This window comes from Rutilus rutilus (genome assembly GCF_951802725.1).
Source record: "Rutilus rutilus genome assembly, chromosome: 15".
Lineage (NCBI taxonomy): Eukaryota > Metazoa > Chordata > Actinopteri > Cypriniformes > Leuciscidae > Rutilus > Rutilus rutilus.
In genome coordinates, this window is record NC_140220.1 from 2,156,715 (window position 1) to 2,228,803 (window position 72,089).

The following is a 72,089-nucleotide window of genomic DNA, read 5'->3' on the forward strand; positions in this document are numbered from 1 at the left end:
TCACAATAGCACTATGCTATAGAATGGTTTTAATACATCGTGCAGTGGTTAGAAAACGGTCTGATAATGCGGCTCATGGGTTCTCGTCTGTGGAATGAGTGGATTACTCGACTCGGGGAAATTGTCATCAATTGGTCTCGTATTTAATCAGTGAATCATGACAGCCCTAGTCATTTGCAAAAGTGTAATGTAGGAAAACTATGTTTTGATGATCATCTAGTCTAGAGGATTTGCACGCTCATGGAAAACCTTAAATCTTGTAATGAGTGTAAAGTGTAAATCTTTCTGTGGTGAGAATTGCCAGACCAACTAGTTTTCTAGCATTTATTTTTCTCTATTTGTTTTCAGCAAAGAAGACAAAGAAGCAGGTATTTGTAAGTTACAACTTGCCCATGACGAACTCAAATCTCGCACTACTGGTGGAGGACAGAATCAAGAAGGAGATGGACCTTCATCCTGACAAGTTTTAAACAGTCACTCTTTTTGCAACATTCACTCTTTTTGCAACATTTTTTTTTTGTACATAGCTCAATAAATCTAAAGTTTATTCGAAAATATTCTGTTGTAATGCAATATTATTTTGTGTGGTGCTTTTCCGCTCTGAGACAAAAATATGTGTGCTATAGCATAAAATAACCTGTTAAAAACTGATCTGGTATTTTCTCATTTTTCATATTTTTAATGTAAGCAGGCTGTGTAAAACCTGGAAATATGAGGGAGATTTTAAAGGGGCTGTTTTTCAGAAACTCGTTATAAGCGATTAGCTGTTACGTGAACTGCAGTAGCAGCTTATTGCTAACATACAAAAGACTGTGTCCTAACTAGATGCGATGCGTTAAGATTCCAGCGACAAATAATTTGTCTGTCCACACTAGACGCGACGCGACTGCGAGATTCGTCGAAATCAATCAAAACCCACAGCCAATCAGAACAGCGTGTGGGCGGAGTCAGCCAATCAGAATAGCGTGTGGGCGGAGTCTCGCAGCACTGGAGAGTAATCTTGACGGCACTCGCAAGAAAATGGATAAGTAGCTACATAATCAAATTCAGAAATATTACACCATTTAAACATTATTAAAAACACATAGGCTACTGAGTACTGAAAACACTCTTTGTCAAAGAATACACTTGTTTGTTCACAGTTTGAACGTTCTTGTTTCCATTTGTTTAAGGCCATCCTTAAAAATATTCTTGTTTGCCGTAACCCGACCGACCCTGTCAATTTAGTACCGACCCAATTATTTATTTTTTTTCCCTTTCAGTCCGACCGACTTGCCGGTTGTAAACTTGCGTTAAGACCGACAGATTTTTTTTTAACTCTTCAAACAACTAATACAAATGCAATTAAATAATATTAGTTATTAAGTATTGTGAATATAAATTGCCTAGACCTACATACAAACATAAGCTACGTTCTTTCTTTTAAATAAAAACCCGTGGCGCGTCATCTATGATTATGTTTACACCATTGGTTAACCGTTAACGCATGTCACACTACTGCCTGCAAGCTAAGTTTGCTTCGTTTCATTCACTGTCAATGGTTCGCGCTTGGTAATGATGGCTGCGGCTTTACTCTAAAGATTATTTCATTTTTATATGTTGTTGAATATAGTTTATTAAAAAATAAACATGCGAGAGCGTGTTATAGGCTATATGTCATGTTTTAGTCAGATATGACGACGCTACTGCAACACGCATTGCCGCAGATGAGAAGCTGAGCATCAACGTGCAAACTGGCGGGACATTCTAAAACGCTTAACGTGAAAAACGCTTAACGTGGCTTACTGTACTAAGACAGTGATATTAAAGGACCAAAATCAGCACACGTCATATTTATAAACCATAGTATGTATAAAAAATCAGATGAGCCCAGAATATGAACGCAACGCGTTTAATTACACGTTAAGCGTTTTCCTCCCATAGAAAACCGTTATAAGAAAAGGCTTAACGTGGCTTACTGTACTAAGACAGTGATATTACATGACCAAAATCAGCACACGTCATATTTATAAACCATACTATGTATAAAAAATCAGATGAGCCCAGAATATGGACGCAACGCGTTTAATTACACGTTAAGTGTTTTCCTCCCATAGAAAACCATTATAGGAAAAGGCTTAACGTGGCTTACTGTACTAATACAGTGATATTAAAAGACCAAAATCAGCACACGTCATATTTATAAACCATACTATGTATAAAAAATCAGATGAGCCCAGAATATGAACGCAACGCGTTTAATTACACGTTAAGTGTTTTCCTCCCATAGAAAACCATTATAGGAAAAGGCTTAACGTGGCTTACTGTACTAATACAGTGATATTACATGACCAAACTCTGCACACATCATATTTATAAACCATACTATGTATAAAAAATCAGATGAGCCCAGAATATGAACGCAACGCGTTTAATTACACGTTAAGTGTTTTCCTCCCATAGAAAACCATTATAGGAAAAGGCTTAACGTGGCTTACTGTACTAATACAGTGATATTAAAAGACCAAAATCAGCACACGTCATATTTATAGACCATACTATGTATAAAAAATCAGATGAGCCCAGAATATGAACGCAACGCGTTTAATTACACGTTAAGTGTTTTCCTCCCATAGAAAACCATTATAGGAAAAGGCTTAACGTGGCTTACTGTACTAATACAGTGATATTACATGACCAAACTCTGCACACATCATATTTATAAACCATACTATGTATAAAAAATCAGATGAGCCCAGAATATGAACGCAACGCGTTTAATTACACGTTAAGTGTTTTCCTCCCATAGAAAACCATTATAAGAAAACGCTGTGGAGTAAAAAAAAAAAAAATCAGCACACGTCATATTTATAGACCATACTATGTATAAAAAATCAGATGAGCCCAGAATATGAACGCAACGCGTTTAATTACACGTTAAGTGTTTTCCTCCCATAGAAAACCATTATAGGAAAAGGCTTAACGTGGCTTACTGTACTAATACAGTGATATTAAAAGACCAAAATCAGCACACGTCATATTTATAGACCATACTATGTATAAAAAATCAGATGAGCCCAGAATATGAACGCAACGCGTTTAATTACACGTTAAGTGTTTTCCTCCCATAGAAAACCATTATAGGAAAAGGCTTAACGTGGCTTACTGTACTAATACAGTGATATTAAAAGACCAAAATCAGCACACGTCATATTTATAAACCATACTATGTATAAAAAATCAGATGAGCCCAGAATATGAACGCAACGCGTTTAATTACACGTTAAGTGTTTTCCTCCCATAGAAAACCATTATAGGAAAAGGCTTAACGTGGCTTACTGTACTAATACAGTGATATTACATGACCAAACTCTGCACACATCATATTTATAAACCATACTATGTATAAAAAATCAGATGAGCCCAGAATATGAACGCAACGCGTTTAATTACACGTTAAGTGTTTTCCTCCCATAGAAAACCATTATAGGAAAAGGCTTAACGTGGCTTACTGTACTAAGACAGTGATATTACATGACCAAACTCTGCACACATCATATTAATAAACCATACTATGTATAAAAAATAAGATAAGCCCAGAAATTGAACGCAACGCGTTTAAACACATTAAGCATTTTCCTCCCATAGAAAACCATTATAAGAAAACGCTGTGGAGTAAAAAAAAAAAAAAACGTTTCCCCACGCCCCTTTTTAGAGCACATGGTTGCCTCCAACCAATCACAAATCTTTGTTTTTGATTCGTCCAATCACCACACAATGTAATCTTTTGAAATGCATGCAACTGTCATCTGTAGGTATATAAGACACTGTCAAGTGGCACAAACTGTCATTTCTGCAGTCACCTTGCTAGTGTCGCTGTATGTCTTGCCGTTATTCAGTTGGATTCAGATTTTTGGTATCTAAATTTATTTAATCTAAAAGCCTTTTTAAAGGCTACAACTCATTATCACTGGTGTCATATATTACAGGGTATTCTTAATATACATATATTATATTGTATTCTATTATATATATTATATACTATATTATATTGTATACTTTATTATATTGTATACTATATTATATTGTATACTATATTATATTGTATACTATATTATATTGTATACTATATTATATTGTATACTATAATATATTATATTTTGTTTTATTAGATTTTTTTAGACTCGAATTTTCTTTATAAAAAGCCTTTTTAAAGGCTACAACTCATTTTCACTGGTGTCATATATTACAGGGTATTCTTAATATACACATATTATCTTATATTATATATACTATATTATATTGTATACTATATTATATTGTACACTATATTATATTATATACTATATTATATTATATATATTATATTTTGTTTTATGCCTACATTGTTTTTTGGACTCGAATTTTCTTTATAAAAAGCCTTTTTAAAGGCTACAATTCATTTTCACTGGTGTCATATTAATTACCAGGGTATTCTTAATATACATATATTATATTATATACTATATTATATTATATTAGATACTATATTATATTTTGTTTTATTACATTATTTTTGGACTCAAATTTTCTTTATAAAAAGCCTTTTTAAAGGCTACAACTCATTTTCACTGGTTTCAAATTACCAGGGTATTCTTAATATACATATATTATATTATATATTATATATATTATATACTATATTATATTATATACTATATTATATTTTGTTTTATTACATTGTTTTGCTTTTTTCCCCCTTTGTTGTATATTCACATGGACACAGGTGAATATAAAAATGACTTTAATGCAAAAACAGTCAGAGTTTTCACTTAAAGAAGCAGAAGCAATTCTAGATGACGTTGAAAAATACAAGGAATTCATTTCCAGCGAACCTCCACTACATCCAAAGGGTGGTGATGTGTTCCTTTACAAAAGTTCACAGTCAGATAAATCTAAAATGGACTTTAGATTTGATCAAATGATGTGGAAGCAGAAAGGTTCAAATTATCACAACATTAGAAAGTATGGGGGAAGAGTTTTGAAACGCTACTATCACATTAGAGCTGGTGAATGTGAAAAAGGCACCTCCTCAGAATTCAGGAAGTGCATTTACTCTCTGGTTAATGATGACATAAATTTGGCAAAAAATTACTATTTGATTCATTACCTGGGAAATGAGACAGTATATGTACCACGAAAGCATGGAAATGCCAAAACGGACAGAGTGTTTATTCCTTCCAAAAAAGAAGTTTTCTCAGACATACTTTTAAATGACCACGGTCAAGCCCCTTCAAACATCTACAAAACAGTCCTTGCTAAAACGTGCAGTGGTAATCTGGAGCACATGGCAGTAAACACCCCACGAAACCTTAAACAAGTCCAGAACACAGTATATGCACAACGATGCAACCAACGAATCTCACGAGATGAACTGTTTAGTTTGCATGAATTGGCATACCAACTACCTGGTTTCATATGGCACATTACCACATTCCCGGACCTAATTGTTTATGCCGGCATGACAGACATTGTTGATTTGTCATGTGAAAACTTAGATGAATCAGTGAGGTTTGATTACCCACAAATGATAAGTTATGACACAACATTTCAAATGGGGGATTTTTATGTGTCTGTGCTGGCTATGAGAAACACTGCACTGGTCAATGACCCAGTGTATCCAGTTGGTTTCATGTTACATGAACGTAAATTCATGCAACACCATGAGAAATTTCTGACTGAGATTTTTGGAAAGCTGGGAATGGACTCAAAAAAATACCAAAAGATACCAGTGACAGTTGACAGGGAGAAAGGAATTGTTGGTGCTTTGAAAAAAAACTTTACCAATCTAAGTGTAGTGTTCTGCCGCAACCACATCTTACGAGATGTGGAATATTGGGTTAAGACACATGGGGGGAAAAGGGATGATGTGAAGGTCCTAAAAGACCACGTTGAGCAGCTCATTGATTCCTCCTGTCCAAATGAGTTTGATGCCCGCTATGATGCCTTCGCAAAAGTATGGTCAGAAGGATTCCTCTGCTACTTTGACCATCACCTGAAAGCAGACATTTGTGAAAACATGGCTGCATACTACACCAAACAATTCTGTGCATTTACAGACAAAACACCAACAAACAATATAAGTGAGAGCATCAACAAAATGATCAAATCCCAAAATGAATGGCGAGAACTTCCAGTGGACGCAATGGTGCTCTCACTGTACTACATGCAGTCATACTTTTTATTTGAATTTCAGAGGGCAAAATGTGGCTTGGGAAATTATGCAATGAAGCAGAACCTTAGTGTAGCAGTGACAGATGTGAAAATGCCCCCTTTTCTTCCTTTGGAAGAAATTATCAAAAGGATCAAGACCAACAAAGAAAATGAGCCATGCAAAGTTGAAGGAGTTAAACTTCTGTCTTCTCAGACATCTTTGGCCAAGACAGTCATTGAAATGGGTCTGGTGAGTCTAAATCCATCATTGAAAGTGTTTGTCGTGAAAAGTCCCTCAAACGAATCAGTACATGTAGTTCGAAATACTGCAAATGGTGCATTATGCTCTTGTCCCAGCACTGGAAAATGCTACCACATTTTTGCGGTAGAAATGGCTACGGGGCTTCACTTTGCTACAAATCGAACATACAGCCTCTCAGTGATGCGGAAGAGAGGGCGAGGCAATGAAACAAAATCGGGCCGGAAAAAACCCAGAACAAAAGACTATGATTATTTGGTGAACCCGGCACCAGACTCCTTACTGTCTTCAATGCCTGACTCTCTGGTAGACAACATTCCACAAATTCCTATGGATGCTGAAAAGGAGGACAAAACAGATCAAAATAAGTGTTCCGATACAGCTGCTCTGTCTAAGGAGCCACCACAGACTGATGCTGGAAAAGATACTTGCCAGTTTGGGTGCTCATATGAATCAGCCTCTTTGGTGGACAGCATGCCATCAGTTTCTTTAAATGCTGTAAATAAAAAAAATACAGAGCAGGAGTGTTCTGATAAAGCTACATTGTCAAACATGCCAGCACGACCAGGTGCTGAAAAAGAGGAGAACACTTACCAGTTTTGGCTTTCAAATGGCGACAGTCTGCCTCTAGAACCACACCTTTCCAGAGTATCCACACCAAACAGTATTCTGGGCTCATCTGAATTTTTATACATAGTATGGTTTATAAATATGACGTGTGCTGATTTTGGTCATGTAATATCACTGTCTTAGTACAGTAAGCCACGTTAAGCCTTTTCTTATAACGGTTTTCTATGGGAGGAAAACGCTTAACGTGTAATTAAACGCGTTGCGTTCATATTCTGGGCTCATCTGATTTTTTATACATACTATGGTTTATAAATATGACGTGTGCTGATTTTGGTCTTTTAATATCACTGTATTAGTACAGTAAGCCACGTTAAGCCTTTTCCTATAACGGTTTTCTATGGGAGGAAAACGCTTAACGTGTAATTAAACGCGTTGCGTTCATATTCTGGGCTCATCTGATTTTTTATACATACTATGGTTTATAAATATGACGTGTGCTGATTTTGGTCTTTTAATATCACTGTATTAGTACAGTAAGCCACGTTAAGCCTTTTCCTATAATGGTTTTCTATGGGAGGAAAACACTTAACGTGTAATTAAACGCGTTGCGTTCATATTCTGGGCTCATCTGATTTTTTATACATAGTATGGTTTATAAATATGACGTGTGCTGATTTTGGTCATGTAATATCACTGTCTTAGTACAGTAAGCCACGTTAAGCCTTTTCTTATAACGGTTTTCTATGGGAGGAAAACGCTTAACGTGTAATTAAACGCGTTGCGTTCATATTCTGGGCTCATCTGATTTTTTATACATACTATGGTTTATAAATATGACGTGTGCTGATTTTGGTCTTTTAATATCACTGTATTAGTACAGTAAGCCACGTTAAGCCTTTTCCTATAACGGTTTTCTATGGGAGGAAAACGCTTAACGTGTAATTAAACGCGTTGCGTTCATATTCTGGGCTCATCTGATTTTTTATACATACTATGGTTTATAAATATGACGTGTGCTGATTTTGGTCTTTTAATATCACTGTATTAGTACAGTAAGCCACGTTAAGCCTTTTCCTATAATGGTTTTCTATGGGAGGAAAACACTTAACGTGTAATTAAACGCGTTGCGTTCATATTCTGGGCTCATCTGATTTTTTATACATAGTATGGTTTATAAATATGACGTGTGCTGATTTTGGTCATGTAATATCACTGTATTAGTACAGTAAGCCACGTTAAGCCTTTTCCTATAATGGTTTTCTATGGGAGGAAAACACTTAACGTGTAATTAAACGCGTTGCGTTCATATTCTGGGCTCATCTGATTTTTTATACATAGTATGGTTTATAAATATGACGTGTGCTGATTTTGGTCATGTAATATCACTGTCTTAGTACAGTAAGCCACGTTAAGCCTTTTCTTATAACGGTTTTCTATGGGAGGAAAACGCTTAACGTGTAATTAAACGCGTTGCGTTCATATTCTGGGCTCATCTGATTTTTTATACATACTATGGTTTATAAATATGACGTGTGCTGATTTTGGTCCTTTAATATCACTGTATTAGTACAGTAAGCCACGTTAAGCGTTTTTCACGTTAAGCGTTTTAGAATGTCCCAAACTATCGCAAATCAAAGTGAAAGTAAGTCGCTGACGCTTAACACACAATCATCATCATTAAATGTAAAGAAACGAAATGATCTTACCAGGGCTGTTTCCGCTTTCTCTTATTGCGGGCTTTGATTCAGAAATTTTAGCTGATGATAAATAATGTAGTCATAACTGTTGCTTTCGGTGACGTGCACTCCATTAAATCTACATATAGCGGTAATTGAAGATCGGATTTATATCCGCAAAAAAACAACACACATTTAGCCTATGTAACCAGGTGTAAATGGAATCGTTTTGATAAATCAGATTGCAATCCGATCTGAGAAAACGCATGAAGTGGCCTGGTGTAAACAGCCCTTAGAAAAATGTGAAAAATGTCACCTAATGTCACCCGACACTGATTTTTTTTAAAAAAATGAAAAAATATATACTTTTTTATATTATTTGTTTTATATATAAAAAAATATAGACCGACCTACCGACCCTTTTTTCCTTTTTTTTTGCTGTTACTGCAAACCAAAATATTTTTAAGGATGGCCTAATGTCAAGATCTGAGGTGAATTATTCATTGTTGCTTTTACAGCTGCAAAGCTGGAGCACTAAATGATATTCAAAGTCACATTACACGCTTTTAACATTAAATAAAGCACATAAACAGTACCTGAGATCATCGTTGCCACAGTGTGTTTGTTGTTCCAGCGCGACGTCGCAGAACAATAGAAACCGTTTCTAAAACAGGATCGTCTCGTGTCGCCGTCGTGGCTGGCTAGGACAAACAAACACTCTGATCAACATGGAAAATAACCTTTTATCGCGTGTCGCGTCGTGTGTAGTTAGGACACGATGTGAATCTGATATTCTCAAAGCGAAGGTCTTCTTCAGACTTTGCTTAGAAGTAAAAAGAAGTTTGAAATACTTTTGCAGTGAGTGATATAACTTACTGTTAATAAACATCCTGACGCCGTCGGGGAAGGTCTCGTTTCAGTTTCGTTGCAACTTAAGCTGTTCACACATTGGCAATAAAGCTATTAATACATGAAAATTCCTACATATAGCCCCTTTATTAAGCATTTCATTTCCAGGCCTCTTAAAAGCGTATGCAAGAAAATGAATTTGTCTGTTCTCTAATTGGTTAGAAATCACAAAAGACAGAAAAGGTCATAGAAATGTGTTGTTCAGAAGGTGTGTGAACCCTGTTATTCAAATAAGAGCAACAAAATATACTGTATTAAAAATGGTATTTATTCACAAGTGCAATGTCTTAAAATGGACTATTAACATGTATGCAATTCTCATTTCAGCCTAATCGTCAAAATGAGAGTCAAACACAGAAAAATACGCTTATGTTTAAAAGGTTTCAGTCTCTAGCACAAATTTATGTTTATGCACTCCATCTTTGAGTGAATCTCGTTAATGTGTGTACAGGTCATGTTTCAAGCCAAAAACAAAATTTTACTTTTTATTTTTTACTTTAGTCTATTTAAAATAAACTTTTTTTTTTTAAATAACAGCCTGCATTGCATTTTTAATTAATATTCTAATATTTATTTATAATTAACCATTTTTTTTTTTTGCTGTCGTATACTTACAATTGTGCTTGACAATTTTAATAATATATATTTTTTTCCCAATGAGAGATTTTTGGTCCTAAAATAGGTTTCATTTTCTTTAAGAAAAATATACTTTGTCATTTCTTTTCGATTTTTGGAGTGAAAAATGGCCCGGGCATGTTATTGTTTTTTGTGAGATTCACTCATAATGTGCTTTTTTTCCCCCAATGTGCTTTAATTTTTTGAAGTATTGTGGAGTGCGGAAGCTCATACAGGACAGCAGCCGAATGCATATACAGTAATCTTACAGAGATGCGAGTATTGATCCTGTGCTTGTTTCTTATTACTCACTATCACTCCTGCCGTTAGGATGTGAAATGCCACGACTCATATCCAGAGATAAATATATATATCCCAGAAGCCTGTATACACACAATACCTGCAATCACAGTTTAAAACCTTGACATGTTTCATTAATGTCCTGCTATAAGTTAGGGAGGCTGTTTTTTCTTCTTTTTTTTTTTCTTAATTTGGTTCTATATTCAGTAGTTTGAGGATGAACAGGAGTTTTGTGATGTTCAAGTTACTCCACAGCTATTCTACACATTAATAATAATAATAATAATTGATAAATATACATGAAAACACTCAGCAGCCCTTCTAGTGGTCTTGCTCCACATCAACCAGAGTTCACGTTTATGATTTGAGTAAATGTCATGAAAGCGTGTCTGGGTCACATTTCACTACAAAATCAATAAAATGATATTATAATATTTATGCATTGTGACTTTATTTTCATTTCCCCTCCTCCTAAATTATCATTAGCACAATGCAAAATTAAATTAGCATAATGCATCTGCACATTATTCTTATTTTTCTTATTCTTGATGATTGTCATTAAATTCTCATTACTGAAATGCATTTATGTTCTTACTTAGCAAATAACAAACATCAAGCCAGTACAATACTAAAATAGTACATAAACACTTGACATTTTTCACATCACATCAATAATACGGGAGGAAAATGTGTCACAATGCAAACGTGATTTTGATGTGCGATATGACCCATGACACTTCCCACCACAGTAACTGTTCACCAGATGAAGGTTATTGAGTTTGTGAATGTTCACATGTTACGAGCAGACCATTAAGTTGTGCTGTTGTATTTTTTTAAGCCATCATCTGTCCAGTTCAGTTCAGATTCATCTGGCCGACTCATGATTGCTTCTCTAGTTTTAGTGCAAAACAGACAGACTAAAAAAACCTGAACATAGTGAGGTGCGCACGAGCACGACGGGCTTCATTCATGAAACGTGAGCAAAACTCTCGACCACCATTCCTTTGAACGGAAAGCATTACAACCGGGGCTTGACATTAACGTCTGGCTAGTGGTTACTAAAGTTACTGGCCACAGTTTTGACATTGATAGCATGGGGGAAAACTGCCATATAGATATTTTTAATATCATCTCGTGATTTGGCAGCAGGAATATTAGGCTACTGTCACTTTAAGACCTGACGCACGGCTCCATTACACTGTTACACATGCGGTTTCTTTCTCAACTGTTTACATTCACTTAAAACATGACGGGAATACTCGCCTTTTGACATTATTTTGTGTGTATTTACGCGCAATAAGCAGTAAAAAAAAAAAAAAATTAATACTGACACTGGGTGCGAGCACAAAATCGTCAGGAATGAGTAAAACTACGCGCAATTCCACTCCGAAACTCAAGCCCTGGGACACAAAAAATATTCACTCGTGTCCTGAATGAGGCCCGTCGTTCCTTATCGTCGCCATTCTGTCCTTAATAAATACCAAACATTTACCAAACTTACAAAAAAGCACATTCAAATCAGTGAAACTCCTCCACGAGGTTGTTGTTCGGTGACGTTAAATTAGTGGCCGTTCGAAAAATAGAACTCCTTTCGCTGAATGCAAGTTTAAAATAACATCTTCAGTTTCTCTTCTGCTGGTTAATGAGGCGTTTGACACGTTATCAGCACATCTGTCCGTCTCCGTACGCGGAGTACGAATGAAACTCTTTTCTTTTCAATCGAACCGATCGCTCACACTGTTCTCCGATTGGCCGTTCTTAGAAAATGCCGTCATGAAGTCCTCACGCCGTTGGCTGTACTGTTGCTAGGCACTGAGCCGTTGCCGGGGGTGACGACCTGGTGAAGGGGCGTGTCCTGAACGCGTGAGTATTCCCTGACCTCGGTTCTGGCCAGGAGGTGGTGCTGTTCTCCGGGGAGGATGGGCCTCCTCAGAAGCCCCTCCCCCTCAGCGATAGTCTCAGGCAGTGGTTGGCCGGCGGTTTCCGGTAGCAACGGTATGCAAATGATGCAGAGCAGCGTGCAACAGGTGAGGATCACATGATGCAGGAAGAAACCCTTCTGATTGTGGAGCTCCATGAGCGGGGCTGTTAACATGCCGAACCCCGCGCTCGCCAGGACCAGACCCACGCCGCCACCCCTGCGACGACAAACCAAAAGACACTGGTCAAGACACACATTCATCACGCCGAAGATCAGGTAATGGGGTGTAACGATTCCCTCATGTCACGATATGATATTGTTGCGATACTTCAAGACATATGATAAAAGGTTACAAAAAAATGCTACATTTGTTTTACGTTGTGTGTGTAAATGAATAGTCTTGGACTTGGTGCTGGAAAGCCAAAGCTCAGAACAATAGAGACGCCAGAATAACAATATTCATGATTCTGAAGCGGAAAACACAGAATTATTTCAGATGAATATGCTTTCACTCTTTCACTGACTAGATATATTTAAATTAATGTAAGACACTTTTTACTGGTAACAGACATTTGGCATTATCAAACAAAGCTGTTGTCCTTTCACCCATTGGTAAGTCGGCTAGTCAGGAATGTGTAAAATAGGCATTCTTCATGTTTAACGTCTATTCCCAATTAACACACAGACCGTGAAAATAGAAAATCACATGTTTTAAATCAGATTATAAGTAAAAAAAAAAAAAAAAAAAGTCATCTAGTCAGGCCATTCTAGATTTAAATAGACTCGTGTTTTCTGATTTGTGAAATCGTTCAAAGTATTACTAACAATATCAAAGTTATTCTTACGTTTACTTGATAAAAATCAGTAAAGATATCACAGTAAAAAGACATGAGCTGAAGGAGGAGGTTTTTACAATTAATATAATGTTAATTTCTACATTTACTAATGCACTATTAAAATCAAAAGTTGTATCTGTTAGCTACTATTATTGTATGGACCTGGTATACTGCAAAAAAAAAGCTTTTCTTACTTTGTATTTTTGTCTTGTTTCCAGTCCGAATATCAAACATTTCTTAAATCAAGATGCATTTACTAAAGTAGTAAAATTACATAAGATATTAAGTCTTGTTTTCTGAGGAAATAAATAAAAAATTAAGAGAGTTTTTGCTTAAAACAAGCAAAATTATCTGCCAATGGAGTAAGAAAAAATAAATAATCTTGTTTCTGTTTGAATTAACATTATTTTTCTGACCCCATTGGCAGATCATTTTGCTTTTTTTAAGCATCAGTTCACTTAAATTTGATTCATTCCCCCGGAAAACAGGACATAATATCTTATGTCATTTTACTCATCTAATACAAAAATACTGAGTAAGAAAAGCATTTTTTGCAGCGTATATCAAATTAACAATGAATATGAGATGTATTTTTGATTAACTAACGTTAACAAAGATGATTAAATATGCTCCTTAATTAATAGGACATTGTACTGTTCCCAAACTCTCATGGAAATGAGTGCGTTTGGTTGTTCTTCCTCTGTAAACTGCAGTCAGTGTGTGTGTACAGTCACCGTCTCTTGAAAGGGGTCTTCGGACGCACATTTCACACTGTTCACAGCGACCTGTTTCAGTGCATGTCTCTGTAAACGATAATGAGCAACTGCTCACCCGTGGGGCGTGACACTTGTCGACACAAGACACTTTTTCACACAGAGATTCCGGAAAATACACGGATAATGTGTCCCGGGATCGTCTGATTTTGGTTCATTCACACTGCCAGTGATTTTCCGGAATCTGAGTACGTTCACACACATCCCGTAAAGATCCCGTAAAGACCCGTGACGTCAGGATGTGTTGTAGAAAGGCCAGTCTAATCTTCCGCTCTTTCCGTTATAGTCGTGCACTTGTTGGGTTTTTTTACGCAGCATCTTAAGTTTACTAATGATCTGAGCTTTCGATCTCGAGAAACCACGCTCCAGCATTTCTTCCGGATTCGGTCGTACACTAACCTTTATAAACGCTCTCAGCTTCAGCGCCGACAGTGAGGAGCTCCTGGTCTCGGCTTCATTCCAGTTTCTAGATTTTGATCAACTTTGTTGACGACGAACACAAACCTTCTTCTAAGAGCAACAAAATACCCCTTACGGCACTGGTCCTGGCTTTTGTTCACACAGGCACATTCCGGGACTGATTCCGGCAATGTTACCAGGTCCCCATCCCGGCATCCATCCCGGGACGTGTTTGCGTTCACACAGAATGCACTCTAGCAATTTTACGGCAATATCCCAGGATCAACGCGCTGTGTGAAAGGGGCTTAAAGTGATGCCTTGGTGGAAATATGCTAATATGGCAAATATGCTAATACGGGAACGGGAAATATGCTAATACAGGAAATATGCTAATATGGGAAATATGCTAATACGGGACAGTGGTTGTGGGCGGAGCATAAGCCATATGACATCATATTGCTTAGAAAATCCAAACGCTTGATTTTTTAAAGTGTTTAGGCTTTTTGAGGATAAAAAAAAAAAAGGAGTGAATGGATTTTTTTCAAAGACACATTTAAATGCAAACGCCGTATAAAGTGACTTGTGCATCCGCTGACCCCTTTAAGAGTGATCCGACAGACAGACTGATGTGTGCTGACCTGATGACAGTCGGTGTGATCTCTGCGCAGTAAAAGATGCTGAGCGTGCTGACAGCGTGAGACGAGAACATCCCGATGATGGAGAACGCGTACGAGAAGCGCCGATTCAGGGTGTCTCGCAGAACTAGGACAGACAAGAGAACATTTCAGACCACAGGCACTTCGACAAACAGATCCAGGGTTTCCCTGTCTAATGACCCCTGTAGCAACATGGGTAATAACTGACATTGAGCATGTTGTGAAATTAATAACATGCACATAAATGTTTAAATATATCTTATAGAAAAATATTTGCATTCAAATCAATGTAACAATTTATGCCAACATGTTGTGATTGACTGTACACAGACATGCATGCTTGTGTTTTTATAGACGAAGCCCTTTCCTTTCCCAAGTCATCACTGATCGTTTTAACAAGAAAAATAAGACGTATATAAAAATATTAAATATATAGAAGCCCATTTCTGCTGGTTTAAGTAAAAATTGTGCGATTAAGTTTAACCCTCTGGTGCTGTTCACGTGTCGGACAAAAATGACCACTTTTTTATTTCTATGAAATTAATGTACTATATTTTAGTTCGATAATGTTCAATTTTATGGTACTAAATTATATTTATGCAGTAGAAATAATCTATTTATTCACTTTTTGAGCATAGACCTGAAAATGACTAAAACTGTGAATGCTTTAAAAGGACAGACTTAAGTTTAGTGGACCCCAGAATATTTTGAATAATAAATGAATATGAATATCTGAACATGCAATATATCAAAAGAAAGAACGGAGCATCTGCTTTTAAACAACAACCAAAAAAAGTTTTATTTTAGCTTCATGCATTTAAAAAAAAATTATAATCAAAACTTGAATGTGGGCAAGTTTGATAAAAAAGCAACACTGTGCGTCTGTTTCTTGTTTGTATCTGTATTCTGATCCGGAGATTCTGTACTCATTCCGAATGTGCGTAATAGCGCCCCCTACCATATAACAGTGAAAACACGGAAAGCTGGAGAAGTCCGGCAATGGTGCGGAAAGAGTTAAAGACACTTGGCAGATTATTGCTAAAGTGAAAAAAGTGTACGCTAAAACCGTAAAAAAAAAAAAAAAAAAAAAAATCAAAGCCATAAATCTAAACATGTTGAGTTCCAGAGTTGAGGTTGATATCTCAAAAAATGAGCTTTTTAAATTAGATTTTGTTTGGGCGCAGTACCGAACGCTTCCACTAGATGATATTCGTTCCCCATTCATCTTCACCTCAAGGAGCGCAAGTGTGACTACTTTTTTTTTCTCCGGACCATTTAACATTTTCAAATCATGTCCATGATTGTTTTGTGTGTTCACGCAGCTAGTGCCAAAACCTTTACCAAGTTTCGAATTATTCCGAGTTTTTTTTTAACTCAAAATGTAACAAAATTTGGGTCAAAAATGACCATAGAGCACCAGAGGGCAAAATAAGTTTGAAATAGAGTAAAAATAAAGTGACATTGTGGAAAGGAAGAAATAAAGTCGCAATTACCTTTTATATTTATTTATTTACTTACTAAAGTGAAAACAGGCTTCCATAATTATATATACACTTAAGATACTTTAAAACAGTGGTTCTCAACTGGGTTTTTTCCCAAGACCGAACATCAGTCATTCCCTCATCCTTCCCTCGGGTCATTTTGACCCGAAACTCTTTTTTTTTTTTTTTTTTTTTAAGCGCCAGGACTTTTGTCGCACTTGAATCACGAATACACAAACAAAAATTGAATGGATTCGAGGAGTTTTGTGGTTTAAATAAAAAAAAGTAACAAATCCTTCCCTCACGGATCAGTTTGATCCCCATAGGAATGAATGGAATGTGAGGAATGCTTGAGTACACATAGAAAAACCTAAAAATTGCTCAAAATTCTAACTAAAAATGCTTTAACTTTACCAATAAAATATTTTATAATGTCTACATGTGTAGCTTGTGTGACTTTAGGACCCAGTGAAAACAGCTCATTTGCTCCATATAGAGATATAAGGCCTTAAAATCATGAAAAATCATCTTATATTATAATTTTTTCCACAAGAGGTCTGCAAACACACCCAATGTAAAATATTTAGAGCTGAGTTAAAAGGGTTATGCATGAAATTGTAAGTTATTTAGAATTTAAGTTGAAAGAATGCGAGGAATGTGCTTAAATTACTATTTATTTATTTATTATTTATTGATTAAAATCTAGTAATTTAAAAGTAAATAAAATAAAAAATAATAACAAATCTCCCATAAAAATAATTGCATAAAAAAAATGAAAAAATATTATCAAAATAAAACAAAATAAGCTTTCTGGACAAAAAAAAAAAAAAAAAAAAGAAGTATAATTTTAGGGCTTCGGGTAATTTTGACCCACGAGGGAAAGATGTGTTACAAAGTGTGAGGGAAGGATGAGAGTCATTTAGCAAATATAAACAAAAAAATGTCCACTGAGAACCACTGCTTTATAAAACAACTCATACTTTTTCTTTAGTTTTACCTGCATCGTGCCGAAGACTGTACTTCCCGATCACTGTATTAGGAGAAAGAAGACACAGTGAGAGGACAAAACACAAGTGTGTGTGTGTGTGTGTGTGTGTGTGTGTGTGTGTGTGTGTGTGTGTGTACGGTTGAGCAGGCCGAGCTGTAGCAGTGATGCTAACGCAGTGATGATCATGAATGTCAGTAGTGTGTGTGTGTGTGTGTGTGTGTGTGTGTACGTGCGGTTGAGCAGGCCGAGCTGTAGCAGTGATGCTAACGCAGTGATGATCATGAATGTCAGTAGTGTGTGTGTGTGTGTGTGTGTGTGTGTGTGTGTGTGTGTGTGTGTGTGTGTACGTGCGGTTGAGCAGGCCGAGCTGTAGCAGTGATGCTAACGCAGTGATGATCATGAATGTCAGTAGTGTGTGTGTGTGTGTGTGTGTGTGTGTGTGTGTGTGTGTGTACGTACGGTTGAGCAGGCCGAGCTGTAGCAGTGATGCTAACGCAGTGATGATCATGAATGTCAGTAGTGTGTGTGTGTGTGTGTGTGTGTGTGTGTGTGTGTGTGTGTGTGTGTGTGTGTGTGTACGTGCGGTTGAGCAGGCCGAGCTGTAGCAGTGATGCTAACGCTGTGATGATCATGAATGTCAGTAGTGTGTGTGTGTGTGTGTGTGTGTGTGTATACATACGGTTGAGCAGGCCGAGCTGTAGCAGTGATGCTAACGCTGTGATGATCATGAATGTCAGTAGTGTGTGTGTGTGTGTGTGTGTGTGTGTGTGTGTGTGTGTGTGTGTGTGTGTGTGTGTGTACGTACGGTTGAGCAGGCTGAGCTGTAGCAGTGATGCTAACGCTGTGATGATCATGAATGTCAGTAGTGTGTGTGTGTGTGTGTGTGTGTGTGTGTGTACATACGGTTGAGCAGGCCGAGCTGTAGCAGTGATGCTAACGCTGTGATGATCATGAATGTCAGTAGTGTGTGTGTGTGTGTGTGTGTGTGTGTGTGTGTGTGTGTGTGTGTGTGTGTGTGTGTGTGTGTGTGTACGTACGGTTGAGCAGGCCGAGCTGTAGCAGTGATGCTAACGCTGTGATGATCATGAATGTCAGTAGTCCTCCTCTCCTGCCGAATCCTCCCACCACCGGAAACACCAACACACTCGACGCGAAGGCGATCGCAGCCACTGCGTAATAATGCAGGTGAGACTCGCTTTCCTCCAGAACACTGCGAGCGAAACAGTGATGGATGCCGTAGCCCGTCAGCCTGAGAGGAAGAAAGAACCATTGATTTTGTGTTGAGATGAGAACGGACGAGCCATGATTAGCTCGTACTGAAAGCCAATCGCCGTCGCTGTTAGTGCAAACCTGCATCGTCTAGATCTGGGCCCGTATCCCTAAAGATTCTGAGAATCCTCTCAGAGAGCTCCTAACTTAACCCAAAAATTCCTTGCCAGGAGTTTTAGCTTAGAAGTGATTCCAGAACATTTTCAGTGAACTCTGAGCAAGGAATGGATGGAAAATCCTATCTTAGTGAGGAGGTGTGGTTGACCCCGTTGCTAGGTATGAGTCATCATTTCAAAAGCCGTGATTGGTTGATCCTACAAGTTTGATGAAAATAAACTTTTGGTGATAATGAGCAAAGGATGTACCCTCAAATCAATAAACATAATTATACACTCTAATCTTATGCAGACTGTAATTGTAAATAATATTTCACATTCAAGAAAATATCTGGAAAATGAATAGTAAGCTGTAGGGGTTATAGCCTAACATTAGAATCTAAAATATGTGAAAACTTAAGCTCATTACACCCTGTTCAAATAATGATTCGTGTCTTATTTGCTCATATTAATATCCTAGCTGGCATATTTTGTACTTTCACTCCCATATGGACCCCATTGAAAACAAGATGGCCTATCTCAAGGGGCTGTCCTTAATGAAGTAGAAATTGCAACGTTACAACTCAGTGTGGTCTTAACGAGGGTAACACGGCTCAGCTTTGATCAATGTCTGTGATTGCTGGCTGGTCTATTTATGAAGGCTTGTTAACAAATATCCTACAAACACAGAAAATGGAGAAAAAAAGGAATTTTGCCATTTTGTGCAGCTGCTTAGGGGAACTCCTAAGCCACTAAAAGTCCTCTTCCCTGCTCTTAGCAGATCTCGCCTTAGGAGCCCTTTTAAGCGCTAGGAATCTTGAGGAATAGCTTTTATATTAACTGGGATTTTCGTGTCACTTTTAGGGGAAATTCTAAGAAAACGTCATGACTCTGAGAATTTTCTTAGAATTTGGCCGCTAGGAGCCACTTTTTGCACAGTCCGTGGAGTCGTTTAGAGATGTAATACATGCACAAATATATCCGTAATAATAAAGAAGATTAAAATAAATAAATAAAAACGGATTCAAATTAAACAACATAAATGAATGAAAATTCAATTAAAATAAATAAAACTTAGAAATGTAGAAAAATAAGAAATGTAAAGAAATAATGAAGTAAAATAAGTAAATAAAAAAAAAATTTAAAATAAATAAATACTTTTAGAAGAAATAACAATTAGATTAAAACAAATACATAAACATTTATTTAAATAAATAAATGAATAAAAACGTATTCAAATAAAAAAAACAAATGAAAAAAAATCGATTCAAATAGAAATGTTAATAAATAAATACGTTTAGAATAAATTACAATTAGATTAAAACAAATTTATAATAAAACAAATAAAAAAATTTTTTTTTAGAAATGTAGAGAAGAAACAGTGGACAGATGTAAAAAAACAAAATTAAAATAAGTTTAGAATAAATAATAGTTAGATTAAAATATATTAAAATTATAAAAAAAATTTACATTAAAATGTAGAGAAGAAACAGTGTAAAGATGTAAAAATAAATAAAAATAAAATTAGAATAAGGTTAGAATAAATAAATAAAATTAGTTTAAAATGAATAAACAATAGATTAAAATAAAATATAGATTAAAATAAATACAAAACAAATTGACTAAAATACAAAAAGTGATTAAAATAAGTAAATAAATAGCAAATCTAACAGTACCAATGCAAGAATAGAAACTAAATATCTACCAAATACGATTTTAGTAATTATAATTATTTATAATAGTAATTTTTCCACAGTATAAATTGCTAATTAAATGTTAGGAAGAGGGTCTCTGATATCTGTGTGTTTGCGGCGCATTAAACACTGAAAGCCCTTGATCTAGATCACAGAAAACAATCCCAGAACAGATTCAAGTTTAGAAATTCTGATTATAAATCTACTTTCCTTCCAAAGGTGATTAACATGAGCTCTGATATATCAGTGTTTCAGATCGCTCTATCTGTCATAATTGTTTAAATTAATTAAATTAATACATTTTTCGCTAACTGTGATTTTGTACATTTCTGAAATGCATAACAGTTTCCTCAGATCACTGTAAATTGTAATATGGACTCATGCATTTTCTGTAAAGCTGCTTTGAAACGATGTGTGTGTGAAAGCGCTGTACATATAAATGTGAACTGAGTTGAATATTGTGAGGTGCATTTGGAGACACAGACACTTACGAGTTCACACACAGGACCACGGTGTTCTTCCACAGGTTTCGGGTGCCGGTCAGTTGCGTTACGCACGACGTCTTTGGCTTCTGTTGCAGTTCTGCTTCCAGCTCTATAAACCATCATCATCATCATCATCATCCTCATCATCCTCAAGGTAAAGCACTGATCTCACCTCAGCGACGGCGAGCTCACCTGAGAGGATGCCACTGGGGTCGGTTGCCGTGTCGACGCTGTTGCTATGGGCGATTCGGTACATTTGTCTCTTGGCTCTTTGGTAATGTTGAGTGGCCAACAACCAGCGCAGGGATTCGGGAAACATCCTGACACGAGAACCACGAGAACCGGAGCGTTAGTTCTCTGTCGGTTACACTTTATTTTAAGGTGTCATTGTTACAGTGTAATTATATATTTAAGTACTGAGTAATATTAATTAACTACATGTACTTACTATAGGGTTAGTGTAGGATTAGGGTTTGGATTAGGGTTAGTTGCATGTAATTATGCATAATGTACTGTTATTACTACGGTAAGTACATGTAACATATGTAACAAGGACACTAAAATAAAGTGTAACCCACATTTGTTACAGTATTGATTCATCTTTATTAATGTTAGTTAGTAAAAATCCAGCTGTTCATTGGTTCTTCATGTTAGTTCACAGTGCATTAACTAATGTTAACAAACACAACCTTTGAATTTAATAACGTATTAGTAAATGTTGAAATTAGTATTAACTAATATTAACGTATTAGTAAATGTTGAAATTAATATTAACTAATATTAATAAATGCTGTAGAAGTATTGTTCATTCTTAGTTCATGTTGACTTAGGTAATTAACTACTGGACTTTATTGTAAAGTGTTTCCGTCTTCTTTGTATGTGTTGTTTCAGGATGGTTACATTTGAAATAGATTATAGACCAAAGCAACAAAAACCTCATTCAAGATACGGCACAGCAATTAATGCAAACGGTTCCAGAAAACAAAACACTACTAAAGTATGAAGAGAAACTGTGGTCAAAATATCTGTCTGAAAATACAGTGGAAAACAGTTCAGCATCTAGATATCACGTTTCACACTAATGCGTCTGTATAGCACACATTGTTTATCGTGCAATTTATACGCGAAAATGAGTTTTAACGCGCATATGATACGCAGTTTTCGCGTGCATATGATACGGACGCATTACAGACGCATTTTCATGAGAGCACACTGCAAGTTTACTTGCTACTAAAAAATGTAATGGTGAAATTCACCAAACCTGGTGATTACACAGCTAACTAATATGGGGAGAGCAGGGCACACACCAACGCAGGGCTAGCTGTCACACACACGGTTTAAAACTTTACACTCATGCCAGCATGATGAAACTTAGTTGCCATATCAACACTATAGAGAAAGGAAAAAAGCCAAAATTAAAAAATCTTTGGAGGATATCACTGAACATTTATTTAACCATAGCAAAAGGTAATTTCTTATGCTAATTTTTCATCTCTGTCAGATTAGACAAACCTGATGTTGTTTTTAATCTTATATCTGTTATTTAACAGTTGATATGGTTGTTTAATGCTGATCTAAACCCCAGTTGTGCAGGCGGGGCATGTTGTCACACTGAGTTACAATGAGCCCCTATTAGAACTATGATCTTCTACTCTATACTTGAAACAAAACCACATAATTGTACTAGACGTGATGTGGGAAAAAATAAATTCTCTGAACCCGAAGTGGATTTACACAAATCGCTCTCCCCTATGTTCTAACAAGCTTTTGCTAACGTTCCCATTAGGTTATAAAAACGTTACTTCTGAATGTTCTCTGAACGTTTAAAGCAACACTAAAGAACTTTTCCTCTGCGGTCCCCCTACAGGTTTGAAGCGGAATTGTCCATTACCGCTGTTGTAAATAATTCAGCCTACCGTCGCACGCACGCTATTTGTTTATCCAGCACCGGCTTTGGTAAATAAAGATGTCCACAGACAAGGTAGAGTATGTCGCATGATTTTATGAAAGTATGATGTATTGCGACATCAGAAATGAAGAAAAACTAAATAATGACTATTGTAACGCTTGCCGTAAAGCAAGTCAAATTTGTAGTTTTTTTTATGTCTCATTCGAACTACAGATCCGCGACCCGATCTGGCAGACTTGTATAGTGCGGTTATAGCCGATAGAGGGCCGCAGAGCGAATGCAGAAGTGCCGTTCACCCTGTTACGAGTTGATGAACCACTGATACGATTTTGGAAACATTATTTTAAGGTAAAAAAAGTTCTTTTGTGTTGCTTTAAACCGGCCCGTTTTTTAAATGTAATGCGAATGTAAAGGAAACATTCCATCTCAGCATTCTTCAGACTAATTCGGAATGTTACTTTCGAATGTTTGAATGAACATTCCGAAACTAGTAGCGACATTTAAAAACGCTACATCAGACGAAACGCTTCAGGTAAGAACGTTCCGTGAACGATATTTTTAAAGCACACATTAATAAAGACCAGATAACTTTAAACGAGTGTTTTATTAATGTTCCTAGAAGAACATTTGCTCATGACTTTGAGAGAACCTTAATGTTCTGAGAACGTCCCCTGTTAGCTGGGTCGGTTCTTCCTCATAAACTGGATTTTATTTCCATGCATTGCAGTCAGTATTGCAGTATTTTTTATCAAATAATAGCTTAGTTTTTTTGTGTTGCATGCATTGGTAGGAGAACCGAACTAGTGTTTCTGTGCTTTATGAGAGTCTTACCAGACATACGGCAGCATGAGCACAAATGGAGCGATGATTACAATCTGAAGAATCTGCCAATCACGGCACAGCGCCGCTAGACCGGGCATCAGCATCTGCCCGCCCACGATGATCAGACTGGCGATCATGGTCATGGAGAAACGCCATTTGGGCAAACACAACTCAATCCCTGAGAGACGGAGAGATCGCCACAGAATCAAAACAGGACACTTCAAGTCATGAATTCACAAATGGACAATTCTTATTTTTTATGCACAAAATTATTTTTGTTAAATTCATGTTCCTCATAATTTTCCCTCGTTAATTCTTCCCCTCCCTCCTGTACTACCTTGCAGCATCTCTTCTCTTCTCTGATGACGAGGCGGGGCAACCCGTCACTCACATGAGATCAGCCAATAGCAAACCACAACCATCCAATCAATTCCCACAGACAAAATCAAGCCCTGCCCACATTTGTTCTTGTTCCTGAAGCGGTTTCACTCGGATATACGTCACAATAGTGGAGAAAAGACGAGCACAACTTCTGTTTCATGTCGACTTTAAAAAAAACAGGAGATCCATTCTATATTAGATTTTATATATATATATTATTTTTTTATGTAGTAAATTGTATCTTTATCATTACAAATGTGTAAAACACAAATATATTTAAATGCATGACATGTAAGATTCAATAGAAATGACATTTAAAGTATATTTTAGTTTACCATAAATGCTTCTCAGTACATTTTACAACTATACTTCAAAGACAATAAATGACGAAAAATTACATATAAAGATGTACTTAAAGAGACAGTTCACCCAAGAATAATTCATAATTTACTCTCCCTCAAGTTGTTCCAAACCTGTATAAATGTCTTTCTTCTATTGAACACAAAGGAAGGTATTAAAAACAAATATATATATATATATATATATATAATCATACTATAGAAGTCAATGGTGCCCCACAACTGTTTTCTTACTGTAATTTTTACTGTATTTCTGATCAAATGAAATGCAGCCTTTGTAAGTGTCAAGAACAGACCACAGTGTAACGTTATACTACAACATGTGTGTGTCTATGTGTGAGTAACTCATTCATTTTGCTCCTCAGTTGTCCAAATAAACTCCCAACAGATCAATTTGTCGTCACGAGTGGATATTAAACAGAGAAGATATGCTGGTTATTCTGTGTTGCTGAGGTTATTCTGAAGATGCATTTAAGAGTTTTGTCTTTTTTTTCACCTGATTTGAGGCCAAACACCATAAAAAATCTTTTATGAAAGTGAAAATCTTGTTGACGTTATGGTTCCCTTTGTAAATCATTATGATATCTATTATAAACAAAAAGCTTTTGAGAAAATTGGGCGCCGTAAAGCATCAGACTTCAAATGTCATCGGGGTCTGAGCGAAGCAGAAAGTAGCTCCATTAAAGTAAATTAATGAACTCAGAGGTGTTCTGGCGATTGAACACACACACACGCACACACACACACACACACACACACACACACACACACACACACACAGCTTCCCCCGGCCTCTGTAAAAGCTACTTAATCAGCATCACTTAATGTTTGCTCATCAGAAAACCACTTTCTAAAGCACACAGAGAATTAAACGGATCACATAAATTAAACTGTGTGCTTAAAGGAGAACCTGGGCTTACAGCAACTTTTTTTTTTTACCCCAAAATCAAAAGAATAGGCTATAGTATGAAATTATATTTTGCATAAATAAAATAAGGACTACTTTAAGGCTTTATTCATGTCAGATATTTTAGTTTGTTTGTTTGTTTTTGCTATTCTTATTCTTAATGTATAATTAAATGTAGTATTTAATTTAATATTTTTCATAAAAAAATATAAATATACAAAACTTTTTTTATATATATATATATCTAGATCTTCATTCATGAAACTAGAGGACGCAGGCTAATGGTCCTTTAAAAGCAATCACATCATTACCACATGACACAATCTGATTGGCTCTGCTGATCCTGCAGCCAATGAGATTCCTTGCTCAACATTTAAATAGTCTGGCTGATTGTTTGCTGTAAGCTAGTCCTGCAGTGCTGTCTCATTCCTCGAACCCCTCCACCTCCCCAGCTCCACCTGCCTAGATCTGATACAGAGATAATGCATGTCTGTTTATGCAGCAGCTTCTTCTGTTTTACTACTTGGTCATTTCAATATACGTTGAAACTGATCATGCAGAATCCCATGGACTTAAGCCAGTGTTCGAATGTTTTTATTTCTTACAGCATGTGGATTTTCCTACACACTCAAAAGGTCACACACTTGCTTTGTCCTGTTGGTTTGCATAATGTTTCTGTGCTTGATTCTCAAATTGGTATGTCTGATCATCTTTTCATAGAACTAAACTCTACCGTGAATTGCCTCTTCTAGGCTGAAATCCATCATAACTTACTGTAACCTCAACTCTGTGAATCCACTGCTGTTTTCCAGATCTGTGCAAACTCACCTTTCCGACTTTACCCTTTTTAGTAATGCTTCCTCTCGACCCAAAGCGCTGTTTTGCATAGTCATTAAACTTACTAACCTGACACGAGTAACTCAGCTGAGCTCTGTGAGCCATTTCTACACTTCAGTATATATAATCTCTTTAGGTCTGTAGCCCTGTTCGTACAGGATTCGTTTTACAAGTGTAGATGGAGTAATGTATTTTACCACAGGACGTCTGTAATATTAATGGCCAATTCGCACGGGATAAGAGATCTCAGTAAACTAGCCGAAGTGGGAGAGTAACTCGATTTACACACCGCCGTCACTCCTGTCCTCATGTGTGTATTACGCTGCTTCCTGATATCACGTAAGCAAACACACAAAACCTATATTTATATATATATAAAACAGTAAAGTCCGGTCGAACGATGTATTAATTAACTTCAGATTGGATTGTGTTGGTAAAAAGGGACTTATCTAACGCTAAAAGATGTTTTGTGCCTCTAACAAGTGCTGTCGATCTTCTTTCTGAAGTGAATGGTGTGAAAACACTTGAGTTTTGCCACAGACTCGTCCCAGCGACTAGAACGCAACTGAATGCTTTTTCAAGCGTCTCCATACTTGAAAAAAATGTGAAAAACTACTTTTAAACAGGAAATAATGGAATATTTACTAATATTTACAGCGGGTCTATTCGCACGGGATTAGCATTACCTGAGGACATTTTTCCGGACCTTTTCACAGAAGGTAAAAGTCGCCGTCATCTTTACTGACATGCACATTCAGGCGGGATTATTACTTTACCCCACCTCTCCATGTTAAACCAATCCCGTCCGAATAGGGCTTTTGTCCTCTCCTATTCTCTCACAGGACCTTCACTCCCGTCACCTTCACTAACTTTGACCCTCCCACCTCAGCCTATATCTCAGAGCTAATCAAGCCATCAAACTCGTCTTCTTGTCATCTTGAGCCGGCCCGACTGCCTTACTAGAAAAGTGTGCTTCTGTAATTTCACTGCCCATTCCAATTCTCATTTCCCAACTGCTTAATACTGGTTTTGTTAACCCCTGTTTTAAAGAAACCCGGCCTCGACCATTCTGACACGGCCAATTATAGACCACATTTGCATCTTCAGTTTCTCTCTGAGCTGCTTGAGAAAGTGCTTGCTGCTCAACTTCAGAACTATTTGTCATCACACAACCTTCATGAATGCATCCAATCAGGTTTGTGCACTCTCCACAGCACTGAGACGGCACTTCTCTGGGTTGTAAATTATCTTCTTATGCCCATCGACTCGGGCTCCATCTGCACTTTAATTCTCCTTGACATCTCTGCTGCATTTGACACCATTTCTCACAGTATTCTCATCTCTCGACTCTCTTTGCTCTTGGTATTTCTGGAACTGTCCTGTTCTGGTTCATTTCCAATGTGTCTGACCATCAGCATTACATTTCTATCCGTCAGGCTAAGTCCACTACGGCCCCTGTCTCACACGGTGTGCCACAGGGCTCTGTTCTTGGACCTTTACTCTTCATCATCTGCATGCTTCCTTTCCTGTCAACATGGCTTTAACTTTCATTGCTATGCAGATGAAATGATAACATTCGTTCCCAATGCACTGCTTCTTTCCCCACCAACTATTTCATGGCCCCCAGAATATTTTGCTGTATGAATATCTGAACATGCAATATATAAAAAAAAAGAACAGACCCTCTCTCAGTGTTATTCTAGTTTCATGCATTCTTTTTTATCAATCTGATTTATTGAGAAAATCAAGTTTCTGTCAAAGACTACATCCAGATCAGGTTCAGAATGATGATCAGAACACAGATGGAGTAGATCGAGCTTCACAGGCCTATAGGGTCAACATTTCAGTCAGTAACATTAGGCAGTTTTGATTTATATGCTGTTTAATGTTGATGATCGCTTTATTTTACATGTGCATATGATTGCATATGATATCGCATCTTCCTCACACGTGTTTTGATCATAGACTGTATAAAATAATGGACGTAGTGTCCGTGACGTCACCCGTAGGTTTCTGAAGAGCATTTTTGAAGCTTTAAGTGGGCGAAGCCGGCCGTCGTGTCGCTCCCAGATAAACGTAAATGTGCAGCGAGGCGGATTAGCTGAGGTGACGTGACGCTAACAGACAGCAGACAAACGGCTAGTAGTGACATCAGCGGCAATCCACCTGTCACTCAAGTGGCCACGCCCTTAATTATGCAGATCTTTAAGGCTTAATATAATTTAAATGGATGAGTTGTAAAAAAAAAACCTTATTAAGAGAGACCGGAAGGTTGCCGCTCGGTTTTGACCAGGATATTCAGTACTTTTTCAGAAGATGTGTCATAGCGCCCCCTACCGCATAACAGTGAAAACACGGAAAGACGGACATTTCCGTCAATGGCGGGGAAAGAGTTAATGAAATAAATGCATGGATGTCCAGTCATTTTCTCAAACTAAACACTGATGAAACAAATATACATCTGATTGGTTTACATCCCGTCTCTGTGTTGATAATATTAATATTGCTGGTTTGCCAGTATTACCTTCCTGCACTGTTAAAAACCTGGGTATATTTTTTTTATTCTTCCCTCCCTTTCTCTCTTTACCAAATCTGCCATTTTCCACCTCTGGAATAGTGCTCGTTTACGTCCGTTCTGAAACAGACATACATAAATCCTGTATCAGATCTAGGCAGGTGGAGCTGGGGAGGTGGAGGGGTTCGAGGAATGAGACAGCACTGCAGGACTAGCTTACAGCAAACAATCAGCCAGACTATTTAAATGTTGAGCAAGGAATCTCATTGGCTGCAGGATCAGCAGAGCCAATCAGATTGTGTCATGTGGTAATGATGTGATTGCATGTAAAGGACCATCATTCTGCCCTTTTCCATCTCCGGAATATTGCTCGTTTATGTCCGTTTTTAAATATCAATGATGCTGAGACTCTAGTTCATGCTTTCATTACTTCCCGCCTAGACTCCTGGAATTTCATCTTTTTCGGCGTACCCACTACAACACTTAATAAGCTCCAATATATTCAGGACTCTGCAGCCAGGGTCCTCACACATACCAAGAAATCCTCCCACATTACTCCAGTTTTATGCAGATTACATTAGCTACGTCTCCGTGTGCAATACAAGGAACTTCTCATCACATTGAAAGCCCTTCATGGTCTCGCTCCCCTGTATATTTCTGACCTCATTCAATTATCTACACCCCTGCCTGCACTCTTGGGTCCTCTGAATCTGGTCTATATATATACACTACCAGTGAAACGTTTGGGATAGGTTAGATTTTATATGTTTTTAAAAGAAGTCTCTTCTGCTCACCAAGGCTGCATTTATTTGATTAAAAATACAACAAAAAACAACAATAAAAGCGTGAAGTATTATTCCAATGTAAATCAGCTATTTTGAATATATAGTAAAGTGTAATTTATTCCTGAGATCAAAGCTGAATTTTCAGCATCATTACTCCAGTCTTCAGTGTCACATGATCCTTCAGAAATCATTCTAATATGATGATTTGATGATCAAGAAACATTTATGATTATTATCAATGTTGAAAACAGTTGTGTACAATTTTCTTCAGGATTCTTTGATGAATATAAAGTTGAAAAGAACAGCATTTATCTGAAATAGAAGCTTTTGTAACATTAAACGCTACCGTTCAAAAGTTTGGGGTCAGTAAGAATTTTTATTTTATTTTTTGGGGGGTAAGGAAATAAAAGAAATCAATACTTTTATTCATCAAGGATTAATTAAATTGATCAAAAGTGACAGTAAAGACATTTATAAAGTTACAAAAGATTCTGTTTCAGATAAATGCTGTTCTTTAGAACTTTATATTCTACATCTATACTGGAGTAATGATGCTGGAAATTCAGCTTTGATCACAGGAATAAATTACACTTTACTGTATATTCACATAGACAACAGCTGATTTACATTGCAATAATATTTCACAATTTTTACTGTTTTTTTTTTGTATTTTAAATCAAATAAATGCAGCCTTGGTGAGCATACAAAAAAGAACATAGAAAACCTTACTGATCCAAAACTTTTGACTGGTAGTGTGTATATGTATATATATATAGATGTAGAAACCTCAAGCGACAGAAAGCGAAGAGAATAAAACTCACTCAGGACGTAAAGGGTCAGTCTGATGGCCGCCAGACAGAATCCTTCGAAGAAGCGTAGCGTGCTGAACATGGCCATATCCACGGAAAACGCCACGGCTAACCCGAACACCAGCACGGACAGCACCGACACCAGCAGAACTGGGATACGGCCCAACCTGACAGGGTTAACAGTAAGAGTTATGAATATATACAGTATATATATACGACCGTAACCATCAGGCTACATGTTTGGTAACGTACCAGTCTGCCATCGCTCCCATCAGCAAGTACCCGAAAATGGACCCGACCAACAGAGAGAACTTGGCGATGTGAACCTTCCACTCTCCGTCACACACCAGCGTCCACTGCAAACAAAACAACACAGATTGATACAGAAATATCACATGACCACTGACAGTCGAACCAGACGCCTTCAACACTTCTCACATTATCACAGTTTATTCGCTATAGTTTAGAAAATGGTAATAAAATATGAGCAGAACTCAGTTGATATTTGACTGGTTTTGTCCGTCTCACACATGAATTATGTTGAATATCTGTCAGCTGTTAAATTTAACTACACAATTAGATAATACCAGTTTAGCTCAACCAATCACCAAGCAATGCTTCATTGTGTTCAGTCTGTGTGTGAAAAGAGCATTAGCAATTAAAGAAAAAACACTTCAGCAAAACATGATCAGCTCAAAGTGTATGAAGAATGTTTGGGTATAATATGTCACAGTTTACTTTACTTTGCTCTCCTCACTTACATAAATTAACTATAGTGTCCTGATCACACACTAGTAAAAAAAATATATTAAAAATGATGTCTGGTGTCTGAATTTTTTATTGTATATAGCACCATAATTGTCAATCAAATCAAAATGTGATATCCAGTAAGTCATACAGGCCTGTACTTAAAATATGAAATATATGGTGTAACCTCTCAAGAATATAGTGATGTTTCACCCTAAATATATAATGTTTTGTGACATTATTTTCATGCAGTTAAGCATTTTTCTCCAGAATAAATATCATTTTCCTAACGGGAATTAAAAAAAAGAAAGCATTAATTACTGTAATGTGTACAAATAAATGTATTGGAATATTTATACATGATGGAAGTATTTAAATTCTTGTATTAGAGTATTTTCTATTGTAATGCAGTAAAAACAATTAGAATAATGGGAATCAGATTTAACCTCAAAGCCGATTTATAAAAGATTTGGTGGTGAAATGTGGTCAAATATCACGAAAACAATGTCACAATGCAACATCTTCTTGATGCAAACTATAATTTATTTCTTTATATTGATTAAAGATTGAGAAATCCCTACGTAAAAAAAGTAAAACACAAACACAAGTAGGGCCTAAAATATCAAATGCATCCTGCATGACTCGCTCCACATTTAAAGGACATTGTGTTTCTGACATTGAAACGTGACAAATTTGATTAGAAATTGACCAATGCATATAGAAGTGAGTAAATATCCTCTATCCTGCAGTGTGTGTCTCATCCTCAGCAAACAGCAAACGGCCCAGAACGCTTCGTTAGCATTTGTTTACATGAATGAATGAATTAACCTCTTTAACACACACTCAGTAAAGATTAGACTATCGTTGTTAGAAAGGTCACACACACACACACACACACACACACACACAGAGAGAGAGAGAGAGAGAGAGAGAGAGAGAGAGCTATTCGGCCAAAGAAACGCTGTGCATCACTTCTGTCAGACTCGTAGATAAACGACTGAGTTTGAAGGAAAGCTTGTGCATCTTCTGAAGGGAAATGTGTGAGATAATGTGACAGAAGCTTTAGTTCTGCGCGAGATGCACATGCATAGATGTCTATATTATGGAGTCCCTCAGCATGCAAAGACATTCGCAGAACTGTTTTCGCAATCTGGCAGTCCCTTTAAACGCACATTATAGTTTCTGGGCCTCACAGTACACATTTACACATGTTATCTGCATGTTTCTCTCTGCACATTTACACGTTATCTGCTCCGGTCTGGTCTGGGTGTAACACTGAGCTCTCCGTCTGATATGCACACTGTGAAGAGATGCTCACTCATAACCCTGTGACACTGCTGTTTAAATACCTCATTTACATGACTAACGGTGATCAATGCAACCTTTCATCAACTAAATTGGTTTTAGTTCTGTGACTTATTCATATTAAAACTGGAGGGAAAATACCAGCTGATTTGATGTTAAATGTTTACAGATTTGGTGTGTATTCAAGTGCATGTTCAGGTAGGCCACAAATATAACATGCAATGTGATTTCTCATCATAGTAAACATCAAACCGTCTGTTAGTTTTGCTAATAAAGAATATAAGATCCTTTACGTTTCCAGTGTATTGCACAGATGTCCCTGTTAAAGGATATAAAGGAATAGTTCACCCCCAAAATTTAAAGTCTTTTACCAGTTTACTGTCTTGTCACTGGTTTGTTTGTCATTCCAGACAAACGCAAGATGAAATTTGTTAAGGCGATTCACGCATTTGCAATGTATTGGCCAATAGTTTTCATAAAGTTAGGGAAGCTAATTTCCATTTCCTACAATCATGCTTTTATATTAAAACACTGTGATTATGAGACAAAAAAGTTGAAATTGTGTCACAAAATTCTAAATTAGGAGATAAATAGTCACAAAAAGTTGACAGTTTTTGACTTTTTATGACTTAGCACGTCAAAATGTTGCCTTTTTATCTCACTATGTCTTTTAATGTCATTATTAAGACATTTAATATGATTTCCCAAATAATGTTTTTCTTATATGGCGGAATGTGCTTCCATTGTATGACAGATAGACCAAAAAATTCAAGCTGTTATTTGCTGACAATCTGCTGCATTTTCACCGCTCAAGCGCTCCAGTCCCCATTCACTCCCATTGTATAGAAAATAACTGTTCTTTTAAACACTGTTTAAAAGATGTTCGGCTAAACATCCTCTTTTGTGTTCCAATGAAGAAAGCAAGTCATATGAGTATGGAAGTACACGATGGTGAGTAAATACGACAGAATTTGAATTTTAACAGATGACGGAATAAAAAAAAAAAAATGTTTTAGGTGAACTATTCCTTTAAATGGAAGCTTTCCATCAAGCCGGAGGGAATCCTTTTTCCAAGGGCATCCATCAGTAGATCTTACCTTAGTGACCACATTCTGCTGCAGTCCCGATTGCAGCTCGAACCTCCACTCCGAGCACATACACGCCGTAACGAAGCCGTTCTCAGTGCCGTTCCCGATCAGATCCACGAATAAATCCCGTTCCGAGCCCGTCCCGTTCCCCGCGCGCACGCACTTCCTGTCCGGTTGACCGAGCAGAAAGTGATCGGAGAACTGGATGAACGAGATGAGGAAGGCAGGGATCCACGTTAGAGCCACCAGGCGCCTCTGATACCTCCCGAACCCCCCGAGGAACGGCAGAACCACCGTGTCCACCTGCGAGAGCCGCTTGTGCGGTTCGGACTGCGACACATTCCCATTCTCCGCCGGTGCGTCGAGCCGGTCCAGCCGAACCGCATCCATTGCGCGTCGGTTTCAGGGTCTTTGTCTTAAAATCACACGCACACACACTGAGAGAAGTCTGAAGTCTGAACAGAACCCAGTCTGAATCCGAGCTTTGATAATCCAGTTGATGCGCAAGGGGCCCCATAAGGTCTTTGTCGAACCCGGTGGTCACAGCGCCATCGCCGGGCTGTAGAGACCCGGTGGTCTCCAACAGGTCCGCAGGTTACGCAGCTGATGCACAGGTGTGGCCCGTGTATCCATCATTGAATCCCGCTGAACTCACATCAGGGATGATGATGATGCTGAGCCCGTGAGCCGATCACACCCAACGCTCGCGCACTAGCTCATAAATAACCCCTATGTAGGCTAATGAAGGCTTGGTTATAACGCGTCGCACGCCCGCGTGCATCGCACCGCATCCAAAATGCAAGATCCGCCCTCGTCGCGCGCACCGAGCTCTTCCATTGGCGCGCGCGTGGCATGCGCGCACACGAACGAGCTGTTCTGTCCTGTCCTCCAGTGTGTGTGTGTGTGTGTGTGTGTGTGTGTGTGTGATTGGACGAGGGTAACAAAGAGCCTTTGTGTAGCATCTGCCCCCCCATGAGCTCAGGGCAAAAACACTTCAGTGGGATTCAACAATCAGTGCGCGCTTAACTTTACACTCGCAGGAGATTGACTTCACTTTTATCTTCCGTTTATTTCAGATAGACAGATCACACAAAACACCACTCTTCGGGTTCAGTATTCAAGCATTAGCCTATATTATATTATATTTTGATATGCATTAAACTGTACATTATCTTGCAAAATTAATAATTAAATAAATGGACCTGAAATATTGATTTGAATTAAAACAGTTTATTATAAGAGAAAAAGAGTGCAATCAGTGTTATGGAATCATATATTATATTAATTATATTATATTATGTTGTTATATTATATATTATATTATAATGTGCATCATATATACTGTGTTTAAACTATTTTATTATAAGAAAAAGAGTACAATCAATGTTAAGGAATTATTATTATATTATATTAATGTGCATCATATATAGGCTTTACTGTACATTATCTTCCCAAATAATGAATTATTGCCATTTAATAGACATTTTTAATGGAAAAGTGTTTATTATGTGAGAAAAGAGTGCAGAGCATTTTATTATATCATATTAAATTATGTTATATAATATTACATTTTAATGTGCATTATACTGTACATTATCTTGCAAAATGAATAATTAAATAAATGGACCTGAAATATTGATTTGAGTTTTAAACAGTTTTATTACAAGTGCAAAAAGAGTGCAATCAATATTAAGGAATTATTCTATTCTATTCTGTTCTATTCTAATGTGCATCATATATAGGCTACTGTACATTATCTTACCAAATAAATAATTATTTTTGGCCATTTAATGGACATTAAATATTGATTTTGAAAATGTTTTATTATGTGAGACGAGAATGCAGAGCATTAAGGAACAGTACATCATATTATATTATATTATATTAAGTTATGTTATATAATATTGCATTTTATACTGTACATTATCTTGCAAAAATAAATAATTTAATAAATGGACCTGAAATATGATCAATAAGTTCTATAATCAATAATAATAATAAAAAAAAAATTCTAAGTCAGTTTAATGTAATTTAAGTTGAAGTGACTTAAACATCCAAGTTGATTGTACTTAAAAATTTAAGGCAGCAACTTTTTTTTTTTTTTTTTTTTTACAGTTTAGTGACAGAAATATGTGCATGTTTTGATTGGTTCAGGCCCTGGAGCATATGGCCTGGCAGCTCAACACACTCTTCTGGCCAAGAGCGTCTCAAAGCTTCTCCTGGAAGAGTCTGCTGTCCTTTATCCTCGACTTCCAGACAAGGACAAGTTCAGCACGTCACTGGAGCTTTATCACAGGTGATTCATGCACTGCGGGAGCGTTTGTTTCTATCGGCATATTTATGTCTAGTAAAATATGAAATACCATCATAAAATATAATCATTAGCGTTCTTAACTATGATAATCTAAGCAAAGAATTTAAACAGTATCTCCTCTTAGAGCTTTCAAGCTACAACCACCAAACTCGGCTCAGACTTTTCTGACGCGGGTTGCTATTTCTTTTCTAACTGATCCGACTTAGGAATTTCGTAAACGGACGATCAAAACTACGTAAATCCCATAGACTTTCATTGAGGGGGGTCAAAACTTAAGTACAATAAGACTTATTGAGTATCACTAGCAAAGTTTAATGTATATACTATGCTAAAACATGCTAGCAATATGATAATCCACGCTAGCTTTGTGGTAACTCATGTTAGCAACCTGTTAAAACATGGTAGCAAAATGTTAATCATGCTAACAACATGATAAAACATTAGTAATGTGTTAAACCAATGCTAGCAACATTATAGCAATTTGTTAAATCATGTTAACAAAATGTTAACAACATGTTAATCATGCTAACAACATGATAAAACATTCAATGTGTTAAAACATGCTAATCCATGCTAGCTTTGTGGTCAATTATAGTAACATTTTAAAACATGCTACGAATGTGGTAAATCATGCTAACAAAATGCTAGCAACATGCTAATCTTGCTAACAACATGATAAAACATGTTAGGAATGTGTTAAACCATTCATATTAGCAACATGTTAATTTATGATAGCAACATGCAAGCAGTGTGGTAAATCATGCTAGTAACATGTTAATTCATGTTAGCAGTTTGTTAATAATGTTTTAGCATTTTGCTCACATGGTTTAGAATGCTGCTAACATTATGCTAGCATTATTTAGCACATTGCTAACATGTTTTAACATGTTGTTAACAATGTGCTAATCATGCTAACAATGTGTTAAAACATGTTAATATGTGCTAAATAATGCTAGCATAATGTTAGCAGCATTCTAAATCATGTTAGCAAAATATTAAAACATGCTAATGTGTTAAATAATGCAAACATGTAAATTCATGCTAGCAGCGTGTTAATTCATGCTAGCAACTTGTTAAAACATGCTAATAGTGTGTTAAATCATGTTAGCAACATGTTAAATTGTGCTATCTACATGTTAACAGTGTGGTAAATAATGTTAGCAGCATGTTAAAACATGTTGACCGATGTGTTAAATCATGTTAACAACATGTTAATTCATGCTAGCAGAGTGCTAATCATGCTAGCAACATGATAAAACATGTTATACTGTGATAAATAATGCTAGAAGCATGCTAAATCATGTTAGCAACATTTTAAAACATGGCAATAATGTTTTAAATCATGGAAACAACATGTAAATTCATAGTAAAATCTACAAGTTCAAGTTTTTCTAAGTTATTTTAAACTTACAGACAAGGCTTTGTCAAGTCAACATCAACGTTTGTTGACAAACTTTGCTCATCTAGTTGTAAATGATTAAAATATTGTTAAGATGTTATTCTTCTCAACGCTGGTCAGAATGGACCAATCGCAGTCGTTTGCCATTTTACAGAAATTCAGCTGCAACAGATTTTTTTATTTAGATATCAACTGGTGTTTTTTTTCCCGTAGTGTAGAATTTGTATTCCATTAAAACAAAACCCAAATAGGGCTCAGCAAAAGATTGGGTTTTTAACCCATAATGCGCACCACTAACAACCATAGTAGCAGTAAAACAGTAATTAGCAAAAACTAGCCGTCCAAATGCTCAGAAACAAATTCAATTCAATTCAAATATACTCAACATAAAGTCAAAGGTCAAAGCATTTATAGACTACAGAGAATAAAAAGTTGAACAGAGAAGAAATGCTGCTGTTTGCTTCCCCCTGGAGGCGCATGCCTGTAAGAGCAAAATCCAAATCTGAGTTAATATTTAGTGACCAGCAGATGGCATTATATGTTAAAAAAACAAACAACATCAACACGGCGCGTAACATCTACATGCCGCTTCCGGTGGAGTTTGTCACGTGACCACTGAGTGAGTTTCTAAGCGGAACGTTTGGAAGGAAAGGTCAGTCTGATGAGTTATTGCACAACAGTCCAGTTACAGAAATAAAAATCATATTCATCGTCTCCACAGAGTGATATGATTTCCCAGGAAATGTATTAACACACACTGTGAGAAGAGATGATACATCAGCACAATTTCTTCCTTTTTCTTATTAATAATAATAATCTGTGTTCCAGTTCATCCCACAGGTTCAACTTCTGTCATTCCTGTAATAAGTCTGAAGCACATTATTCTGCTGAATGTGAGTGTGTGGTGTGAGGTCGTCCTCATAGACATGACTGGAATAACCTTCAGAAGAGAAGAGGTTTCTGTCTGCATACTTACGGTCATAGTATATTTATAGTTATTCAAATCAATAAACTATTGATTTATTTAAATTCATTCATTCATTTCATATTATAATTTTTTGTTGTATTTGATAACAGAAGAACTTAATTTTTAATTATTCAAGAGTTTTCTGAAATCCATATAGTTTATTTATTTATTTAACTTCATATTATTAAATAACTGCTAAAAAACTGGACGTCACTGCAGAGCTTCATAAATGTACAGCACAGGCATCTCGAGATGATGTACAGTATATCATTACCTGATTCACACACACACGCTGTTTACATTGTTTACAAACCCAAACATGAGTGTGAACATGAACAACATTAGTGTTTTGTTCTTCCTTCTACAGAACGTCTCATGTATATTTGATGACAGTGAGCGTTCAACAGCTGACATCATGAGTTCGGAAAGGGAGTATTTATTACGCTTTATTGTACATAGAATCTGTTGGAAAGAGAGAGTGATGATGATGATGATGATGATGATGATGTGTTTCTTCACATTGAGACGACAGCATACAGTCAGAGCTTATCCAGCTCACACACACGTGCCATCTCTCTCTCTCTCTCTCTCTCTCTCTCTCTCCCTCTCTCTCTCTCTCTCTCTCTCTCTCTCTCTCTCTGTCCTTCTGTCTATCATAGTTTGCCTCGCAGTGTGGGTGTGTTTCAAGTCAAAATATTTGTTTTTTATCTCTACCCACTCAAGGTCACACAAACACACACACACACACACACACACATACACACACACTCAAACAGACACACCCATTTTCACTCCCAGCCCCTCTCTCACACACACACACACACACACACACACACACACACACACACACACACACACACACACACACACACACACACACACACACACACACACACACACACACACAGACACACCCATTTTCACTCCCAGCCCCTCTCTCACACACACACACACACACACACACACACACACACACACACACACACACACACACACACATACACACACACACACACACACACACAGACACACCCATTTTCACTCCCAGCCCCTCACTCACTCACACACACGCCTCTCTCTCACACACACACACACAAACACACACACACACACACACACCCACGCCTCTCACACATGCAGGTGTTACATAATTCTAATCGAAACAGGTGTGTGTGTGTGTGTGTGTGTGTGTGTGTATGTGTGTATGTGGTGTTCAAGGTAAACTGACTTGCATTTAAATGCTAATAATATATTTAAACATATTATTATTTATAATAATATATTTAAACTATATATTTTACGATATATTAAATGAATAATATATTTAAACGATTAAATAAATTTTTTATTCCAAATATGTTTTAAATGTCATGAGGAACAGGTGGTTAGAGATGTGCTGGAATTACATGTCTTTTGTTAGATAAATTAAATAAACTTTTAAGTGAGAGTTTATTTTAGTCCACACGACTGAAAGAGTTCATTGTTGAAGAAAACACAAAGCAGAAGCTTTTACCACATTAATAATGACGCTAGAACAGAAGCGAGTTTAACAAGAGTATCAGGTGAAGCGTAACATGATCACTTTGAGCTTTTGGGAGCCAAACACACACACACACAGTGTCTCTCTCTCGCTTTTCCCCTGAATATCTGAGTGTTTCCCATATGGAGGGTCTTTCTGACTCACTTCCTGCTGGAAAAGCACATCCTGAGTTTCCTCCAATCACACATTCATTCATCCCTCCACACAATGAACTCACTTCCAGAGGATATTCCCCTGACAGACAATAATAAACATCTTCCCTGCTGACGAGAACGGTACAAATGTTTTAAAACCGTTTTTAAAAATGATTCTAACGTTACTTTAGAATGTTCTCTGAACTCTGTACGAGTGATTACTAGTAATTAGCAATTATCAAACAAAACTAATTACACTTAGATCTGAGAAAGCATTAGAGTAGCCTGTATTGAGCGTTTGTGTTTTCAGTGAGTGACGTGTTCGCTCATTTGTTTGGTGTGAACTATTGTAAGGGCGTGTGATTATAGTAAGCTGTTGAGCAAGCCAGTTTCCACTGAGTTCATTTGCATTTTAGATCCGACACATTAAAACGGCATACGCCAGTCTAGACATATCTCACAGATATTTCCATGTGTTTTAGAAAACATTGATGGCCCACTCTTTTATGAAAATAATATGAGAGTTTATAAACAACTGTATCTGTGCATGGAGATTAAGATTAAATTATATAACTGTGTGTAAATATATAACCTTACACACAGGGCCTAAAATGAACACTCGCCAAGCGCCAAATGCGAGTAAAAATCAGCGTTAGTGGCTTAAGCAGACGAATTCACACAAAATTATGTCAAAAAATAGATAGTATAGAAAATATAGTGAACATAAACAGTTGAGAAAGTAAAGGCATGTGTAACAGTATATTAGATCCATGCATTCGCTCTTAAAGTGACAGTAGCCTAATATTCCTGCAGCTGTCTGTGTTTTTAATGTTAACCCTTGTGTGGTGTTCACAACCCTATAACACCTGTGATGTTCTCGGTCCATCCGAGACCGGACTATAAAAAAATAGCTTATAAATCTCTCATTATACTATATTTTCACCCAATATTGGATTCAATCTTTTTGTCAACTTGTTCTCGTTATGATAATATTGCATAACGAGTGATTTATAAGCTATTTTTTGTAGGCCGGTCATTTTTGACCGGGAACACCACAAGTGTGACAATGTGCCATTTTGTACAAAATAAAAGTTTTTCAAAACAAAATTCCTGGTGAAAAATTAAAGTAGAGTAGTGTGATCAACAGTGCCAATTTTCTTCAGATTTTATTTAATATTTCCAAAATTATTCAAAAATAATGTTTTTTTTTTATCAAAAAATGAGATGCCTACTCTCAAATAAATGAGGCCTACGATTATTCAGATGCAAATAGAAATATAAAACCAGTCCTAAGTGAAAGAGAACAAGATGACAAAAAGATTTAATCCAACATTGGGTGATAATGTAGCATAACAAGTGATTTATAAGCTATTTTTTGTAGTCCAGTCATTTTTGACCGGGAACACCACAAGTGTAACAAGGTGACAACTAAAATATTAAGAAAATTGTCAAAAAACATTTCAGAAGTAGTTATACCATTTGTGAACAAAGTCACTAAGTTTCAGTCCAGTGCGATAACATTAACTAGTATTTTCAGGAAAAAGAAAATCTTCTCCGGGTCAAAATGACCCGAACACCACATGAGGGCAACGAAGGACAAAGAAAAAATCACTCACTGCTCTTGACCGAATATATTTTTGATAGTGAGGATTCATTTATTACGGATGTTTAATGTATAATTTTACATTTGTGTAAATGTCTGCACCTGAAAACTCCTTTTAGTCCTCCCTGAAAAACCTGAAAGCTCTGTTTATTTCATTTGTATCTGTGTGCTGTTGTATTTATTTGTGCTTTTGCTTCTAATTTGATTGTGTTTTTATTTTATCATAAAATAATTATTAATAAATGCACGCACAATTATCCGTGAACTTGATAAATGTTGCAGATATGTTTTACTGTGCACAAACAAATGCCTTTCAACTGATGTGTGCAAAATTCAGAATTAAATGAATGTGCAGCAATTTGTCCTCATAACAGGCTATACTGGCCCCAGTCAGGCAGCGAGGGGTAAAATCCTCATTCCTGATCCCCGCTGGCACGCATCAACTGAAATATTTGGCAGGCTTCTTCCATTCCACAGTTTCTGTGTTCTAGAAAAATAGAAGTACTGATTACTGTAACTGAAACACATCCTTTTTACAGAATGGAAGCATTCAGAAAACTCTATGTGAGGCAATTTGATGCATTTCTTTTTATTCCAGTAGTGTAGGGCAACAGCTACAGTTCATGTGTGTGTTGTCACAGCACAGTGTACAGCTCTCAACAGTTACAGTAGAGAGCAGTCTGAAGCACATCTACTGTACCGGTTCTTCTCCATGAAGGTTCTTATGATCGAGGCGACGGTGAAGCGACTCGAGTTTGGCTGAACTCGTTACTCAGCCTCCCTCATAGTCACACCATGGACAAAGACATGGGCAAGAGTGGTAGTGCTTGTCTCTTTGACCTTTCCCTTCACCTTCCTCATTCTCTTCCTCTTCCTACTCCTCCTCCTCCACTCCAGTGTCCTCCTCCTCTTCCTCCTCCAGTGTCCTCATCCTCTTCCTTCACCTCTTCCTCCAGTCCCATCTACTCCTCCTCCTCCTTCTCCACTCCAGTGTCCTCATCCTCTTCTTCCTCCTCCTCCTCCTTCTCCACTCCAGTGTCCTCATCCTCTTCCTCCTCCTCCTTCTCCACTCCAGTGTCCTCATCCTCTTCTTCCTCCTCCTCCTCCTTCTCCACTCCAGTGTCCTCCTCCTCTTCCTCCTCCTCCTCCTCCTCCTCCAGTGTCCTCATCCTCTTCCTCCTCCTCCTCCTCCTCCTCCAGTTTCCTCATCCTCTTCCTCCTCCTCCTTCTCCACTCCAGTGTCCTCATCCTCTTCCTCCTCCTCCTCCTCCTCCTCCAGTGTCCTCTTCCTCCTCCTCCTCCTCCTCCAGTGTCCTCTTCCTCCTCCTCCTTCTCCACTCCAGTGTCCTCATCCTCTTCCTCCTCCTCCTCCTCCTCCTCCTCCTCCAGTGTCCTCATCCTCTTCCTCCTCCTCCTCCTCCTCCAGTGTCCTCTTCCTCCTCCTCCTTCTCCACTCCAGTGTCCTCATCCTCTTCCTCCTCCACTCCAGTGTCCTCATCCTCTTCCTACTCCTCCTCCTCCACTCCAGTGTCCTTATCCTCTTCCTCCTCCTCCTCCTCCTCCAGTGTCCTCGTCCTCTTCCTCCTCCTCCTCCTCCTCCTCCTCCAGTGTCCTCTTCCTCCTCCTCCTTCTCCACTCCAGTGTCCTCATCCTCTTCCTCCTCCTCCTCCAGTGTCCTCATCCTCTTCCTACTCCTCCTCCTCCACTCCAGTGTCCTCATCCTCTTCCTCCTCCTCCTCCTCCTCCAGTGTCCTCATCCTCTTCCTACTCCTCCACTCCAGTGTCCTCATCCTCTTCCTCCTCCTCCTCCTCCTCCTCCTCCTCCAGTGTCCTCATCCCTTTCTTCCTCCTCCACTCCAGTGTCCTCATCCTCTTCCTCCTCCTCCTCCTCCAGTGTCCTCATCCTCTTCCTTCACCTCTTCCTCCAGTCCCATCTACTCCTCCTCCTCCTCCACTCCAGTGTCCTCCTCCTCTTCCTTCACCTCTTTCTCCAGTCCCATCTACTCTTCCTTCTCCTCCTCCACTCCAGTGTCCTCCTCCTCTTCCTCCTCCAGTGTCCTCATCCTCTTCCTTCACCTCTTCCTCCAGTCCCATCTACTCTTCCTCCTCCTCCTCCTCCACTCCAGTGTCCTCCTCCTCCTCTTCCTTCACCTCTTTCTCCAGTCCCATCTACTCTTCCTTCTCCTCCTCCACTCCAGTGTCCTCCTCCTCCTCCACTCCAGTGTCCTCCTCCTCTTCCTTCACCTCTTTCTCCAGTCCCATCTACTCTTCCTTCTCCTCCTCCACTCCAGTGTCCTCCTCCTCTTCCTCCTCCAGTGTCCTCATCCTCTTCCTTCACCTCTTCCTCCAGTCCCATCTACTCTTCCTTCTCCTCCTCCTCCACTCCAGTGTCCTCATCCTCTTCCTTCACCTGTTCCTCCAGTCCCATCTACTCCTCCTCCTCCTCCTCCAGTGTCCTCATCCTCTTCCTTCACCTCTTCCTCCAGTCCCATCTACTCTTCCTTCTCCTCCTCCTTCACTCCAGTGTCCTCATCCTCTTCCTTCACCTCTTCCTCCAGTCCCATCTACTCCTCCTCCTCCTCCTCCAGTGTCCTCATCCTCTTCCTTCACCTCTTCCTCCAGTCCCATCTACTCTTCCTCCTCCTCCTCCTCCACTCCAGTGTCCTCATCCTCTTCCTTCACCTGTTCCTCCAGTCCCATCTACTCCTCTTCCTTCACCTCTTCCTCCAGTCCCATCTACTCTTCCTCCTCCTCCTCCTCCACTCCAGTGTCCTCATCCTCTTCCTTCACCTGTTCCTCCAGTCCCATCTACTCCTCTTCCTCCTCCACTCCAGTGTCCCAAACCTCTTCCTTCATGTCTTTCTGGATCCATTGTTCCAAAACCCAATGAACTGACTCTGGCCCTTCTATCTATCTATTGAAGGATCTGATTGGTGTGTGATCAATTTTGACTCTTAGTGTTTCCACCTGGGTAACTGTCTGCTAACTGAGCTGAAGCTGAGCTGACTTGAGTGAACAATATTGAATGCTAGTGCTTTCTAAATGACAACATAGTCTAGGCAATGAGAAATGAAGGGATTTGTGTGTAGAGTTTTGCAGTGACAGTTCAACAAATCTGACTCGTGTCTAAACAGGGAATAGTGTTTAAAGTTTATAGTTTAGGGAAATGGGTGTGCTTTTTGATAAATTTTAGTTCAAAAGCCTGGTTATAGTGTTTAAGCAATCAAGAAAAACTGTAATGAAGACTAAATGACATAAGATGTAAATAACATAACTCATACAGTATGACATGCTCGTGTCCTGAGTCATTATAACCCTGTTGAGACTCATCATGGCTTTACTCATCTCAATAGAAGGGATTTGTAACAAGCAAAACGTATCCTACTCGTAGGTTAATTTGTTAATCATATAATTTCGGAGATGATTCCAGCTTTGAGTTTAAAAGATCATGTTATCCTGAGTCTCATGCCCAACAGCTACACAATAACACATGGGTGAAGCTCGCAGAAACAGGTTTTGGCTCATATTTCACCTCAAAATCCAAAGAAAAAAATCTAAATATTGTATTTTAATCCTAAATAAGCATGTTTCTTTTTGTTTTGTGCATTTTAGCATTAGAATGAAAAATGACTTCTGTAATTGCTGTACAGTAATTTGCATTAGCTTAATTTAAAGGCATTTTGCACCATATATTTCCATAATCTATACTTAATGCATTAAGTTATTTATTCATTGCATTGCAGTAATGAGATTTAGCTTCTTAACTGTCATGAAAATGAAGTCACACTGCTAAAAAATAACCTTAGAATAGGCTCCATTTTCTTTATGCAAAATATAATTGTTTTCTCTTGGTTTTGCAGTGAAACCCGGACATGTTTTATGAAATGCACAGTGAACCAAGATCAGCAGAGTTGCAGCATGTCTGTGTGTTTGTGTGTTTTACAGTGAGCGTCTGTTAGGCTTCGTCCTGATCATCTCCACCCTCGCCAGAGGCGACACGGGGGGAAAAAGACAGAACATGTTTGCATGTGTAAATGTGTGTAAAGAACAGCCTAATATTTCTGATGCTCTGGGAAAATCATTAGAGCGACTTCTGAAAAACATGGACCTCTAAATGTGCATCGATACAGTCAAAGAGTGTCAACTTCACATCAGATGTTTCTTTAAAATGCATTAAATTAAATGAAATACAGTCAAAACAAAATGTATTCAGACACCTTCAACATTTCTCACATTATCAGTTTATTCACTATAGTTTAGAAAATGGTGATAAAATATGAGCAGAACTCAGTTGATATTTGACTGGTTTTGTCCGTCCTTCTGTTAGACTGTCTCACACATGAATTATGTTGAATATCTGTCAGCTTGTTAAATTTAACTACACAATAATACCAGTTTAGCTCAACCAATCACCAAGCAATGCTTCATTTTGTTCAGTCTGTGTGTAAAAAGAGCATTAGCAATTAAAGAAAACACACTTCAGCAAAACATGATCAGATCAAAGTGTCTGAATAATATTTGCTCTCACATTTTCACTGGTAGTCACTGAATGAAGAATTTTTGGGTATAATATGTCACAGTTTACTTTATTTTGCTTTCCTCACTTACATAAATGAACTCTAGTGTCCTGCAAACACTAGTAAAAACATAAAAAATGATATCTGGTGTCTGAATATTTTGTGGTTTGACTGTATAGCAGCTCAAATCATTTGATGAGACATTTTTGAGATTTCTGACATTTCGTGAGCTAATTTGAGCACAGTTTGAGACTCTGAGAAGAAAAGCTTCAGTGTGGTTCTCTAGGCTATAGAACATAGGGTTCTTGAATCGATTTGACCTTTATGCCAAAAGGTTCTGTATATGGAAAAATGTCTTTAATGTTTGCATAATACTTTCATTCTGATGATTTACGAGCCGTTTAATTCATAAAATGTGATTGCAGCGCAAAATGTCATTGCTCTTCTTTCAGCCTTCTTTCTTATGCAATAATGATGTGCATGATTTCTTGCTGAGAAAGTGTTTTCATGAATGCTTCTGATTATGTGTTTGGTGACAGTCAGAGGTTTGGTGAGATGGAACGCGCTTCAGGCTGAGACATGCAGTAAACACCTTCAGAAATGAGCCCAGAGCAATGATTTACCCAGCGAATGTGACAGGCAGAAACTCCCTCTCTCTCTCTCTCCCTCTCTCTCTTTCTCTCTCTGTGTGTGTGTGTGTGTGTGTGTGACCGTATGCGCGGTCAGATGCGCTCATCCACTCGTCCTGGTGTGAAATACTGCGGCTGCATGTCTGGGCTTACTGGCTGCTCACACCCACAGAAACACCAGCGTTCTTTTCAAGCCAACGTGAAGCGTCATCCGTAACACATTCTTCAACACATTTTACTTCTGTAATGTGATGTATTTAGAGTCTCAGTACGTTATTACATTCTGATTGCCTAAACAATCAGGAATAACATGCACTGTTGAAGCGTGCACAATAAGACCAGGAACATGTTACAAAAGTAAATCATTTAAAACGTGCACTTAAAAAGGTAATTGCGATACTTTTTAATACTTTTTCTCGTAATTCTGAGTTTATATCTCACAATTCCGACTTTTTTCGGACAATTCCGGGTTTTTATCCCACAATTCTGAGTTTATATCTCACAATTCCAACTTTTTTCTGACAATTCCGTGTTTTTATCCCACAATTCTGACTTTTTCTAACAATTCCGAGTTTATATCTCACAATTCCGACTTTTTTCTGACAATTCCGGGTTTTTATCCCACAATCCTGACTTTTTTCTGACAATTCCGAGTTTATCTCTCACAATTCTGACTTTTTTCTGACAATTCCAGGTTTTTATCTCACAATTCCGACTTTTTTCTCACAATTCCAGTTTTTTATCCCACAATTCTGACTTTTTCTAACAATTCCAATTTTATATCTCACAATTCCGACTTTTTTCTGACAATTCCGTGTTTTTATCCCACAATTCTGACTTTTTCTAACAATTCCAGGTTTTTATCTCACAATTCCAACTTTTTTCTGACAATTCCGTGTTTTTATCCCACAATTCTGACTTTTTCTAACAATTCCGAGTTTATATCTCACAATTCCGACTTTTTTCTGACAATTCCGGGTTTTTATCCCACAATCCTGACTTTTTTCTGACAATTCCGAGTTTATATCTCACAATTCCAACTTTTTTCTGACAATTCCAGGTTTTTATCTCACAATTCCGACTTTTTTCTCACAATTCCAGATTTTTATCCCACAATTCTGACTTTTTCTAACAATTCCGACTTTTTTCTGACAATTCCGGGTTTTTATCCCACAATTCTGACTTTTTTCTGACAATTCCAGGTTTATATCTCACAATTCTAACTTTTTTCTGACAATTCAGGGTTTTTATCCCACAATTCTGACTTTTTCTAACAATTCCGAGTTTATATCTCACAATTCCGACTTTTTTCTGACAATTCCGGGTTTTTATCCCACAATCCTGACTTTTTTCGGACAATTCCGAGTTTATATCTCACAATTCTGACTTTTTTCTGACAATTCCGAGTTTATATCTCACAATTCCGACTTTTTTCTGACAATTCCGGGTTTTTATCCCACAATTCTGACTTTTTTCTGACAATTCCGAGTTTATATCTCACAATTCCGACTTTTTTCTGACAATTCCAGGTTTTTATCCCACAATTCTGACTTTTTTCTGACAATTCCGAGTTTATATCTCACAATTCCAACTTTTTTCTGACAATTCCGGGTTTTTATCCCACAATTCTGACTTTTTCTCTCGCAATTTCGAGTTTATACCTCAGAATTCTGAGAAGAGTCCTACATTGTTTGCTCTGTACATGTGTCCTCTGGGATCTATTAGTCATCGCTATGACATTTCTTATCATATGTATGCTGATGACAAACAGATCTATCTACCTCTCAAAGTCGGGAACGAACAATCCCTCAAGTCTTTGTTAGACCGTTTGAATGAGCTTAAAATTTGGCTGTCTAAAAACTTTCTCCAGCTTAATGAAAAAAAATCTGAAATTGCAATATTTGGTCCACAAAATTGCAAAGGGAAGATAGCCAATGTCCTTGCTCCATTAGAAATGACGGTGAAAGATAGTGTGAGAAATCTTGGTGTAATAGTCGACTTATCGCTCAGCTTTGACAAACAGATAAATTCTGTTGTAAAGAATAGCTTTTATCAGCTTAGAGTGATTTCTAAGATAAAACCCCTTCTCACTTAAAGATCTGGAGGTCATCGTCCATGCTTTTATTACATCTAGACTAGACTACTGTACTCTCTTTATGCAGGGATCTGCCAACGTCATCTGCGTCGTCTACAGCTGGTGCAGAATGGCTTCTGACTGGCACTAATGAAAGGCACCACATTACTCCAGTACTACGCTGTCTTCATTGGCTACCGGTTCATTACAGGATTGAGTATAAGATGTTACTAATGGTTTTTAAAGCAATGCATAACATATTCCCAAACTACATTGTTGACCTTTTAGGATCGTACAAATCAGATCAACGAACCAACTTCTGCTGACAGTCCCTTAAAAAGAAGTCAAAGGGTGACCGAGCTTTCTCAGTTGTGGCTCCCAGTGGAACAGTCTTCCCTCTTATATCCGGCTAGCTCAGACAATAGACATTTTTAAGTCTCAATTAAAAACGTATCTTTTTAACCTCGCTTTTAGTTAAGTGCATTGTACATTGTAGATTTACTCTCTTTTAGTTTTCACTATTTTAATTCTTTCTACACTGACCTCACTATACTGTTATGCTATAGTGTGTGGTCTTACCTTCATATATGCCTTTATACATGAATGTCTTACTGTTTTTAGTTAGCTGTGAAGCACTTTGGGCGACAACGTTGCTATTAAATGTGCTATATAAATAAATAAAAGTTGAAGTTGAAGTTGAATTGTGAGATAAAGTCACAATAATCCTTTTTATTTTTTTCCATAGCAGAAAACTAAAAAACTCAGAATTCCTGAAAAGCAATTCAGAATTTTGAGATGTAAACTTGCAATTGTAAGAAAAAATCAGAATATGAGAAAAAAGCAGTGTGCATGCGGAAAGACTCTCATGCAACATGTTCAATTCACTTTTACTGAATGCAGAAGTTGTATTTACATCGTGCAGAGGTTCTGTATTTACTGCAGCGAACGAGCTCTGAGAAAGTCAGAGCCACAACACACCGCACCCAAGCACACTCTGATCATTTCAGAAGAGAAGCAAAGCATCACATCTGATCACATTTACTGGTGCGGATAGTTGGAGTTTAATGTGCACGCATTAGCCGTGTCCTGTGTTAACCTGTTTGATTTCTGGCATACCTGTGCACCACATCTTTAATCAGGTGCCAAGGGTGATTAAAGCTTAATCACAGAAACTGACAGAAATACTCGTCTTTCCTGTTGACCCAGAACCATCACTGGTGGCAAACACTTCAGCATGCACATTTAAATGATCTCTGGGGAACTTGGACTTTTTCAATTCAACATCCAGATTAAAGGTTAAAACATTCATTTCACAAGCATTATATGTAAATAGCCTACGTAAAGGGAAAGTGTTTTAAAACATTTAAAGTCTTGCACCATTTTACATTTTACAAGTACAAGTTGTATATGTGCACAGTACATTTCAAGTTACTAATATGAAAAACTGAAGTTTAATTGATTAAATGATCAGTGGGGTCCCTATAATGGGAAAAATATGAGATGGGAGAAACAATATATATGTCAATGCTTTTAGTGCATTTAAACGCATTTAATGCATTCTATGCATTTAATGCATTCAATGCATTTAATTGACTTGAATGCATTGAATGCATTCACACGCATTGAATGCATTCACACGCATTTAATGCATTTGAATGTATTCCATGCATTTAAATCGTTATGCAAATGCATTTCGGAAAGCGTTACGTATATGCTCTCTTAATTCATAAATTAAAAATAATGTCATAAATCTGCATGCATGATCATTAGCAACAAGTGTGTTTCTGAAAATAGTTTTAAACATGTCTTTAAACATGTCATTGTGTTGAATGAAATAGTGAGCTTCCCTCAACAGTGCACAGAGAGAGAGAGACGCCTCCCTCAGGCATGTGTGTGTTCAGATGCGGGTCTGTGGGAGTGACTATAGATCATTAAACTGCATGTTGAGGGTGTGTGTGTTCAGATGCGAGTCTGTGGGAGTGACTTCAGATCATTAAACTGCGGCTCTTCCCTGTGTCCTCAGTCAGTCCAGCTGCGCTCGGAGGATCTTCACGACTGGTTTCATCTGGAGCTGCGGGTCTGATCTCAGGTTCACTTTTTAAACTCCGCCATTTTAGGTGTAAAGCCGAGGCTCAGTCATCATGAGCATGTACGGCTCGCAGCGCGGGCTCAACATGATGGGACGCCGCGGATCGCGCAGCGATATCAACGTCGCGCCCGCGTATCCGTACGCGCGCAGTGAGACGGTGGTGCAGCATGTGAATAATGGGTTAACACAGGAATATGTGGAGAGATACGACCAAAGTTTCTCCAGAGGCTCGATGAGCGCGGGACAAGTGTGAGTAAACACCTGTTACCTGCGTTTTTGTGTGTGTGTGCTTGTAACGTAGGCTACTGCAAGTGTGTGCGTCATTTCACCTCTGTAAAAAATAATGATCAATAAGTTATGACAACATATGGTTTTACACTGCTCATAACTCATCAAAATAAGTTAAGCAACTTTTTTTATAAGTTATTCAAGTTTTAACAATTTCAGTTTAATGTAATTTAAGTTGAAATGACTTAAACGTCCAAGTTGATTGTACTTAAAAAAATTAAAGCAGCAACTTTTTTTTACAGTGTACATAATAATTTACATTAGATTAAAAGTTTGCATTAACATAGCCTACACTATATGCTAATGCAACATTTGTTTTTGTCTGCGAACGTTTCAGTTAATAAGTTGCTGCATTAAATATTTAAGCAATCAACTTGAATGTTTAAGTCATTTCAACTTAAATTAAATGAGTTGAATCTTATAACTCATAAAAAGAAATAGAAAACTGCTTAACTTATTTTGATGAGTTAAAGCAGCAATTGTATGTTGTCATGCATTATTGATCAGTGTACAACAAAAATAAATGTCATGCAAAATGTGAGTATTCAGTGTTCCATCGAAGAAAAAATGTAATTTGATACAAAATGGTTTCCATTTAGATCATTCAAACTAGTTTTAAAAACAATAATGCAAAGAGAAGTAGGCCTATTTAACAAAGAGTGATGCAGTAAACCTTAAATAGTGCTGCTCAGTCAAGAAAGTGAAACTGTATTATAATACAGCAGATGTTCAAAGGTTAATAATATATGCACATCAGAGGCTGTCACAACTGCCAGAACATGAGTTATAAAGGGTTATAAAGCATGGTTGTGTAATGTTGAATGCAGGCCTGTGCTGGCAGGTGTAACACAATCCCTGCTGCTTCTGTGTGGCTCTTTGTGTTTCTGCGTGAGTTTACAGGTCACTTTCAGACTCTTGTCCAGCAAAGCTTCCTGTAAATCTATTGCAGATCCTGCGGGAAAAGCCGAGCGTATCCAGGCGCTCCACAGAAGTTCATGAGTCATTTGACAGCCACTGCTCATAAACATGAATAACGACTCTGTTGTGCATTCATATGCATATTCTCCATTCAAATGAGACTCTCATCTCGCATCGTTTAGAAGTGTCTGTTTTCTGTTTGTTTACTGGCATAATCTCATTTGCTGAACTTTTGCACTGAAATATTACATTTGTTTCACTTGTTTTAAACGCCTACTCAAGATATTAATGTAAAATAATGCACCAGATAAAATTAAATAAAATAAAACAATATTTAAATTTAGTTTATTTTAAGGATTTATTTTAATGTTTATATATATTATTTTCAACAATATGCTTTAAAAATGCTTTATATATGTTTTAATAATAAATTATAATAATGAAAAACTTTTAAATATATAATATTTTAAATATATTTTCAATAATATAATGTCATATTTTAATATATCATTTTTTAAATTTTGTATATTTAATATATTTTAATATATAGGCTATGATGCACCAGATAAAATTAAAACATATTTTAATATGGTTTATTAAAATGTATTTATATATATATATATATATAAACAAACTGTATTATAATAAATAATAATTTTCAAAAATATGCTTTAAAAAAATACTTCTTATATACATACATATACTATTTATATACGTTTTAAATATATAGTATATTAAATCATTATATATATATATATATATATATATATATATATATATATGATTTTGTATTTTTTACATTTTAAAGCTGCTTTTTAACTTTTAAATTTGATGCATATTTTTGAAAAGTTAAAAGCGTTTGCTTTAAAAATTCTTAAAAGTATATTTTTCCAACAGAAGCTGATATGCTTGATTGCTTCGCACAACATTAAACAGCCTTTATCTAGATTAGTAATTGGATAAAAGATCTATAACTAACTCTAAATTTCAGCTGGAAACATAAAACCTGTAATATAATAAAACCTGACAAATATAAGTCAGGACGTATTGGAAGAGATTGATTGTGAATGAGCTGTTTGACCTGCGCCGGCTGGTGGGCGTCTCTGCGTCGGGTTCGACCGAGAGATTTCGCAGGAATGCATCGCAGTAAAACAGAGAAGAACAAGCTGTTCATAAACCACCAAGAATCTGTCAGTTGTCTGTGGAGAAGTGTTTACTCTCGCAGGGTGAACAGCGTAAAGCCCGTTCATACATCTCTGTGCTTAAACACACTGAAAATTGCATTTACACACAGTATTGGTCAAACGTTTGGAATAAATACGAGTGTTTTTTGAGTCTCTGTTTACCAAGCCTGCATTTATGCATTTATTTGATGCAGTAAAACAAATTGAAATATTAAATATTATTATGATTTAAAAGAAATGTTTTCTATTTGAATGCATTTTAAAATGTAATTTATTCCTGTGATGCAAAGCTGATTTTTAGTATTTCTTTTGTCCCCCTAGTTCTGCCTTGCAGTCAATGCAACAGCGGATCTCGTTTCTGCAGAGCCAGGGCCAGGATTACCTGGAGAAGACTGCATTCATATTAAATTCTGTGAGTAGCATACACACACACACACACACACACACACACACACACACACACACACACACACACACACACGTTTGACCTTCCACTTTGGATTTAAGCGTTCACAGGATCATAAATGTGCCGTAAAGGTCATGAGAATCATGATAGTCTGTTTGCTGCGTTCATACGCACATAATTCACATTTCTCAGATAATAAAAGGCTCATGTAATGAGTCATTCTGGAGAAAAAGAAAGTGAAACATGTGAATAGTGCATGTGTTAAAATAATAGTTTATTTTTAGTTCTTTACTTTACACATATTCAATTAATTATTCACATTTTGTTGTTTTATTTTCATCATGACCTCATACCACCTTTTTCTCATTTTTGTTTTGTGTGTTTTTTTTAATTTACCGGTATGTATCATAAAAATAATATAAGAAAATATATATAATGTAAAAAAAGATTAGCTGAAGTCTGTTTGTTCTTCTGCGGAACACAAGTACAAAAAAGTACCAAAAAAACATCATTAATAGTCCCATGTACACATTTTTTTATATTTAAATATTATAGTTATTTGTAATTATTTTCACTTTCCTTCACGGCAGAAAATATTTTCTTCTTTATTTTCTTCTTTTTGTCTTGTTTTCCAGCACAAATATCGAAACATTCATAAATTAAGATACATTTTTACTGGAGAAGCAAAATGACTGAAGATATTAAGTCTTGTTTTCCAATAAAAATGATAAAAAAATAAACGTGTTTGTGCATTTTAATTTAATTTTACTATATGGACAGGTCTTTTCATCTCTTAAGCATAAACTCACTTAATTTTTAATTTTAAGTCTTAATATCTTCAGTCATTTTGCTTCTCAAGTACATGGATCTTGATTTAAGAATGTTTCGATATTTGTGCTGGAAAAGACTAAACAAAATAAGACAAAAATACCAAATATTAAAGCTTTTTAAAGTTAAAGTTTGAGCACAAAGTCCCTCCAGCAGGAGTTCTTCTCTATATCAGTGTCACTGTTTCTGAACTCCTGAAACGCCTCCATTGTAGTCGTGAGTTTCTCCCGGGAACGAACACGTCACAATATTCCTCATTATAATAATTAATGCGCAGAATAAAGGGGCGGGGCCTGGTTGAGTTAGTTAGTAGTGTGTTAAACTGGCGGTTATGGTAAGGGGCGGGACATTTCCCAAACACACTCGAAGCGCTCGACCAATCACAACACACTGATCCAGCCGACCAATCAGAGCACAGTGTGCTTTTCAGAAGGAGGGGCTTCATGGAGACAGGAACTAAACAGAGCGTTACTGACAGACTGGGAAGAGAGGAGCCGCAACAATGGAGAACTTGAGGAGAATAATCAACATTCAAGCAGGAAAACCTGTTCTAGAAGAGAAGAGAAACAAAAACAATACCTTGAAAAATTGGTCCTCTTTAATGCAGCATTGATTTCAGTCATGAAAATCTCCCACTGGCCTGAATAAAGCGAATAGACGACAATGTTGATCATACAAACCTGAGATTATCACAAAACTGATTTTACAGATTTAATTTGTGTTTGTTCTGAAAAAGCCAAATAAACAAAGGCCTAAACTCACACACTCGGCAGTTAATGTTTGGATTTGTTGATCCTGGGCTTTTCTGACGACTGGTTTCTATTGTTCTCTGTGTGTGTGTGTGTGTGTGTGTGTGTGTGTGTGTGTGTTTGCACTGCAGGGCGGAGATGCGAACGCTTTCGCGGAAGCTCAGAATTGTCTGGCGTCCGCCGCTGAGATCACCGAACAGCTCCGAGGTTTGGCCATAGAGCTGAACCAGCAGAACCTGCCGTCGGAGAGTGTGATGCGGAGGTGAGACACGTCAGGCATTCACATGTCGTGCGGAAACTTCCCAGTAACCCTGCAACCTCAGAGTATTACGCGAAAAGCACCTCAGCAACCACACATCATGCTCTGCATCACATTCGCTTTGCCTTTTTGCCATAATATTTAGTGCTGAGAAGACCGGAAATGATGTGGAGTAGGAATGGGGAATTCTGTAAACGAAAGTAATTTAAAAGTAATTTCTGCCTACTATCGGCACCAGTTGTTGTGTATTATGTGTGTATTTGTATAAGTGGGCTGCCTATCTTGGCCAGGACACTCCTGTAAAAGAGACTTTAATCTCAGTGAGGTTCTCTCCTGGTTAAATAAAGTCAAAAAAAAAAAAAAAAAAAAAAAAAGATATATATTGCATAATAATAAAGTTAAAGTCATTAAAAAAGGCAAATTTTTTTCATTGAAAAACAAGTCATATTAAATCTGAAATCATTTTGCTTCTCAAGTAAATGTGTCTTGATTTAAGAATGTGTAGATATTTGTGCTGGAAAAGACAAAGAAACCCCCCAAAAAACTGAAATGCTAAATCAGTGATTGTATGTGAAAGAGCAGCGTGACCATTCTTCAAACTATCTTCTTTTGCATTACACCGAATAAAGAAACTCATACGTGTTTGGAACAAAATGAGGATAAACGAACTACTACACTCAGTTCACGTATATTTGTAGACGTTAAACTGGATCTTCTGCTTGGTTTTCATAATAAATCTCAATGCATGATTTTCTATGCTCACTTTCACTGTAACCTTATATTCTCTCTCTCTCTCTGTGTGTGTGTGTGTGTGTGTGAACAGTGTGAATATATTTTCTGAGCAGATCCGAGATTTCAGCGGGGCTCTGAGTGGTTCTCAGCAACAGAGGTGGGGCAGCAGAACGATCCGGCGAACCATGAGGCTAAAAAAAAAAATAATAATAATAATAATATTGCATAATAATAAAGTTAAATTCATTAAAAAAGGCTAAACTGTTGCATGCAAACCTCACATGTCGATGTCTTGATAAATGTACACTACCGTTTAAATGTTTGAGTTTATGTAGGAAAGAAATGAACACTGTTCTTCAGCGAGGACGCATTCATCTGACCAGAAGAGAGAGCAAAGACATTTATAATGTTACAAAAGATTCTATTTCAGATAAATGCTGTTCTTTTAGAACTTTCAAAGAATCTTGAAAAATAAATGTATCACAGTTTCCATAGAAATCAAACATTGATAATAATCATAAATGTTTCTTGAGCATCAAATCATCATATTAGAGTGATTTGTGAAGGATCATGTGACACTGAAGACTGGAGTAATGATGCTGAAAATTCAGCTTTGATCACAGGAATAAATTACACTTTACTGTATATTCACATAGAGAACAGATGATTTACACTGGAATAATATTTCACAATTTTTACTGTATTTTGATCAAATAAATGCAGCCTTGGTGAGCAGAAGAGGCTCTTTCAAAAAAATCTTACGGACCCCAAATCTTTAAACCGTAGTGTACATGCATGAATCAGTATGTTTCTAATAAAATTAGTCAAGAAAAATAGACTTTTCATTTGAATTTGAATTATTAATGTATTTTATGTTACCATATGGACAGGTTTTTCCTACTTTTAAGTGTAAACTCACCCTAATTTTGATTTTTTTTTTCATTGAAAAACAAGTCATATTAAATCTGAAATAATTTCGCTTCTCAAGTAAATGTGTCTTGATTTAAGAATGTTTAGATATAGTTATTAGTTACACAGTTATAGTTCTATAGTGTTATATATATATATATATAGTTATTAGTGTTTAGTTATTTGTGCTAAAAAACAACAACAAAAAAAACACTGAAATACTAAATCAGTGATTGTATGTGAAAGAGCAGCGTGACCATTCTTCAAACTATCTTCTTTTGCATTACACCGAATAAAGAAACTCATACGTGTTTGGAACAAAATGAGGATAAACGAACTACTACACTCAGTTCGTTACAGTTTACTAGATAACCACGTATATTTGTAGACGTTAAACTGGATCTTCTGCTTGGTTTTCGTAATAAATCTCAATGCATGATTTTCTATGCTCACTTCCACTGTAACCTTATATTCTCTCTCTCTCTCTCTGTGTGTGTGTGTGTGTGTGAGAACAGTGTGAATATATTTTCTGAGCAGATCCGAGATTTCGGCGGGCCTCCAAGTGGTTCTCAGCAACAGAGGTGGGGCAGAACCATCCGGCGAACCATGAGCCGTGAGGAACCCAACCGTTACTTGAGCGAGGCCATGGCCTGGATCCTCCAGCAGAAGGTACGTGACGCTCACATGGCGGGCTTTCGCACCGGGCAGGATGGTTCCCTGAGAACTAATGGTTCCCCTTAGGAACGTTTTCCTGGTTGCATTCGCGCCGCCAGTAGGAACTCTGAAGTGACGTGAGCCGCGCTTGTCGTTGAGACTTTTATTTTGACGGCGCTGAGAACGACTGAACACTCAGTGCTCGCATTATTCTCTATGTTCATTAGTTTACGATCTGTCACACCTACCTTGTTTGGTCCGGATTTTCGGACTTTTCAGTTTGATCCGAATCAAAATCACAGGTGTGAACCCTCCCCCAGATCACGATCCGGAGCAAACAGACCAAATTTAGTCAGACGAAAAGAGGAAGTCTCGGTCCGGATCAAACTGAAGAAAGGTTTGGTTCGTTTCTAGTGTGAACGCATTTTCTGTATGGTTCGGACTTTCAGAACATTTACAGGAAGTTCCGGTGGTTCCCGCAGGATTGCTCGCTCTTCTCCTCCTTTCCTGCCGGCGACGATCAAATGCTCGCACAATGAGGACGTTCATTTGGCAAATGTGAACTAGCCTCGAGTACAGTCGACGCTGCAGGAGTAATGCCGTAATAATAACAGTACAGTGGCAACGATATGCGTCTGTCAGAGCCCGTCTACGGAGAGCCTGGCCACTCCCTATTAAGTCCTATTGTACCGAATTGTGGTTGTAGTTCCACCAGAGCTCCACTGGGGGCGATCGCCCATGAGTGCAGAATGAATGGGAGTCTATGGGGCTAGACGGCTAAATGTGTCTCTTTCACCCGATTGCCGTTGAGAAATCTCAGATTTGATTGTAGGTTTTGCAAGTTCAACATGGGTTATAGGTCGAAAGTTGAATGAACGAGTACTTCTGTCCTTTGGATTTCTTACAGGTTGAGTTGTTGTTGCCCATAACATGCTAGCATTCTGCTAATGAACGCTGATTGGTCAGTGAAGGACTGATTACGACCAGAGATACCGCTTGATGGTCTTTTAAAACAACAAAACAAAAGCTCTTCTAGCACGTGTGTTTCACTGTGTCAGCGGTGTTGTGTGTTTGCCTGTGTCAGCTGTGTGTGTTTACCTGTGTCAGCTGTGTTGTGTGTTTACCTGTGTCAGCTGTGTTGTGTGTTTACCTGTGTCAGCTGTGTTGTGTGTTTACCTGTGTCAGCTGTGTTGTGTGTTTACCTGTGTCGGCTGTGTTGTATGTTTACCTGTGTCAGCTGTGTGTTTACCTGTGTCAGCTGTGTTGTGTGTTTACCTGTGTCAGCTGTGTTGTGTGTTTACCTGTGTCAGCTGTGTTGTGTGTTTACCTGTGTCGGCTGTGTTGTGTGTTTGCCTGTGTCAGCTGTGTGTGTTTGCCTGTGTCAGCGGTGTTGTGTGTTTGCCTGTGTCAGCTGTGTTGTGTGTTTACCTGTGTCAGCTGTGTTGTGTGTTTACCTGTGTCAGCTGTGTTGTGTGTTTACCTGTGTCAGCTGTGTTGTGTGTTTACCTGTGTCAGCTGTGTTTGCCTGTGTCAGCTGTGTTGTGTGTTTACCTGTGTCAGCTGTGTTGTGTGTTTACCTGTGTCAGCTGTGTTGTGTGTTTACCTGTGTCAGCTGTGTTGTGTGTTTGCCTGTGTCAGCTGTGTTGTGTGTTTACCTGTGTCAGCTGTGTTGTGTGTTTGCCTGTGTCAGCTGTGTTGTGTTTACCTGTGTCAGCTGTGTTGTGTGTTTGCCTGTGTCAGCTGTGTTGTGTGTTTGCCTGTGTCAGCTGTGTTGTGTGTTTGCCTGTGTCAGCTGTGTTGTGTGTTTGCCTGTGTCAGCTGTGTTGTGTGTTTACCTGTGTCAGCTGTTGTGTGTTTACCTGTGTCAGCTGTGTTGTGTGTTTACCTGTGTCAGCTGTGTTGTGTGTGTACCTGTGTCAGCTGTGTTGTGTGTGTACCTGTGTCAGCTGTGTTGTCGACGCCTCGAGAGAAAAGAAAGTGCAGAGAGCGCGAAAGCACCAGAGTGACTGAAGGATTGCCGTAAAGCAGTATCTCTGGTCGTACGATGTGTATGACGTCATTGACATTTTAAAAGACTTTTTAAAGCAAATAAGTGACTGTAAAAAATCTAACACCCAGCGATGTGTAATTTCTTTGCATCTCCTTTCGAATACAACATTCAAATTACTAGACAAAAAATTATATCCCGAGAAAAGTGGATTTTGAGGAGTATAGCGCCATAGACCTCCATTCATTCTGCACTCGTCCTGTGAGCGCCCTCATGTGGAGCCAGAGTGGAACTGCACTCGTCCTGTGAGCGCCCTCATGTGGAGCCAGAGTGGAACTGCACTCGTCCTGTGAGCGCCCTCATGTGGAGCCAGAGTGGAACTGCACTCGTCCTGTGAGCGCCCTCATGTGGAGCCAGAGTGGAACTGCACTCGTCCTGTGAGCGCCCTCATGTGGAGCCAGAGTGGAACTGCAACCAGTTCAGAAGCCGGAAGTTACTGAGAGTGGAAGTTCTTCCCTTATTAGACATTCTCTGCGTCTGTTCATTCATTCCTGTCAAAGTTACCCGCCGAACTGACAACACGCTGACTTCAGACGTATGTCCGTTTACAAGCCAATCAATGTCGAGATGCAGCCCACAGAGATGATGACGACAGGACGCAAGTGTGTCACGTACAGTTCTTTAGTGCGCTCGCATAATTGCAATGTGAAACCAAACCAAAACTTACCGAATGTATAAAATGTATCAAAACATGAACTTTGGTGCGGACTTTCAGGTGTGAAACAGTCCTGTCTATAATACGTGATTAGAGAACTGTTATACAGGGAAAGTAGACAGTAATGAAGAGGTATTAGCGTATGCCGTGTGGTTGATGAGCAGAAACACATGATCATGTTTCTCTCCGTCGCCTCAAAGTCTCGTTGGGATTCTCCTCAGTGTATTTAAGGTTAAGAGGCTCATCTATCACTGATTTAATATTCGTAGAGTTAGTTTCTGGAGTAAATATATAGGCTATAATCTGTGTGTTTACAAAGCTTTTTTTTAAATGGCGGGTGCTGGTGTTTCCGTGCGTTCGGCCAATCAGCGAACACTAACTTCACTGGTTGTTCCTATAGCGCTGGTTTAGACCCGACTCAATTAAATGAGCTAAATTAGGTCCTCTAAAAGCTAAATTAGGTCCTCTAAAAGCTAAATTAGGTCCTCTAAAAGCTAAATTAGGTCCTCTAAAAGGAGTTCTAAGATCGCTCCTGGTTCCTGCGGTGCGAACAAACATGCAGAAGCCCCTATAGCTGTGTCTCTCTTCAGAACCTTATCAAAGTCTCGTAACTCTTACACTGCTTTATCCATGCAAGACACAACACGTTTTATGTGTTTCAGGACTGGCCATGTTTGCAGCCGATTATAATAAAGCACGAGTGTGAAATACTGCAATGGCTTTAATGTAGTTTCTATGTGTTATTTGATATAAACGTCATCAGAAGACTGAAATATATTGAGATTTTTATCTGTAAAATATATTGAGAGCAAAATTTTTTTTATATATATATATATATATATATATATATATATATATATTAGAAATAGAAATAAATATATAAATCAATATAGATATAATATAGTAATAAATAAAACAAATCTAAATGTACACTAGTTTTGAAAGAAGTCTCGTATTTGACCCAAGGCTGCATATATTTGATCAAAAATACAGTAAAAATTGTGAAATATTATTCCAATTTAAAATGACTCTTTTCTATGTGAATATATAGTAAAGTGTAATTTATTCCTGTGATCAAAGCTGAATTTTCAGCATCATTACTCCAGTCTTCAGTGTCACATGATCCTTCAGAAATCACTCTAATATGATGATTTGATGCTCAAGAAACATTTATGATTATTATCAGTGTTGAAAACAGTAATTTATTTGAAATAGAATCTTTTGTAACATTATAAATGTCTTTAGGGTCAGTTTTTGCTGAATAAGATTGTAAATATCTTTCGAATGCTAGTGTATCTGATGTTTAATATACAGTATAAGTGAAGCAGGATTCTCAACCAATGAGATCTCAGCGTGGGCGGAGCTTCTCGGCCTAATGTGACAGAAATAGACATCAACTTAATAGCACAGAGATAGCAGTTATCTCGTGCGCTCTGTGCCGATAGGACTCGGGTGAGAAGGTTTCCCAGGACAGACAGAGTGAGAGAAAACGAAAGCAATACTGAGCAGACGAAATGAAGCTCAGAGAGATTAGAGCGAGACATCCAGCCAAAATACACAAACTGCCTCTCACTCGCCCACAGAAACACTGCTTTCAGACTCAAACTGTTGACCCAGCAATACTCTCTCTCTCTCTCTCTCTCTCTCTCCCTCTCTGTCTCTCTCTCTCTCTCTCCCTCTCTCTCTATCTCTCTCTCTCTCCCTCTCCCTCTCTCTCTCTCTCTCTCTCTCTCCCTCTCTCTCTAAACCCCCAGAATTCCTCAGCCCCACGCAGGGGTCAGTAATAACACGACACTCCTCCTGTCAGTGAGGTCAGAGTTAATGAAAAACAGACGTTTGCTGTGTGTTTTCCCAGTAACGGGGAAAGTTCCTGCAAGGTTCTCTCTGTCAGTAACAGTAGCATAAAAACATTATTTCTTTTTATCATTTATTATAAAAAAATATATCGATTTATGGATTTTTTTTAATATATATTTTTTTTATGTTACTACTTGTTTCGGAATGTTCCGAGAACCTTCAAAAGTAACATTCCAAATTTGTTTGAAGAATGATAAAATGGAATGTTCAAAAACATTCTTGCAGTAACGTTAATGAACATTCATTCAGAGCTATCCGCAATATCTATTAATAATGTTCTCGAAACGTTCACACAAAAACATTCTCTATTAGTGGAATGAATCCCTCATGTCACGATACGATACTATTGCGATACTTCAAGACATATGATATAAGGTTAACAGAAAATGCACTGTTGATTAGAATGAATAGTCTTGGACTTGGTGCTGAAACCCAAAGCTCAGGACAATAGAGACGCCAGAATAACAATATTCATGATTCTGAAGCTGAAAAACTGAATTATTTCAGATGAATATTCTTTCACTCTTTCACTGACGATATATTTAAAATAACGTAGGACACTTTTTTACTGGTAACAGACATTTGGCATTATCAGGACACACTAATATTCCCCCATTGCATTATTATACATTATATTCAACATTATATATAGTAGTTTAATGTAGTACTGACACTAAAACTCTGAAAACGTGATTTTTATTTTATTTTGGCTGAACTATCCACGATACATGTTGTTGCATTTTTGTACTGCGATATATTGAGACGGCCCTATTATCTGTACATCGTTCGTGGAAGTTTTTTTTCTGAAACATTTTATTTGGACGTCCGTTTAACGTTTTCTAAATGTTGCTACATGTTTCCGAACGTTCAAAAGTAACATTCTAAACTTGATGATGAAATGGAATGTTCACTTTAACATTCGAATAACCAGAAACATTCTTAAAAAGCTGGGCGTTTTGAACATTCAGAAAGGATATTTTTAGAACTAAACAGGAACGTGAGTTATGCAAATACATATTTTTATTAGCTAAGGACTTTTGATGCTGCAGTAAATCCAGACGGAGCAGAAAACTACAGACTTCCAGTGTAAACACTTAAAATAGGAACGCTTTAGGAACAAGCCATGTGATTCAGTGTGAGTGGTAACTGACTGTATAAACATCCTCATCATGCATTTCTTTGCCCGATTTCAACTGTAAATGTGCAGATAATCCGATGTTGAGTGTGAAGTGTGTGTGTGTGTGTGTGTGTGTGTGTGTGTGTGTGTGTGAGCAGCGCATGATCGAGACGGCATCATGGGGAGATGATCTACAAACCATCGAGCAGCAGATAGCCAATCACAACACGTTTCACAGCTCCATCCAGAGAAGTGTGGAGGTGGATCGAGCCCGAGCGGATCTGGTGAGTTCAGGACCACACACACACACACACACACACACACACACACACACACACACACACGACCTTCAGCACTGAGAGATCTCGATCTGCACCACATGTTCAGTTCCACATGGCTGCGGGACCTTTAGAAACTGTGCTTGTGTTTGTGTTCATGCCTGGTTTGCTTTTAAACATGTAATATTGAAGGTTAGCTCAAATTTAGATTTATTTGATCACGGTACATCGGTCACCTCGAAACCAGAAGAAAAATATAAGAAATAATAGTTTACAAACATAAAATACAGCCTACTTTTAGGCATTTATTTTGTGCATTTTAATCATTATAAATATATATATAATGACTACAATGCAATTTTTTTTACCACACACACTCACACACACATACACATATATATACATATACTGAATATGTATGCGCATTACTGTTCAAAAGTATGTAATAATTAAGATTTTTTAAACATTTTTGAAAGAGTCTCTTCAAAAATTGTGAAATATTATTCCAGTGTAAATCAGCTGTTCTCTATGTGAATATATAGTAAAGTGTAATTTATTCCTGTGATCAAAGCTGAATGTTCAGCATCATTACTCCAGTCTTCAGTGTCACATGATTCTTCACAAATCACTCTAATATGATGATTTGATCAATAATATGTTATTTAAATGAAAGTCTATATAAATCATGGAAATATCTGTTGTAGATGCGAGGAAAAGACCAATCTGCGGATGGAAACAAATCCTATCTCAACAAACTCGAGCAGGAATGGGACAGTCTACAGGTGAGTCGCTTCAGAAACACACTGTGGTTATTAGCTATTAGTTATGTGTCCATTCATGCGCATTTCAGGATATCACGTAAAAAACATGCGCATTAATGTTAAAAATGCTCAATTGATGCGAATACACATTTTTATCCGATAAGAAAATGTGCATAAACTATGATGGAAACCGAATAAAGCTTTGCTGTGATTGGATAATTGGACTAACAGCGGACCAAAAAATTAGTTTAGATTAGTAAGTCTCCGACGTCGAATGGAAACACAGCTTCTGTCAGTCAAGCGCAGCTGCACATCTCATGTGTCAGTGTGTGTGTGTGTGTAAGTTGTAAACATCAGGATGTGATCTCCAGAGCACCTCGTACCAGCGCCGGCTCCAGCTTCAGGACCTGCACAGCATCATCGAGGAGATCTCCAGTCAGATCATGTGGGTGAACGACCGAGAAGAGGAGGAGCTGGTGTTCGACTGGGGCGATAAAGGCATCGACGTGTACGTGCCTCAGAAGCAGGAGAGCTTCTCGGTGAGAGCGCCCGAACACACACACACACACACACACACACACACACACACACACACACACACACACACACACCTGTGTGACTCTCTCTCTCTGTGTGTGTGTGTGGAATCTGCTTACAGTAACACAAAAAAGCATCCTCACTATTTTTGTCCAGTGCAAACATCTAAAGACTCTGAAATCAAGATATGTTTACTCGAGAAGCAAAATGATTGAGCATAAACTTCATTTTGATGCATTTTTCATGCAAGATATTAATAATGCACAATGTTTGACAAAGAAGAATCTAGAAAGAAGGATGTGTTTTATATTTCAATTTAATCACAATACATTATACACAACCTAAACTTGTTTCCGCACGTCTGTTTTGTTTTATGTTTTATACACACATGTTGATGTTGAAATTATTGTAGAAAATGTGGGAATATTTTGTTTCATTTTTGCACTTTCTCATCAACTAAAATGTCATTGACTAGTATTAGGGTTATTATTGTTAACTAAAATTAAAACCTAAACTAAAACGGTTTAGTTTCCTTGAAATAAAATAAACATTAACTGAAATAAAATAAAATATTAAATACTTTGCCAAGGCAATATTTCTCAATTTCATTTAGTTTAACTTGATGCACTAAAATATCTAAAACTGAAATAATATTTAATAAAAAGCTATATAGGCATAAAAATAAAATAAAATAAAATAAAAAACGATTAAAAATGACAAACAAAACAACAAAATTAAGAAAACTTTAACTGAAATTAAAATGGAAAAAAATTGAAAAATAGAAAATGGATTTAAATTTTTTATGCATTTTTTTATGCAAAAAAAAGTATCTCAATTATACTAAACTAAAACAGAGTAGTATTCAATGCTGTTTTAGAATAAAATAAAATAGCATTCAATGAAATAGAATAAAGTAAAATAAAAATGATGAAATAAAATAAAATAGTATTTGATGCTGTTTTAGAATAAAATAAAATGGTATTCAGTGAAATAGAATTAAATAAAAATGATTAAATAAAATAAAATAGTATTTGATGCCGTCTTAGAAAGTATATATATTTGAATTTTAATCAATTTTATTCTTTTCTATTTTATCTTTATAAATATATATATTTATAAATTTAAAATAGAAAAGAATAAAATTTATTAAAATTAAAATTTAACGAAACTGAGTAAATTTATAGGACATTTTCGTCTAGATTTTTGAACTTTTCTGCAGTTTAGTTTAAATTAAAGGCACTGTTAACAGCAGGTTTGTTCTCAGTGAACATCAGAAGGTTCTGGTTGGTTGGTTTGTTGCGCCCTCTTGTGGACTGTTGATCTAAACATCTGCTCTTTACTTATATTGGTGTTTATGTGGTATTTGTAAATATTTAAGTGATAAACTTGAGTTTATTTTCAGCCGTACTCTGTTTCAGAAACTCATGACTGACCTGGAGCAGAAAGAAGTTCAACTGAACGTCCTCAAAACGAAAGTGGACAGTCAGCTGAAGAACAAACACCCGGCGTCAGACAAGATCCAGGTGTGTGAGTGTGAGTGTGAGTGTGTGTGTGTGTGTGTGTGTGTGTGTGTGCTGTTTCTCACTCCGTCTGATGGTGTTCCTCACAGGCCTACATGGAGACGCTGCAGACCCAGTGGAGTTGGCTTCTACAGATCACCAAATGCATCGAAGTTCATCTGAAGGAAAACGCTCGATACAGTCAGGTGACACACACACACACACACACACACGTCAAGTCTTGAAGCTTTTCTCGTGCATTTTACTGAAATCTGATGCATAACTGACGGGGTTAAAACATAAACAAGAAAAACATTTCTGTTACTTGAAATAGAATAAATGTAAAATGAAATCAAATATAAGAAAAACTTTTCAATTATTTTATTTTAACATTTTATTTTAAAATTACAATTATTTTAATTTAAAATAAAAATGCAGTTTATAAAATAAAAAATATTTTATTTCATTTCTATTTCATTTTTATTCATTTTTATTTAGTTTAATTTGAAATAGTAAAAACACTCAAATTTAAATAAAATTTAATGAAAAACTACGGACATTAAAAAACGAATGAAAATGTCAAGTCAAAACACAACAAAACTAAAACTTTAAGAAAAATTACACTGAAACAGAAAACATGAAAATAAAAAACAAATTAAAAATATAAATTAAAAACATTCAACTTATTTTATTTAATCAAATTGCAAAGACAACTTTTTTATTTTGTTAAATTCGAAGTACTAAAATAACTAAATCTGACAAATTAATACAAAAATATATAGACATTTAAAAAAAATAACAAAAATGTCAAAAGGCATCAAAACTAAAACTTTAAGAAAAATTACGTTCAAACAGAAAATAATACATAAAAATGTATAGACAAAAACAAAACCTTATAAAAATGAGAATAACACAACAAAACTAACTTTAACAAAAATGTAATTAAAGAGAATTCAAAGTATTATTAATCCAATTGCCAATGCAAGTTTTTTTATTTAGTTTAATTTTAAACACTGAAATAACTAAAACCAAAACTGAAATAAAAATGAATAAAGACTAAATAGACAAAAACAAAACCTAATAAAAATGAGAAAAGCAAATCTAAAGCCTATAACATAAAAATAAAATAAAATAAATGTAAAATAGTACCATTTCTAATTTTTATTTAGTGTACCATGAAATACTAAAATAACTTTAACAAAAATTTCATTAAACGGAAAATATGAAATTAAAATTAATTTGATTAAAAAAAACTGTAATAGTATCTGAATACCAGGAGTGATAGTAAAACACATATTTTATGCAGTTCTTCAAGGAAACGCTTGAAATGAACAGCAAACTGAAGAAAGAGCACGACGGCATCTGCAAGAGCTTCTCCTGTGATAAAGCCACCGCTCTTCACACACTCCTGGATCTGCAGCAGGGCCTGGAGGTGAGCGTGTGTTCAGGTGTGAGCGCTGCTGGAGCACTGCCGGGTGATGACTGTGTGTGTGTGTGTGTGTGTGTGTGTGTCTCAGAGAGAGAGGGAGCGTCTGACGGAACAGAGAGAGATGGTGCAGCAGCTCGTGCTCAAATCCAAGAGCATCATCAGACTGAAGCCCAGGAACCCTGAGGAGAAGATCACGGGACATATCGTCGTGCAGGCGCTGTGTGACTTCAGACAGGACGAGGTGACGCTCAGATGCAGATATATATATATATTATACACACTACCAGTCAAAAGTTTGGAATCATTAAGATTTTTATATTTTGAAAGAGTTTCTTTGCTCACCAAGACTGCGTTTATTTGATCAAAATACAGTAAAAATTGTGATAAAATATTCCAATGTAAATCAGCTGTTGTCTATGTGAATATACAGTAAAGTCTAATTTATTCCTGTGATCAAAGCTGAATGTTCAGCATCATTACTCCAGTCTTCAGTGTCACATGATCCTTCAGAAATCACTCTAATATGATGATTTGATGCTCAAGAAACATTTATGATTATTATCAATATTGAAAAACACTCATACTTTTGTGGAAACCATGATACATTACCATATTTTACTTTGCTTTGATCACATGAATAAATTATACTTTATTATATATTCACATAGACAACAGCGGATTTACATTAGAATAATATTTCATAATTTCTACTGTATTTTTGATCTAATAAATGCAGCCTTGGTGAGCAGAATAATGTTCTCAGTAACTTCCTCATAGTGTCGCCTCAGGCGGAGATCTCAAGGAATAAAGTGTTGTTCTGGAGGTGTGTTCTGGTCATGCATGTGTCACAGTGTGTGTGTGTGTGTGTGTGTGTGTGTGTGTGTGCAGAAGACGATCCGTAAGGGAAATGAAGGGATCCTGAAGGATAACTCGGAGAGGACCACATGGCTGGTGACGGGCCCTGGAGGAATGGACATGCAGATTCCCTCCGTCTGTCTGTTAGTGCCGCCACCAAACCCACTGGCCATCAGCCTGGCCAGCAAGTACGACAAAATACACTCTCTCATACCAGTTCATACCGAATACCAGTGTTTACTTTTGTTATGATAGTCATTTTTATTATACCGCAATACCGGAGTGTGTCGCTTTAACAGCGTTGGGAACGCGGCGCGACACTGTTTGAGAGGGTCTTTCACTGTAACTGTGGTGATGCACAGATGTGTGTGTGTGTGTGTGTGTTACTAAACGTAATGGTGAAGATGGACAGGTTCAACTATAATTGATAGCTGTCATTAACATTAACATCACAGTATTTCCCACGCATTGGTTCACAAGATCAACATCATTTTGGAAAATCTGCATTGACATCGTCACGTTTCAAAGTCAATAGCGCGGCGCAGGAGTTTTTATATGAATGTATCTGAAGTGAACTGACGGTCTTTAGAAAAGTTTCGATGTTATTTCTATTGAATCTTTCTTAATCTTTCCTGATAAAGCCAGTTTATGAGCCGTTACCGAGGAAACCGCTGTTTCTGCCGCTCCTACAGCGCCTCCTGCTGGCAGCTCTTTATAAACAGCCTTGCAAACCTGTATTAATACTATTAATACAATATTCACTCATGACAGTAAAATAGGGCATTTTAAGTCAATCTACTGCAGTATCTCCTCTCTCAATCAGTAGAAGATGTGGTTTACACCCAGTCATGCTTGAAAAATAACAATACCCTCATATACCGTGAAACCGGAATAATAAAAAAAATAAAAAAATATCATGATATGGATTTTTGGTCATACCACCCATCTAGAATAGTAGATACTATTACAGTAGATACTGATAGCACACTTACTTTTAAAAAGTAATATGCAGTTTGCAGTGTTTACTTTATATGAAGCATTTCAGTGCCAGCTCGTGTTCATCATGTGTTGGTATATGATCAGTGTGTTGTGTAGATATGACCGTGTTCATCATGTGTTGGTATATGATCAGTGTGTTGTGTAGATATGACCGTGTTCATCTGTGTTTGGCTGCAGGAATTCCCAGTATTACGAGGCAATTCTATGCGTGTGGAATCAGCTGTACATCAACGTCAAGAGCATGATCTCCTGGCAATACTGTCTGCTGGACATCAACCGCATCAACTCACTCACCATCACTATGGTAACTGATCAAAAAATATAACCCATCAACACAATGGGCCCTATTTTAACGATCTGAAACGCAAGTATCAAACGCGAAACGCAAGTAACTTTGTGGGCGGGTCTCGTTGCTATTATACCGGCGGGATAAATTACTCTTGCGCCCGACGCAAATCTAAAATGTGTTGGTCTGAAGTCGCTTCATTACTCATAGGTGTGGTTTGGGCGTAACGTGAAATAAACCAATCAAAGCGTCATCTCACATTCCCTTTAAGAGCAGGTGTGCTTGTTCCATGGCGGATTGCTATTATAACGGCAGATTTGCCAGGAGCGGTTCACAGCCGAGGAGACCGGCGTTCTCGTCAGGGCCGTAAAACACAGAGAAGTGACATTGGGGATGGAGAAACACACACAGATTAGCTTCGCTTAAACAGGCGTATGATCATTTGGGTAAATGTGTAAGCTAGATTTATGCCTATTTTTCACATCTTCATGGACACCACAATGATTTCCCTCGTATGGAATATTTTTCCTTGTAATTATGTATGGTTTGCAAAAATGAGAACTGCTGCTTCTGTGTAGATGAGAGAAGCAAAGTGTGTGTGTGTGTTGTGCTCACGCTACATCATGGCCAAGCATGCGCTCTTAAAATAGCATCTGAATAACGCCCACTGACTTTAGACGAGGTTTCTCCTGGTCTGTGGAGGAATTGTTTTCTGAAACTGCAAAATAGCACCAGGGAACGTTTGCGCCGGAGCACGCCTCCTCTTTTCGCTGAACCGCCCCCGGGAGCGCAAGGTCATTCCCTAATTTACCGACGTGCGTCTGTGGAGGGAAAAGTCCGCTGTGTGTCGGGTGAGAAATAGGAATGATACATGCGTCGCTGTACAAAGTCAATTGCGCTGGGTGAGAGATAGGGCCCAAGATATATAGCATGTAAATTGTGTATAATTACATGCAACTAACCTTAAGCACACCCTAATCCTAACCATAACCCTACATAAGTACATGTAGTTAATTATTATTACTCAGTGCCTAAATGTATGATTACAATCTAACACCTTAAAATAACTAAATATACGGACATAAGGACACTAAATATAAGGACACTTTTAAATAAGATCAAAAAATGTATATGATTTATGTATGAATTTTACATATCAGTGCTCACCAAGACTGCATTTATTTGATCAAAATACAGTAAAAATTGTGACATATTATTCTAATGTAAATCAGCTGTTCTCTATGTGAATATATAGTAAAGTGTAATTTATTCCTGTGATCAAAGCTGAATTTTCAGCATCATTACTCCAGTCTTCAGTGTCACATGATCCTTCAGAAATCATTCTAATATGATTTGATGCGCAACAAACATTCATTATTATTATCAGTGTTGAAAACAGTCTTATTTATGTGGACTCTGTGATATATTTATTTTTAAGTATTTTTGCTGAATAGAATGTTAAAAAATAACAGCAACCTTTTGTAACATTATTATAAATGTGCTTACTGTCACTTTTGATCAATTAAATGCATCCTTGCTGAATAAAAGTGTTAATTTCTTTTAAAAGAATATATGTATATATACATACTAGGGGTGGCACGGTAGGCTACATGAAAAAACATCCGAACCGTTCGGTTCGCTTGTCTCGGTTCGGTGCGCGTGTGCGTCGTGCGGTTTGCACGGTTCGACGCATGCGCAATGTAGCCTCGTGCCCGTGCTAATACAATGCTAAATCATAAATCAGACATATGTAGAATTACATTACAATGTCCAGCAATCGATTTATATAGTACACTGAGTTTACCTAGACATTTAATGAGATCTACTCCACACTATATGTTGTTTTTTTCATGTGAATAAATAGGCTACATAGATCGACTGTTCCACGTAGCCTAATGGTCCAGTGGCAGAACTTGCCAAGCGTATCAAAGGTTCTGAGTTCTAATCTGCGCTCGTATATATTTTTTTCTTTATCAAAACCGATTATGTTTATCAGCGGTTGTATATCAAGCAGG

At 37.3% G+C, this 72,089-nt stretch overlaps 4 protein-coding genes across 5 annotated transcripts in view; 3 read left to right on the plus strand and 1 right to left on the minus strand.

Moving 5' to 3' along the window:
* The window catches only part of psmg4 (proteasome (prosome, macropain) assembly chaperone 4), a 3,430-nt gene extending 2,779 nt beyond the window's left edge, over positions 1 to 651 (plus strand). Inside the window, exon 3 of the mRNA XM_084432021.1 lies at positions 349 to 651. Coding sequence (XP_084288147.1) covers positions 349 to 470 — 122 coding nt within the window. The 3' untranslated portion in view covers positions 471 to 651. The remainder of the gene's footprint in view (positions 1 to 348) is intronic.
* A 10,396-nt stretch (positions 652 to 11,047) lies between these two features.
* Positions 11,048 to 34,225, minus strand: LOC311304785 (solute carrier family 22 member 23). The gene is made up of 10 exons (XM_084432020.1): positions 33,571 to 34,225; positions 30,674 to 30,777; positions 30,434 to 30,588; positions 23,838 to 24,006; positions 21,290 to 21,417; positions 21,104 to 21,206; positions 18,592 to 18,803; positions 17,564 to 17,596; positions 15,068 to 15,191; positions 11,048 to 12,638 (listed from the first exon to the last, which is right to left on the minus strand). Exons 1-10 carry the CDS (start codon positions 33,949 to 33,951, stop codon positions 12,272 to 12,274), a joined length of 1,776 nt encoding a protein of 591 aa, XP_084288146.1. The 5' UTR covers positions 33,952 to 34,225; the 3' UTR covers positions 11,048 to 12,271.
* Positions 34,226 to 50,663: 16,438 nt separating this feature from the next.
* The window catches only part of dspb (desmoplakin b), a 44,345-nt gene continuing 22,919 nt past the window's right edge, over positions 50,664 to 72,089 (plus strand). For both annotated transcript variants that reach the window (XM_084431746.1, XM_084431747.1), the window contains exons 1-14: positions 50,664 to 51,076; positions 53,539 to 53,629; positions 55,332 to 55,462; positions 56,283 to 56,348; positions 57,616 to 57,769; positions 63,589 to 63,714; positions 64,413 to 64,490; positions 64,841 to 65,008; positions 66,425 to 66,529; positions 66,616 to 66,711; positions 67,812 to 67,937; positions 68,023 to 68,175; positions 68,823 to 68,977; positions 69,966 to 70,092. In XM_084431746.1, the coding sequence (XP_084287872.1) occupies positions 50,880 to 51,076; positions 53,539 to 53,629; positions 55,332 to 55,462; positions 56,283 to 56,348; positions 57,616 to 57,769; positions 63,589 to 63,714; positions 64,413 to 64,490; positions 64,841 to 65,008; positions 66,425 to 66,529; positions 66,616 to 66,711; positions 67,812 to 67,937; positions 68,023 to 68,175; positions 68,823 to 68,977; positions 69,966 to 70,092 (1,773 nt within the window). In that variant the 5' untranslated portion in view covers positions 50,664 to 50,879. The remainder of the gene's footprint in view (positions 51,077 to 53,538; positions 53,630 to 55,331; positions 55,463 to 56,282; positions 56,349 to 57,615; positions 57,770 to 63,588; positions 63,715 to 64,412; positions 64,491 to 64,840; positions 65,009 to 66,424; positions 66,530 to 66,615; positions 66,712 to 67,811; positions 67,938 to 68,022; positions 68,176 to 68,822; positions 68,978 to 69,965; positions 70,093 to 72,089) is intronic.
* Positions 57,785 to 61,230, plus strand: LOC311305269 (uncharacterized protein; the record flags this gene model as incomplete). Its single annotated transcript, XM_084432872.1, has 4 exons — positions 57,785 to 57,812; positions 58,813 to 60,027; positions 60,115 to 60,276; positions 60,528 to 61,230. 2 exons carry the CDS (start codon positions 57,785 to 57,787, stop codon positions 59,775 to 59,777), a joined length of 993 nt encoding a protein of 330 aa, XP_084288998.1. The 3' UTR covers positions 59,778 to 60,027; positions 60,115 to 60,276; positions 60,528 to 61,230.

Coding starts and splice junctions, on each gene's coding strand:
- LOC311304785 (XM_084432020.1), bottom strand. CDS start 33,951: ATGGATGCGGTTCGGCTGGACCGGCTCGACGCACCGGCGGAGAATGGG. Junction 30,589..30,673: donor ATGGGAGCGATGGCAGACTG/GTACGTTACCAA, acceptor TAACCCTGTCAG/GTTGGGCCGTATCCCAGTTC. Junction 15,192..17,563: donor CAGTCTTCGGCACGATGCAG/GTAAAACTAAAG, acceptor TGTCTGTCCTAG/TTCTGCGAGACACCCTGAAT.